General features: G+C 56.2%; 2 protein-coding genes across 8 annotated transcripts; one reads left to right on the top strand and one right to left on the bottom strand.

The window, feature by feature from the left end:
* Nucleotides 1-22982: 22982 nt before the first annotated feature.
* Nucleotides 22983-39518, bottom strand: TSPAN32 (tetraspanin 32). Of its 7 annotated transcripts, none has more exons than XM_061161319.1 (9): nt 39417-39518; nt 37795-37909; nt 36944-37041; nt 32653-32727; nt 26857-26958; nt 26327-26413; nt 24898-24981; nt 24627-24754; nt 23872-24207 (listed from the first exon to the last, which is right to left on the bottom strand). In XM_061161319.1, the coding sequence occupies exons 1-9, from the start codon at nt 39486-39488 to the stop codon at nt 24006-24008; spliced, it is 963 nt and encodes a 320-aa protein (XP_061017302.1). In that variant the 5' UTR covers nt 39489-39518; the 3' UTR covers nt 23872-24005. The 7 variants fall into 7 exon arrangements, 6 of the variants coding, with proteins under 6 accessions (XP_061017298.1, XP_061017299.1, XP_061017313.1 ...); XM_061161323.1 differs by having other exon boundaries at nt 24627-24697; XM_061161315.1 differs by lacking the exon at nt 24627-24754 and having other exon boundaries at nt 22983-24207.
* An 11033-nt stretch (nt 39519-50551) lies between these two features.
* LOC133065660 (vacuolar protein sorting-associated protein 37A-like) lies at nt 50552-52198 on the top strand. Its single transcript, XM_061156349.1, has one exon. The coding sequence runs from the start codon at nt 50742-50744 to the stop codon at nt 51915-51917; it is 1176 nt and encodes a 391-aa protein (XP_061012332.1). The 5' UTR covers nt 50552-50741; the 3' UTR covers nt 51918-52198.
* The last annotated feature ends 8750 nt before the right edge of the window (nt 52199-60948 follow it).

The following is a 60948-nucleotide window of genomic DNA, read 5'->3' as shown; positions in this document are numbered from 1 at the left end:
CCATTTCCTGTCTTCACCGCTTAGTCACCAACCTAGAACACCCGTCCTTCACGCCAATCCTGCCCTTCCTCCTGTTGATACCGAAAGCTCTGCCTCTGGGCACTGGTGCCAAATTGAACCGTGGAGACAGAGTTTTGGGTGAAGTAGAAAAGAACAGCTTTACCAGGCAGAGGGGGACACATGGGCTCCTGCCCTGAAAACCTGTGTGCTCCCACCCTGGGGTGATGTGATGAAGAATTTGATGGTGATGGTTCAAGGCCAAGGGTTGCTAATACGGATCAGGGTATGTGCAGGCCCCACACTCAAGTGGTAAAGAATCTGCCTGCCAAGGCAGGAGATGCGGGTTTGATCCCTGGGTCAGGAAGATCTCCTGGAGGAGGGCATGGCAATCCCCTCCAGGATTCTTGCCTGGAAAATCCCATGGACAAAGAAGCCTGGTGGGCTGCGGTCCATGGGGTCACAAAGAGTCAGACACGACTGAAGAAGCTGAGCAGAGATACAGGTGGGTCTCCTGATGAGCTTCTCTGGTTCTCAAGTTTATCAAACTGCAACCTTCTCTGGAATGAAGATGCTAACATCTTCCATTTGTTTGGGGTTTAAGAGGTCAAAGATACTGTTCTGTGTATCTCTTCAGGTGGAACCAGGACCCTGCTCCAAGCCTTCACTATTGTATCTTGGATGCTCCTCCCTTGTCTCCACATCCCTGCCCTTCCCTGATTAGCAACTGTTTGAAAGACTTCCATGCCCAGGAATCCCGCAGGGGTCTACGGGATGGGGCTTCAGTGTCTGTGTCAGATGGACATCACACTCCCCTGGTGGGGGGACTTTGTTAGAACACAATTGCTGGGCCCCAGTCTAGCATTTCTGAGTCATGAGGTCAGCAGGGGTGGGGGTAGGGGGGCCGCTGTGAGGATCCGAATTTCTACCCCGTTCAGGGGCTGCTTGCTGGCCCAGCCACCACTCTGAAACTAGATTCTGTTGCAGTAACAAAAACACCCTAAGCTCTCAGCATTTTTCTTTCCACACACACACACAGTCTTATATGGGTTAACTCTTCCTCATCTTCTGTTGTTTGGAAACTTGTGGCCTCCAAGGTCACCATGAAAGGGGGGACCACGTGGGAAGTAGCTTGCTTCCCTTCCCCTGCAATCCCACTGGTCGGAACACAGTCACGTGACCTCGAGTGACATACTGACCGTACTGGAGGTGGGGGCTTACAGTCTTTCTGTTTGCCCAGCACCTAGCCTCACCTCTTCCCACAGGGCCCCCTGCTCACCAGATGACCTCATCTCACACACAGAACACACCCTCGCCTCCCCGCTGCCTGCCCCGCCTGTGGCTACGGCCACACCAGCTCCAGGCCACCAGCTGGGGACACGTCAGGTCGGCACATGCCTCCTCTTGGTCCTACAGTTTTTGATTTCAAAAGTTGACACATCATGTTGGTGTCCCCAGACCCTTAGCCTGGCCTGTGCCCACACTTCTGCTGTGGGACCTGGGGATGCCTGCCCACTGTCCTTGGGGAGTTTTGCCCTTGACTCTAGTCTTAGGCACATGACTCACTTTTGTTCTCATCAAGATGACACAGCCAGGTCGGCCTTCTCAAGGATGAGGCACAATGGCACGGAGCCAGGCCATGAGCCCAGGCAACCTGAGTCCTACTTCAGGCGCTGCAGAGAGAGCGTGCCGCCCAGCATCCAGGCGATCTGTTGGATATTTGCTCATTTCGGTGTTCTGCTGTGACAACATTCAAACAACTTTTCCTGTATTAGTCACGTAGGCCAGGTTGTACTGTGGTGACAGATATGCCCTAGAGCTGAGATGACGTGGCCCTGGCTTAGCAGAGAGGCTGCTGGTGTTACCAAGCCAGGCCTGCGTCCACCTGCCCGTGTGCAGTCCGGTCAGTCTACCCACGCTGAGTCGCGGTGGAGGAAAGAGCAGCGTCTCTTGCAGGCGCCAAGCAAGGCGTCCAGGCAGCTAGTGCTTAAAAGGCCTGAACTCCCCAGAGGCTTCCAGGGTGAGGCAGGGAGGTTGTGGGGAGGGCGATCGGCTTGTGGACACTCTTCTGATTGGTTGGTGGTGAGGTAGTTGGGAGTCAGCATCATCAGCCCTTTGGTTCCAATGTGTCTGGGGTCTCCATGCAGATGGGCAGCACACAGTTAACTTCTTCCACTTCGTGGGGGTTTGTGGGTTTAGTCACTCCGTTGTGTCTGACTCTTTGTGATTCCTTGGACTGTAGACTGCCAGACTCCTCTGTCCATGGCATTCTCCAGGCTAGAATACTGGAGTGGGTTGCCATTTCCTTCTTCAGGGGACCTTCCCGACCCAGAGATCGAACCCAGGTCTCCTGTGTTGCAGGCGGATTCTTTACCATCTGAGCCACAAGGGAAGCTTGGTGTCTGCAAAACAGCTCAAAGGATATGGCTCGGCCCTGGAGTCACTACAGGTCCTTGACTCTGCTTAGTGGCTAACCTGTTATTATTTTGTCTTATTTGACTGTTTTTCTGTGTTTCTACATCTTCTCGGTTCTCTGATTAAATTCATCCTTTGACTAAAGCTTCTCTACAGACAAGAGGCGGGTGGAGGACATGGCGGGGGGAGCTCCGTCCTGGGAAGCCCCCCCGGGTCCTGCTCAGTTACAGTGGCCGTGAGAGCCGGAAGCGGAGGCTGGAGCTACGGTTCACGTGATGCCGGGGCCTTCGGTAAAGAACACCTCGTGGTCACTTTGCAAGTGGCCCGCGAGGAGACTGAGCCAACAGCCAAGGGCGGAAGCCAGAAAACAGAATGCTGCGTGTGTTAGGGCGCTCTGTGTTCGTCGCTCTTGGCCTCGTGTGTACGCGGAAGAGGTGGGGTCGAGAAGCTCCACTTTGCAAACAGAAACAAAAGTGAATATGAGCACATATTGCAGAAAGGAAAGTGAATATGAGCACATATTCAGAAATTCAGAACTTAGCAAAGTCAAAGCTTGGTAACAGAGGCCCAGGGGAACTCCCGTCTGACCTAGGGCAAGTGGGGCAAAGGTCAGGGGAAGGGTCAGACGTGTGTGTCAAGCCTGAGGGCCCTGCTGGCCGCTGCCAGGGCAGAGAAGTGTGAGTGCACACGGCCCCACGCGCTCAAGGCTGTGTCAGCAGCTGGCGGCCCTCCTCCACCTGCAGCTTGGCCGACGGGACAGGTGGCCTCCGGGGCTGCTGGGCAAGGGGACGGGAGGGCCAGGCCTGGGTAGTGGGGTGTGTGTGTCCCACCCGCCCACACGCTCCAGCCTGGAAGGGAGCGGGCGCCGTGCACGCCCGTGTCACCTGTCCCGTCTTCCTTTCATCACAGCCTCACACTCCTCTGGCCTGTGGCCGCAGCCTCCAGGCCCCTCCCCAGCCTGGACGTTCAGGCGTGCTCGCTCCTGGCACGGGGCCCCACACCTCCCAGCAGCTGGACATTTGGTTTCTTCTGCTTGGAATGTCACATGCACATACACACACAAACACAGCTGTATGCCCACACATATGCATACCAATCCACGTGTACCCACACACACACCCCATGTGCATACATGCCTGTGTGCACACACACGTCTGTCCACACATGCACACCCACGTGCATACACACACCCACACACACACATGCACTGTTCATTCCCCTGGCCTTCTGGGCCTCAGCCTGGAGCTTGCTCATCAGCTGGGCTGAGACCCTCCACAGCGCCCACCGTGGCTCCCACCCCCACCCCGTCTTCCTTCCTCCACATCCCTGGTGAGTCTTCCTCTGTCACTCCCGGCGTTGCCAGCTCTGAGCTGGGCCCTGGTGCCCGGGTGGGTCTGTGGGCTTTGGTGCCGTGGGCAGAGGGGGGCCCGCTGAGTGCACGGGGGTGGGACAGACCATGGCCTCCAAGCTGACGCTGCAGCTGTTGTGTGGGGTCGGGACTGACCCTGGGGGCCCTGGGACCCCTCACTGGAGGCTGTCAAGGGGTCCCCAGGCTGGGCCACAGGTGTTGGACCTGACAGTGAGCTCACAGCCCGGAGCTGCTGCCACTCGGACACTAGGCAGCCTGGGGGGCCCTTGGGGGGCCCTCGGGGGACCCCAGTCCTAGCTTTACTGGAGCCTTCAGCTCCGGGGCTGAGGCCAGGACAGGGGCAGCTGTCGGCAGGTCCAGGGCTCTGACCCTGAGCAGCCCAGTGGCTGTTCTCTGGTGCTGCCTGGGGCCCCCACCCCACTCCGGCATCTTGGTGTCAGGATCCTTGCAGCCTGGGTGTGTGTGGGGGTGGCGGTCGCTGAAGCTGTCAGCGGGTGGCAGGGGGTCCTTGCCCAGTCGCTTGCTGTGGGGATGGGGGTGTGAGGGACCCACAAAGCAGACTTGAGTCCCCGGGGGCTTCTTAGACCTTGCCCCCTGAGGCCCTTGAGCCCCCAGATGTGTTGGGTCAGACAAGACCCCCAGCCTCGCCATCCCCAGAGCCGCTCAGAGGTGCCCGACAGGCCGCAGGGGAGGGTGAGCTCTCGGGTGCCTCCCGTGGGGCCTCCCAGCTCCGTGCAGAGGCGAGCAGACGCTGAGGCCACGTGGGCAGGCGGACACCCGGGGCCTGGCTGTGGGGTTGCTGCGTGACCACGACCCCTGAGGCCGCGCAGAGCCTCTGAGCCAGGACTGGGGCCTGGGTAGGCCCGCCTCGCTGCGCTTGTTCCTGGACTGGGGGCTTTCCGTTCGCTCGGGCCAGGAGGGCAGAGGCCACCGGGGCCCACCCCGCCCCCTCCTGCGTGATGTGGACTTGAAACCCCCCGGTCTGAGCCCGAGTGTTTGTCCTTCCGGGTCACTCTGACCGTCTGGAGAGGTGCCCGGGCCGGCAGGATGGAGAGCTGCTGGCCGTGGTACAGAGTTGGGGGCGGTGAGAACCCCTGGTGGGGGCTCTCAGAGGTTGCCCCTTCCTGCCACCAGCCAGGACCCCAGGGCTGCACCCGACAATATGCATCAGCCTACCTGCCCCGCTGCCCTGTCCCGTGTGAGCGCCGCCGATGGGCAGGGAGGGCTGTCCCCGCCGGCTGCGGCCCGTGTCGTCCGTGTCCTCTGAAGCATGGCCTGTGTGTCCCCGGGACAGGAGCCAGTCAGCGCCTGTGGGGGGCGGGCGTCAAGTGCCTTCAGGGACCCCTGCGGCCTCCGAAGCACAGGGGCCGGGGGCGCTGAGGGGGCGGCCAGGCCTCTGCGTCCTGCCCACGATTGTGAAACTGGGCCATGTTTCTGCACATACGGAAGGCGTGTCAGTACACAGGTGACAGGACGGACAGCAGGGCCCCCAGGTTCTCAGCAGGCCATGGCCGCCAGCGCACAGCCGTCACCCGCCGGGGTGACCCGGGGCGGGGGGTTACTGGTCGGTGCTGAAGACCCGAGCAGTCAGCAGATGTCCCCCGGGAAGGAAGAGGCTGGGCTGCCCCCAGCGGGCTCCAGGGGTGGAGCCCAGCAGAGCCTCTGAGCACGGGCTGCCTGCGGGTCTGCCTGTCTGCAGGTCTGTCTGCGGGTCTGTCTGTCTATGGGTCTGCCTGCCGGTCTGTTTGCGGGTCTGTCTGCGGGTCTGCCTGCTGGTCTGTTTGCGGGTCTGTCTGCAGGTCTGTCTGTCTGCGGGTCTGCTGCGGGTCTGTCTGTCTATGCGTCTGCCTGCCGGTCTGTCTGCGGGTCTGCTGCGGGTCTGTCTGCGGGTCTGTCTTCGGGTCTGTCTGTGGGTCTGTCTGCGGGTCTGTCTGTCTATGCATCTGCCTGCCGGTCTGTCTGCGGGTCTGTCTGTCTGCGGGTCTGCTGCGGGTCTGTCTGCGGGTCTGTCTGCAGGTCTGTCTGTCTGCGGGTCTGCTGCGGGTCTGTCTGTGGGTCTGTCTGTAGGTCTGCTGCGGGTCTGTCTGCGGGTCTGTCTGCGGGCCTGTCTGTGGGTCTGCCTGCCGGTCTGCCTGCTGGTCTGTCTTCGGGTCTGTCTGTCTGCGGGTCTGCTGCGGGTCTGTCTGCGGGTCTGCTGCGGGTCTGCTGCGGGTCTGTCTGCGGGTCTGTCTGTCTATGCGTCTGCCTGCCGGTCTGTCTGCGGGTCTGCTGCGGGTCTGTCTGCGGGTCTGTCTTCGGGTCTGTCTGTGGGTCTGTCTGCGGGTCTGTCTGTCTATGCATCTGCCTGCCGGTCTGTCTGCGGGTCTGTCTGTCTGCGGGTCTGCTGCGGGTCTGTCTGCAGGTCTGTCTGCAGGTCTGTCTGTCTGCGGGTCTGCTGCGGGTCTGTCTGTGGGTCTGTCTGTAGGTCTGCTGCGGGTCTGTCTGCGGGTCTGTCTGCGGGCCTGTCTGTGGGTCTGCCTGCCGGTCTGCCTGCTGGTCTGTCTTCGGGTCTGTCTGTCTGCGGGTCTGCTGCGGGTCTGTCTGCGGGTCTGCTGCGGGTCTGCTGCGGGTCTGTCTGCGGGTCTGTCTGTCTATGCGTCTGCCTGCCGGTCTGTCTGCGGGTCTGTCTGCGGGTCTGCTGCGGGTCTGTCTTCGGGTCTGTCTTCGGGTCTGTCTGTGGGTCTGTCTGCGGGTCTGTCTGTCTATGCGTCTGCCTGCCGGTCTGTCTGCGGGTCTGTCTGCAGGTCTGTCTGTCTGCAGGTCTGCTGCGGGTCTGTCTGTGGGTCTGTCTGTAGGTCTGCTGCGGGTCTGTCTGCGGGTCTGTCTGCGGGCCTGTCTGTGGGTCTGTCTGCGGGCCTGTCTGTGGGTCTGCCTGCCGGTCTGCCTGCTGGTCTGTCTTCGGGTCTGTCTGCGGGTCTGTCTGTCTGCGGGTCTGCTGCGGGTCTGTCTGCGGGTCTGCTGCGGGTCTGTCTGCGGGTCTGTCTTCGGGTCTGTCTGTGGGTCTGTCTGCGGGTCTGTCTGTCTATGCGTCTGCCTGCTGGTCTGTCTGCGGGTCTGTCTGTCTGCGGGTCTGCTGCGGGTCTGTCTGCGGGTCTGTCTGCAGGTCTGTCTGTCTGCGGGTCTGCTGCGGGTCTGTCTGTGGGTCTGTCTGTAGGTCTGCTGCGGGTCTGTCTGCGGGCCTGTCTGCGGGTCTGTCTGCGGGCCTGTCTGTGGGTCTGCCTGCCGGTCTGCCTGCTGGTCTGTCTTCGGGTCTGTCTGCGGGTCTGTCTGTCTGTGGGTCTGCTGCGGGTCTGTCTGCGGGTCTGCTGCGGGTCTGCTGCGGGTCTGTCTGCGGGTCTGTCTGTCTATGCGTCTGCCTGCCGGTCTGTCTGTGGGTCTGTCTGTCTGCGGGTCTGCTGCGGGTCTGCTGCGGGTCTGTCTTCGGGTCTGTCTTCGGGTCTGTCTGTCTATGCGTCTGCCTGCCGGTCTGCCTGCCGGTCTGTCTGCAGGTCTGTCTGTCTGCAGGTCTGCTGCGGGTCTGTCTGTGGGTCTGTCTATCTGCAGGTCTGCTGCGGGTCTGTCTTCGGGTCTGTCTGTCTATGCATCTGCCTGCCGGCCTGTCTCCGGGTCTGTCTGCGGGTCTGTCTGTCGGTCTGTCTGCAGGTCTGTCTGCTGGTCTGTCTGCCGGTCGGTCTGTCTGCCGGTCTGTCTGTCAGTGGGTCTGTCTGCCAGTCTGTCTGCGGGCCTGTCTGTGGGTCTGCCTGCCGGTCTGCCTGCTGGTCTGTCTGCAGGTCTGTCTGCAGGTCTGTCTGCGGGTCTGTCTGTGGGTCTGTCTGTCTGCGGGTCTGTCTGCTGCCCTCGAGACTCTGCAGGAGATGCAGGCATGAGGAAGTCTGGGGGGCTGGCCTGTTAAAGGGCTGCAGTGTGCCTGTATTTCTGTGAGTGCTCAGTCGTGCCCGACTCTTTGAGACCCCGTGGGCTGCAGCCCCGCCAGGCCCCTCTACCCATGGATGAAGGGCAGCCGGAGACCAGACTGTGCACGGGAAGGCGGCCCAGGGCCTGGGCTTGTCCCAGGAGCCCACTGTGGGGCGAGCGTCCCCATCTGACCCCGGACAGGGGAGGGGGCGCCCACGGTCATGTGGGCAGGATGGGCCAAGGATGAAGCTGGGGGGTCAGCCTCCCTGGCGCCTGGAGGACGGCGGATGCGGGGCCTGGAGCCCGCCCTGCGCTCTCACCCACGGGACTGTCTCCGAGAAGGCGAGGACTCAGGAGGACAGGAGTCAGGAACAAGAGAGTTTAAAGCCTTTACCCCAAACGATGAAGGGCCGATAGCAATGCCCAGTGACAGCAGGAGGTAATGAGGTGGGAGCAGGCGGATGTGGGAGGGACCACAGCCACCCGCTTCCCTGGAAAGATGGACCAGATGAGCAGAGCCTGGTAAGTTGGATCACGAAAGGACAAAACCAGTGAAAACACGTTAGGAAAGTGAAAGGGGCCTACGAACAGATCAGCAGGAGATTAAAAGGATGGGGAGAGCGTATTTGATTACCTTGGCAGCTTTTTATTTACTTCAGTAAAACTAAACATGCAAGTATCACACAAACCAGCAATCACACCCTTGGGCATTTCTCCAAAAGAAATGAAAGTTTACGTCCACTCAAGGCAGTGCACACAGATGTCCACAGCAGTTTGTCTGTCACGGCCCCTGGTTGGGGGTGGGGGGTGTTCCAACACCACACCCACTTTTCTGAGTCTCTGGACCCCAGTGGGGAAGGGGAGTCCAAGTCTATTCTGACAGTGTCTGCCTGATTTACTGTCAGACCCCCTGGTTAAGGACTCAGCCCCACAAGACAGTCCCCACACCTCTACCGAGTCCAGACCGCCTCTAATTCTGACTGTGAATTGGGGGTTCCCACCCCCCGCCCCCTCAGCTTTGATCATTTCCAAGGATGGCTCACAGAACTCAGGACAGGGCTTCACTCACTAGCACCTGTTTATTATAAAAGACACAACTCAGGAATGGCCGGATGGATGCGGTGCTCGAGTGAGGAGGGGAGGGAGGGGGAGGCTGTGGAGCTTCCCTGACCTCCTGGGGACACGGCCCCCCTGGCCCCTCCACGGGACCCCCAACCACACCCCGGCCGCAGGACTGAGCCTCCAGCCACTCTCCCCGCCTAGGGGTCAAGGGGTGGAGCTGACAGGGCCAACCCTCTAATCATGCTGGGTCCTTTCGGAGACCAGCGCTCGTCCTGAAAGGACCTAGGGGCCCCCAGACACCTGTCATCCCCTTAGCTCACAAAGCATGTTCATTACTTCAGAGATGAAAGGGTTTTATTTATTTATTTTTGGCCACTCTGTGCAGGATACAGGATCTTAGTTACTTGACCAGGGATGGAACCCCCATCCTCTGCAGCGGAAGTGCGGAGTCCTAACCACTGGACAGCTAGGGACATCCCAAGAGATACCAAAGGCTCTAGGGACTCTGTGTCAAGGGCCAGAACAAAAGCCAAATATTTGTTTTTTTCTTGTATCACAGGCCACCCTCTGGTCACCAACCAGATCCCTTACAGCCAAACGATGTCAAATGATATGGGTGCCTCGCTAGAATCAACACAGTCCATTGTCACGTCGGGTGGGAATGTCCCCCAGGGCGAGGCCCCTCAGGACTGCAGGCTGATCTGATCAGGCTCCAAAGCAGGACTGGCCTTGGCCCCATGGCCTGACATCTCAGGCCTCTGGTGAAGCTGAAACGAGATCCAGCGTCGCCGGCTCTGAGCCTACCTCGGGCTCTGGTGTACCACTGGGCTTCCTTCCCCACACCCCAGGACCTGTGGGCTCATCCCGTTGCCCCCAGCTGCTGTTCCTTCTCTCCCTGGTCCCCAGATGAGCTGATCTAGATTGCAGCTGGGATAGGAGCCCCAACAGTGCCTCCCCGCAGTCCACGCCTGTGCGGGCGGGTGCAGGACGAGGGACGTCTGCTGTCAGCCCAGGTTTGCCAAATGGGGCGGCACGGCTCCCCTGGCCCCTTTAGGCCACAGGTGTTCAGGTTTAAAACCACAGTTACATCCCCCGCCTGTGCGTCATCACGCGCGCTGAGCTGAGCTCCCTGAGGTACACGGCGGCTTCCCACCAGTTGCCCGCTCTACACATTGTAGTGCATGGGGTCACAAAAGAGTTGGACAGGACTTCGTAACTAAAAACAAGTGTATTTTTGTCAATTCCAGTAAGGGGGTGGGGTGGCAGAGAGATCCAAGAGGGAAGAGATAGACGTGTGTATATGACTGACTCACTTCATTGGACAGCAGAAATGAACAGAACTTTGTAAAGCAACTCTACGCCAATAAAAAATTAAAATTTAAAACAGTTGCAGTTTCTTGCATAAGAAACCCCCCTGCTTCTGGCCCTGGTCATTGCAGACTTGGTCTTTTTGGTGTTGCATCAAGTAGGAAAAAAACTGAAGTGATTTGGGGAAGAAACGAGAGTGCCTGCCCCCCGCCCCCCTGCCCCCAGCCAGGCAGGAATTGCACAATGACGCTAGCATCCTCTCCACCCTCGCTGCCCCCGATCCACCCGGGAGACGGAAGTGTCGGTACAGGGGGGTCACCCACCAGCCACCCATGCAGAGTGGGCACCCACGTGCGTGCCCCCCGCACCCCGTGCTCCACGAGCCGCGCCCGGTCCCCTTGTCCCTCAGACCCGCGCTCCCAGGCTGCACATTCTGGGTCCTACAGGGTTCCTCATTTGGAAACCACGGCAGTTGGCCGCCCAGATTGGTGCTCCCCACCTGTCCCGGTTTCTCAAGGCTCTGAGCGTCTGGGTCTGGGTCAGCCAGACATCGTCCGGGGCGAGCGTCTGTTCCCGTCAGGACCCCCGTGCAGACCATGGGCTCCCAGCCTCAGTCTCGCCTGCCAGCTTCCATCAGGGCCTCCCCCCGGCCCTGGGAACTGGCCACACGGCTATCAGCCTCCCCCGTCTCTCCCCCGGATGCCGTGCCTCTGAGGCTGTGGATCCCATCCCTGTGCTGTGCCCCCATGTCCACCCACCCCAGGGTCCCAGGTGCATGCCTCAGGTGAGAACATGGGGATCCGCTTGCTGATTCCAGTCGCCTCTGAACCTGGGACGGGGTTGTGCTGAGGGGCACCGATTTGCCTACCTGCGCACATCCCAGATTCTCACAGAGATTTCTGCGATTCTGCGAGGCCGTGTCCTTCATGGCCGTCCCTGTAACAGGCCAGGTTTCCACGGGCCTCCTGCCCGACCAGATGGCCAGGTCTTTGGCCGCTGCCCATTCATTGGTAAAAACCCAAATGTCAGGACTTTCCCTACCATCCGGACCTTCCACCACCCCCCCCACACCCGCTTCGAGGAGAGCACACGCCAGCCGGCTCAACGCCAGGCTAGGCTGCCTACGGCTCGGCCAGAGCGGGGCCGTCCAGACAGGATGTGGCTGCCGTCCGCACACCAAGCCGCTCTTGGTCGGCCAGGGGAGGGCTGCGAGTCGGGCCGCTTCCAAGGGACAGCACGGCCCAGCAGCTCCTCCCAAGGTCAGTCCCGGGGAAGCAGAGGCTCCCGGTGCGGGGGACCCCCTTGTGCTCCCCACACTGCACCACCCAGTGGAAAGTGTGTCCACGTCAGGCTGGAGCTCTTCAGGGCACCTCCGCCCCCTTAGGGCCCTCCCCCCGTGTCATCCTGGACGTTGGGGGATTTCAGGTTTCAGGATCTTTTTTTAGTTCCTGTGTTTTACTTGGGGCTGTGCTGGGTCTTGGTCGTTGCACACCAGCCTTTCTCTGGTTGCTGTGCTCCAGCTCCTCACTGCGGTGACTTCTCTCACCGCGGAGCTCAGCCTCAGTCGTGGGGGTGCCCTGCAGCCTGTGGGATCTTCCTGGACCGAGGATCAGACCGGCGTCTCTTGCATCGCAAAGTGGATTCGTGACCACGGCACCACCAGGGACGCCCTTCGTGATCATTTTGCATCCTCAGCCACCAGGGTAGCGCCGGTGGGCGTTTGATAACAAGGCAGACAACAAGCTGGTGTTCGAGAACTCCACGCAGACGGAAGTCCTCGCGTCTGAGGTCCCGGCGGTCATCACTAGGAGGTGCCCACGGCTGCTGCCCTGAGCCCCTCTCCTGGTTGCATGCAGGGCATCACTCAAGGACCTGCCCGCCCGGCACTCCAGCTTCTACTCCCTGGTGGGTGGCTCAGGGCATCTTACTGGTTCCCATTCGGCGTGTCCTGTGAACACAGCTTGAAGGGCGGAGTTATGAGCTTTACGAGACCAGGCAGGAGAAACGGCCCCGAGCCAGGCACCACGACCACCCCATCCTCAGCACAGTCGGTTGGAAGAGGCCCGATGGTGTCACATAAAGCCTGTCCAAGCATCCAGAGGTGTCTCTGAACTTTGACCCTAATTCCATCAACCCTGACGTTCCTCCCAGTGGCCTCCTCTGGGGCCCATCTACAGGGCTTGGTTCCATAATACTAGGCAGGGGACGCATCCCCTACTGCGGCATAATGTCCACTTTGTAAACCACTAGGTAAAGGGGGCATGACTTCTGCACCAAGAGCCATCCAAACGTCCTGACGGAGTCATCCCGCCGTGGCCGCGGCCCTGTCTCCTCTCACCCAGCTGTTCTGGCTGTTGGCTTCTCCAGCCAGTGTTGGTCCCACCGTGCGCAGGGCTCTGGCCCTGAGGAGTCCTGGACCCCGTCTCTCCACCCCTGACCCTGGGGTCCACTCCACACAAGACTCTGGGGCCCCAGCAGAGGATTGAGCTGAGGGACACTTTGGTCCACTTTTGTCTTCTTTTTTTATACTTGGAGTATAGTTGGTTTGTAAATATAGCAAAAACAAGACTGGGAGCTGACTGTGATTCAGAACATGAACTCCTTATTGCCAAATTCAGACTTAAATTGAAGAAAGTAGGGAAAACCACTAGACCATCAGGTGTGACCGAAAGCAAATCCCTTATGATTATACAGTGGAAGTGAGAAATAGATTCAAGGGATTAGATCTGATAGATAAAGTGCCTGAAGAACTATGGACAGAGGTTCATGACATTATACAGGAGACAGTGATCAAGACCATCCCCAAGAAAAAGAAATGCAAAAAGGCAAAATGGTTGTCTGAGGAGGCCTTACAAATAGCTGAGAAAAGAAGAAAAGCTAAAGGCAAAGGCGAAAAGGAAAGATATACCCATCTGAACGCAGAGTTCCAAATAATAGCAAGGAGAGATAAGAGAACCTTCCTCAATGATCAATGCAAAGAAATAGAGGAAAACAATAGAATGGGAAAGACTAGAGATTTCTTCAAGAAAATTAGAGATACCAAGGGAACATTTCATGCAAAGATGGGCACAATAAAGGACAGAAATGGTATGGACCTCACAGAAGCAGAAGATATTAAGAAGAGGTGGCAAGAATACACAGAAGAACTGTACAAAAAAGATCTTCACAACCCAGATAATCACGATGGTGTGATCACACCTAGAGCCAGACATCCTGGAATGTGAAGTCAAGTGGGCCTTAGGAAACATCACTATGAGCAAAGCTAGAGGAGGTGATGGAATTCCAGTTGAGCTCTTTCAAATCTTAAAAGATGATGCTGTGAAAGTGCTGCATTCAATATGCCAGCAGATTTGGAAAATTCAGCAGTGGCCACAGGACTGGAAAAGGTCAGTTTTCATTCCAATTCCAAAGAAAGGCAATGCCAAAGAATGCTCAAACTACCGTACAATGGCACTCATCTTACATACTAGCAAAGTAATGATCAAAATTCTCCTAGCCAGGCTTCAACAGTATATGAATCCAAAACTTCCAGATGTTCAAGCTGGATTTACAAAAGGCAGGGGAACCAGAGATCAAATTGCCAACATCCATTGGATCATCGAAAAAGCAAGAGAGTTCCAGCAAAACCTCTACTTCTGCTTTATTGACTACGCCAAAGCCTTTGACTGTGTGGATCACAGTAAACTGTGGAAAATCCTTAATGAAACAGGAATACCAGACCACCTGACCTGCCTCCTGAGAAACCTGTATGCAGGTCAAGAAGCAACAGTTAGAACTGGACATGGAACAACAGACTGGTTCCAAATTGGGAAAGGAGTACGTCAAGGCTGCATATTGTCACCCTGCTTATTTAACTTATATGCAGAGGACATCATGAGAAACGCTGGGCTGGATGAAGCACAAGCTGGTATCAAGATTGCCTGGAGAAATATCAATAATCTCAGATACGCAGATGACACCACCCTTATGGCAGAAAGTGAAGAAGAACTAAAGAGCCTCTTGATGAAAGTGAAAGAGGAGAGTGAAAAAGCTGGCTAAAACTCAACATTCAGAAAACTAAGATCATGGCATCTGGTCCCATCACTTCATGGCAAATAGATGGGGAAACAGTGGAAACAGTGGCTGACTTTATTTTTTTGGGCTCCCAAATCACTGTAGATGGTGACTGCAGCCACAAAATCAAAAGATGCTTGCTCTTTGGAAGAAAAGCTATGACCAAACCTAGACAGCATATTAAAAAGCAGAGACATTACTTTGCTGACAAAGGTCCGTCTGGTCAAGGCTATGGTTTTTCCAGTGGTCATGTATGGATGTGAGAGTTGGACCATAAAGAAAGCTGAACGCCGAAGAATTGATGCTTTTGAACTGTGGTGTTGGAAAAGGCTCTTGAGAGTCCCTTGGACTGCAAGGAGATCCAACCAGTCCATCCTAAAGGAGATCAGTCCTGGGTGTTCATTGGAAGGACTGATGCTGAAGCTGAAACTCCAATACTTTGGCCACCTCATGCGAAGAGCTGACTCACTGGAAAAGACCTTGATGTTGGGAAAGACTGAAGGCAGGAGGAGAAGGGGACGACAGAGGATGAGATGGTTGGATGGCATCACCGACTCAACAGACATGAGTTTGAGCAAGCTCCAGGAGTTAGTGATGGACAGGGAGGCCTGGTGTGCTGCAATTCATGGGGTCTCAAAGAGTCGGACACGACTGAGTGACTGAGCTGAACTGTGTCATTGTTTTCAATTTGAATTATAAACTCCAATACTTTGGCCATCTGATGAGAACTGACTCTTGAAAAGACCCTGATTCTGGGAAAGATTGAAGATGGACGGAAAAGGGGACGACAGAAGATAAGATGGTTGGATGGCATCACTGACTCGATGGACATGAGTTTGAGTAAGCTCTGGGGGTTGGTGATGGATGGGAAGCCTGGTGTGCTGCAGTCCATGGGGTCACAAAAAGTCAGACAAGACTGAGAGATTGAACTGAACTGAACTGATAGTTGATTTACAATTTTGTGTTAGTTGCCAGTGTAAGCAAAGTGAATCAGTTTTACGTATACACATACCCACTCTTTTTCAGACTCTTGTCCCATATAGGTCATTACAGTGTATTAAGTAGAGTTTCCTGTGCTATACTTATTGTTAGTTATCTATTTTATGTTATTATCTTATTATTTATCTTATTAGTTATCTATTTTGTGTACGAAATGTGTTGTGGGAGAAGACTCTTGAGAGCTCCTTGGACAGCAAGGAGATCAAGCTGATCTATCCTAAAGGAAATCAGTCCTGAATATTCATTGGAAGGACTGATGCTGAAGCTCCAAAGCCACCTGATGTGAACAGCTGACTCGTTGGGCAAGACCCTGATTCTGGGAAAGATTGAGGGCAGGAGGAGAAGGGGGCCACAGAATATGAGATGGTTAGATAGCATCACCAACTCAGTGGACCTTAATGTTACCAAACCCTGGAAGATGGTGAAGGACAGGGAAGCCTGGTGTGCTGCAGTCCATGGGGTCACAAAGAGTCAGGCAGGACGGAGCGGCTGGGCAACAACTAATGCGGCGGTGTGTATGTGCGAATCCCAGTCTCCCAGCTTATCCCTTCCCTCTTCCTCCCTGGTAACCGTACTTTTGTTTTCTACATCTGTGGCTCTATTGCTGTTTTGTAAACAAGCTCATTTGTACCTTTTAGATTCCACACAAAAGCAGTACCTCGTATTAGTCTTTCTCTGTCTGACTCACTTCACTCAGTGTGACACTCTCTAGGCCCACCCACATTGCAGCAGATAGCATTACTTTGTCCCTTTTTGTGGCTGAGTAATATTCAGTAGTGTATATATGCCACACCTTTATTCGTTCATCTGTACGTGGGCATTGGGGTTGCTTCCAAGTCCTGACTATTGTATATAGTGTCAACTTTTATTCTGATTAACTGGCCAGATCATTGTCCCCAGAGAGTCTAGGTCTGCTTCCTCTTGTGACTTCTGCCTTCCTGCTTCTAGCTTTCCTCCAAACTGGTGGAAACAGGCCAGACTTGTTCAGGGCCCATTAATGTTGGGAGACCAGCAAGGCCTTCCTTTGTCCCACCCATCCTTGAGAGACCTTTGTTTTGCCCCCATCAATGCCCCTGTTATTAATCTATTTCTTAATGATGATCTAAAGATTCCACCCTCCTAGGAAGAGTCCTTGAGTCTGGCCGTCCCCTTCCCCATTTTCTTGTCAGTTAATTTTGTTTTGAGTAGTGACTGTAAGACCCGGGGAGGGGTCAGCTGAGACAGCAGATTTTGCCATCAGACTTTCTGGAGGAGGGGAGAAGTGTGTCCCATATATTTTTTTGCAACTTCCTGTAAAGTTATAATTATTTCAAAATAGAGTGTCAGAAAAAAAGTTGTAGGCCGTGAAATTTGAAAACCTCAATGAAACAAAAATATTGATAGAAAATTATGAATGGACTGAACTGACTCAAGAAGAAGTCAAATTAAGAATCTTCCTAGTTCACAAGTAGTCTCAGTTGAAGGAAAGTGTCTTTCTAGAGAAGGGTCATCTAAGGGACACAGAAAGAAAGAAAAGTGAAGTCACTCAGTCGCGTCCGACTCTTTGCGACCCCATGGACTGCAGCCTACCAGGTTCATCCATCCATGGGATTTTCAGGCAAAAATACTGGAGTGGGTTGCCATTTCCTTCTCCAGGAGAGCTTCCCGACCCAGGGATTGAACCTGGGTCTCCCATATTGTAGGCAGAAGCTCAGATGCTTCCCTGAGCCCCCAGGGAAGCTCCCACAGGGACACAGAAGGAGTAGCAAATACAGCATGTTAGCTGTCTGCGGGTGCATGAGACAGCTTAGCCCCAAATGTGGGACAGTAAGTCCCCTACATACAAACGAGTTCAGTTCTGAGATCACGTTTGTAAATCTAAAAAGGTCAGCCTAGGTATCCAGCTAACATCATCGGCTATGTAGTCCTATACTGTAATAGGTTTACAATACTTTTCACACAAATAACACATGAAAAAATGAACACAAAAAATAAAGAAAACATTTTAAATATTATAGCTGTTGTTCACTTGCTAAGTCATGTCTGACTCTTTGTGACCCCATGGACTGCAGCACGGAGTTTACTCAAACCCATGTCCATCGAGTCGGTGATGCCATCCAGCCATCTCATCCTCTGTCGTCCCCTTCTCCTCCTGCCCTCAATCTCTCCCAGCATCAGAGTCTTTTCCAGTGAGTCAGTTCTTCACATCAGGTGGCCAAAGTGTTGGAGCTTCAGCTCCAGCATCAGTCCTTCCAATGAATGTTCAGGGCTGATCTCCTTTAGGATGGACTGGTTGGATCTCCTTGCAGTCCAAGGGACTCTCAAGAGTCTTCTCCAACACCGCAGCTCAAAAGCATCAATTCTTCCTTTACAGGACAGCCCTCCATATGGTCACCGCTCCCAGCAGAGTGAGGAAAGAGGCTAAGAGGATAGAAGCTGGGTCTAGCCTCAGAAGACACCCCATCACTGTTCATTCAGTTGCTGAAGGTAAGTCACTCACTAGATCAGCCCACGTGCTCTCGACAAAGGGGGTTGCATGGGGGTTGTGACCAGTAGGAGGCAGGGCTTGATGAGATTAATTTATATGCCGCCTATCACAACAGATGGTAAAGAATCTGCCTGTAATGCAGGAGACCCGGGTTCAACCCCTGGGTCAGGAAGATCCCCTGGAGAAGGGAATGACTACCCACTCCAGTATTCTTACCTGGAGACTCCCATGGACAGAGGAGCCTGGTGGGCTACAGTCCATAAGTTGAAAAGAGCCGAATACGGCTGAGTGACTAACGCTTTCATTATCACAAGAGCAACTTCCCGTGTTTCTCATGTCATAATCAGTTCAACAGACGCTGCAACCACGAGGAGGGTGCCTGCTGGGGAAAGGTTAGCACCAGCATGTCCACGGAGTGCTTGCTTGTGGCAAAGGAGAGATATGACTTTACAGTGGCAATAGCTGCTGTCCCCTGTGTGACGGGCAGGCCCGTGATTCCTGGGCAGGGGCAGCAAGGACCCCACGCCTCACCTGTGTAGGATTCCCTCCAAGGCGGGCGAGTTGCCATCTGACCAAGCCTTCAGTGATTACTTCCAGTTACAAGAAGAACAGGGGAGAGACGCACCCTTAAACTGGCACCAGGACGTCACCTCCAGAACCTGGGGCCTTCGGTCCGCTGACCTGGGCTCCCGAAATGAGTTCGTGGCTCGGGGAGAAATGCTGAGGGTGGGAGGAAACTGCACTTGATCAGAAAAGACTGAAGAGACACAGCCAGGGCAGCGGGCTCGGCGGACTCTAGGCCGAACAAACCAGCCGTAAGAGCGAACGGGAAACGTGGTGGAAGTGGAACGCAGACCGTTCTCGTGCTCTCAGGGAATTGTTGCCAATTTGGCCGCATGGGAGTGGGATGGTGGGTGTGCTGGGGAACAGCTTCCTTTTTTGGAGATGAATGCTGAACCACTTATCTATTCAATTTCTGGGTCATGTCATATGGAATTGACTTTAAGAATCTCACAAACACACATATCTTAAAGTAAATACACGTGTGTGTGTGTCTATATATAAAGAGAGGGAATGAAGAATGAGATATTTATTCTAGGGAACAGGCTCATGCAGTTGGGAGAAGGGCACATCTGAGCTCTGTGGGCAGGTCAGCAGGCAGGAACCCAGGCTGGCTCCCTGTGTTTCGCTCTTGAGGTTGGAACCCTTCTTCTGGGAAAACTCAGTCTTTGCTCTGAAGGCCTTTGAATGATGGGGCAAGGTCCACCCACTCAATGAAGGTGATCTGTTTTACTCCAAATCTTCTGATTGAAATGCTCCATCAGACTCCGCGGGAGGTCCAGCGGATGGGCCAATGCTGGGGATATGGGTTTAATCCCTGTTCTGAGAGGATCCCACACACCCTGGGCTAACTGGGCCTGTGAGCCACCACTACTGAGCCCTCACACTGGTGCACGGGCTCTGTCACGGGAGAAGCTGCCGCCTTGAGAAACCTGCGCCCACAGCTAGAGAGGCACCCCGCTCGCCGCAGCTGGAGAGGAGCCCCCCTCCCACAGCAAGGAAGACTCAGTGCAAACACACAAAAACGGTAATCTCCTTGAAAAACACCTCCACGGCAACATCCGACTGGTGTTTGACCAAATAGCTGGACGCTACGACCTGGACGAGCTGACACATAAAACTAGCCTTCCCCGTGAATATAGGTGTATTCAATACGTTACTCTTTCTACTTCTTTTCTCTATTAAAGTTTTCATCAAAAGCTAAAAAACAAAGAACCTTTGTTCACAGAAGTCACTATAAAGAAAGTGAAAATCAAGTCGCAAATATGAGACAACATTTACAATCCATGTAAGTAACCAATGACTTCTACCCAGTAACACAAACTTCTCCACGCGTCAGAAGAAAGAGACATAGGATCCAATTTTAAAAAACGGGCAAAAGACATAAACAGACATTTGGCAGAATAGGAAACAGAAATGGCCAATAATCATGAAAACAGGAACAGGAAATTAACATCTCCTGGATGCACAGACGTTTTAAGGTTTTGGGCAAGAACACAGGTGCGCCACTGTGAGCGCTGAAATTGGAGTGAGCAGCGGGAGGACCGATGGGCCACGTCCGGGAGGGTGGCTTCTGCACGTGCAACGGTTCGGCACCCCGCCTCTGGACGGGACCCTGGATCGGGTCGTCGACCTGTGAGCTGCGCCCCATGGGGGGTGCGGGGTAGGGGTGAACCGTAGAGTCAGATGGTGGCGTAAGGGCAGCCCTAGCTTCAGTGTTTTTTTTTAAGTCTTTATTGAAATTTTGTTAAGATATAGCTTCTGTTTTATGTTTTTTTATGTTTGGGTTTTGTGGCCCTAAAGCATAGGGGATCTTGGCTCCCCAGCTAGGGATTGAACCCACATCCCCTGCGTTGGAAGGCAAGAGCTTAACCACTGGGTCACCAGGGGAGTCCTGCCTCAGGTGCTCTTTGTCGGCACAAACCTATGCACGCGCCCGCCCCCCGCCCCTGGCGTGTGGCTGCCCGGCCAGTGAATACCTGGCTTTTTTTTCTTGTTTTTAGGTCTGTCCTAAGATGCAGAAAGCCAGAGGCCGGACACCTCTGCCTTCACCTGCGGGGACAGCAGTGTGGCCCCGCGTCAGGACCACGCGGACACTTGCTCACTTGCTCTCGTCGTCTCAGTCCACAGGCCGCTGACCGTGAGCTCACCCCTGCCCCCCAGACCCCCTGCCGATGGGATCTGGAGGAGGCACCGTGGGTCACTTCAGTGAGTAAACCCTGTGAACACAGGTCCTCGTTGGGTCCCGGGGACAGAGATGTGCCCCCCGCGCCTCGGTCCCCTGTGCACGGGAGGCGGAAGCCTTGTCTGGGCATCTGCTTTGCTTTCACCTGCATCCAGGCAGCACGTTGGGGTGCTGACTTTGACCGATGTGCAGAGCTGGTGGAGGCGCCCCCGGGGTCACAGGACTTGGTCCTTGTGACCCAGGGACCCCAGGGCCCCAGCGGCTGCCGGGGAAGCTGAGATGCAGAATGCCAGTGCCAGCCCTGTGTGGGCACACAGCCGCGCCCTTTGCGAGGACCTCACCTTCCTTTGGGACTTCTCGTTCGGCTCCCGTCTGGGCCGGGGGAGAGGTGGCCCCCTGCACATGGGGCGGCAGGGTGACCCGAGCTGCCCGTCCTGAAGGGGGTGTCATCCGGGCACTGGGTCATGTAGCTGGGCAGGCCGGCAGCTCCCCATCGCCCAGTGAGGTTGGGGGTCTGGACTCTTGTAAGGTCCTTGGAGCCCGTGGCAGGCAGGCAGTGTCTCCTTCCCCAACCAGCCCCGTGCTGCCTGCTGGCCCCGTGAAAAGCAGAGGGCGGGGAGAGGAGCCGCCCGTGGGCCCAGCAGGACCCCCCTACAGCTGCAGGCCCAGACTGTCACAGTCACGCGTCCCGCTCTGCGCCACAAGACCGGCCTGCCCCCTGGAAGCAGGTTCACGGACGTGAGACCCCACGTTGGTCAGGAGCCTCCAGAGAAACCGCACCAGAGGGATGTGCACGTGAGTGCTCACTCACTCAGTCGTGTCTGACTCTTTGTGACCCCCTGGAGCCTGCCAGGCTCCTCTGCCCTGGGATTCTCCAGGCAAGAATGCTGGAATGGGCCGCCATGTCCTCCTCCAGGGGATCTTTCCCACCCAGGGGCGGAACTCGCATCTCTTACGTCTCCTGCGTTGGCGGGCTGTTCTTTACCACTGGTGTCACCTGGGAAGCCCACCAGTGGGATATCTGTCTCTATACCACCCATCCATCCTCCGCTCATCCACCCATCCATCTCCCCACCCTTCCATCTCTCCACCCTTCCATCCATATACCCATCCATCCATCCTCCGCTCATCCACCCATCCATCTCCCCACCCTTCCATCTCCCCACCCTTCCATCTCTCCATCCTTCCATCCACACACCCATCCACCTACCATCCAGCTATTTACCTACCTTCCTGTCTATAAAACATGTACTACGAGGAAATGGCTCTCGTGGTTACGGGGCTGGGAATGGGCACACTGGCGACCCAGGAGGACCAGTTTGGTGACATCACCCAGCCTGAGTCTGGAGGCCTGAACCCCAGCGATGCTGTAAACCCGGGGCTGAGGGCAGGAGGAGGTGCCAGGAGCCGCCCCAGCTCAGGGGGTGGGGCCGGAGGAGGACGGGTTCTCTTTTCCCCCCTGCTGTGTTCCGTTCAGGCCTCGGGGGACCGGCTGGTGCCCCCCAACATGGGGGAGGCCACCTACTTTCCTGCGTCAACCTCCCCGGGAAACACTACCCCACCAGCCTCCCCAGAAGTCACGGCCCACCTGGCGGGTCATGCTGGTGAACACGGCCCCCCCTTCATGGGAAGGGCAGCGATGGTCCCCACCGGCCGGCCCTCGTCCTGCGTGTGAGTGCCCCCGCCAGCGCCCCTCCTTCCCTTATTTACCGACTTGACGCCCTGCTGCGAGTTCCGAGTTCCTCACGGATCCCTGTTTCTGGGCAAGGAGCTGACCTTACACCAGAGGGGCAAGGCAAGGGGAGGTGCCCTGCGCTCCCCGAGGGCCACCCCGGACCACGCTCCTCAAGGAGAAGACCCCACGGGACGGCAGCCCAGCCCTGGCATCGTTCAGGACCACGGCCGGGACAGTGGGGCAACAGTGGCCCTGTGTCCTGGAGGACATGCTAGTCAATGCCGCCATCTCCCCCAAATCAGGATGCACGGGGTGGAGGCCGCGTGGGGGGGGGGGGGCCCGCTTCCTGTGATTAGAGTGAATGGGCGGCTCGCAAGCGTTCTGCCTCTCGCCCCTGTTGGTCCCTGCTTGCCTGGTTTTCAGTCCTAGCAAAGGGATGCTTTGAACAAAACAATGGTGACTTTGAGTTGGAAGGAGGTGGAGGTCCCACCTGGCCCACCCGGGGCTCCTCTGCCAGTGGATTCAGGGGCCCGGAAGGGGGCCATGGTGATGGGTGGGTGATGGGATCAAGAGGAAATGGGGTCCTGCTCCTGAGTGAGGGCGGGATGAGGGGGTGATGAGTCCACGGCAGAGGTGACCAGAGGAAGGAGGCCTTCCTTCCCAGCACCCTCCCCACGAAGAGTGGGCTCACGGGGAGAGGGCCGGGACTGGGTGGGGCGGGAGAGGAGCGGCGAGCCTGGCCGGGAGGGAGCGAGCACGCCCGCAGGTTCCGGCGCAGACCCTTCTCCTGCGCTCATATCCGTCTCTAGGGAATCTGACCCTGACGCACGCCTTCTCCCCTCTTCCTCTTTGGTCCTCCGCCTGGCTGCCCGGCCCCTGCGGTGGAAGCGCCGAGCGTCCAGCGCCGGATTGCCAGGGAAATCCCTGCTACAGGCCCGTTCCCGCTTCTTCCCAGCAGTACTGGTGCCTTCCTTCAAGTTTATTTTGTAAGATGAGAAGAACAGAACCGGGAGAGGAACACACCTCCCCGGAGGCCCTGGACGGTTACCAAACCCAGAACTGCAGAACCGCGAGGCTTCTGCCCACGAGCTTCCGGCGCAAGTCTGATTTGTCCCGGGGGAGCCGTCTTGCTCTGGGAGGTGTACTGCGGAGAGGGTGTGTGACTGCAGGCAGCGGGCGTTGGTCACTCTGTCCCCGTTTGGCTGCACTTCACAGACGCTGCTCCTTGCTGGGGAGGAAGCCGACTCTGCCAGTTTCAGTGGGGGCGGGGCTGCACCCCCTTGGTGGAAGCTCAACGGGCCGAGCCGTGTTCCCTTGTCCTTTGGCAGCTACGATGGGGCCCCCGAGCTGGGCTGGGCCAGTCTGGGGTCCCGCCCAGGACTCTGGGACTTGAGCCCAGGATGCCAGTCATCAGGTGGTCGGATGGCGGGCAGGGGGGCGGCAGCAGGCAGGAGTTCTCAGATGCACCCCTGGGACTGTGCGCATGGCATCACTACACGCATGATTTCTCCTTATGCCGGGGAGGTCACCGGGTGGTCCTCACCTAACCACCTGGGCCTGCAGACAGCCCTCCCGCCCGGAGGGTCAGAGGGGAGCAGGGGCCCTCCTGCCTGCGGCGTGAGGATGGGGGGCCGTGTGAGGAGGGGAAGCGGTCTCTGGAGGAGAGCAGGCCGGGGACAGCCCACGCGGGTGGGGCCTCAGTCCTGACGCTGCGCAGAACTGAACTGCCCCCAGTCTGCCCGAGCCTGCAGTGGGTCCTCCCATCTCCCCAGAGCCTGGGGGTGGGGGGCCAGGGAGCCCTACCAAGCCCACCTTCTCCCTCTGCCCGCACTCTCACCCCGCTAGCCTCTCCCCAGAGTCTGCGGTTGCCCCCTGCTCCCCCAGCCCCCCGTCGGCTTAAACGGAGGTGCTGGTCTGGTCAAGCCTCCTCTTCCCGCACCCCACCACATGGAGGGAAACAGCGCCTCCCCTCCCACCAGGGTCACATGCGAGTGCAGACCGTAGCGTCTCCGCTCCCGTGGGCAGGCGGGTGGGTGTCCCGGGGCAGCAGAAGCTGACCAGAGCACGCGCTTGGACTCAGACGGCCCTTGGGAGCGTCCGCTTTGGACGGGCGGCGAGGAGATCGGGATCCCTCCTGGATACATCTGTATACTCTGGGCTCCTGGGGAGGGTGGCTGCGGGCCCTGAGGGGCAGAGGGGTGGTGAGGACACAGGGGGGCCGGCCGGGGACCTGGGCCCGGAGGGCGTGCAGGTGGCCAGAGCAGAGGCTGGGTCAGCGGTGGCAGAGCCCGCGGCGTGGATGGAGGCAGGGGGCTGTCCTGGGGGCCCCAGCAGCCCCGTCTCCCCACGGTGGTGGAGATGCCCCTGTGAGACTCCGTGTCTGCAGGGCAGGGAGGGGGCGGAGCCTGCCTGGCCGAGTGCTTGCTGACCCCAAGCACCTTCCCTAGGGTGTCAGCCTGGGCCCTCCATCCAGGGGCCCCACAACTGGGCAGAGGCGGGATCTGGGGAGCGGGAAAGGGTGGTGCTCTCTGCCCTCCTCCCGCACCTGCAGGCCTGTAGGACCCTTCTGGGGAGGTGGCGGCACAGGGGCGGGCGGGCCTACCGTTGGCTCACGGAGTATCTGCCTGAGCGGATGGTGAACCAGATGAAGGAGCTAAGCAGCATTGCGTACACCTGGGAGTGGGGGGGGCACTTGTCCCAGCAGCTCTGGGGGCTCACCGTCCCCCCACCCTGGGGGAAGGGAGTCAGGGAGGCCACGTCACCCCCAGGCCTGCTCTTCCCTGCTCCCCGTGCAGGGCGAGCCTGCAGGTCCCCAGGACCCTGGGGGTGGGGGGCCGCGGGGGACGAGGGCTGCGGGGGGCTGTGAGAGCTACCGTGAAGGTGAGGCCCAGGCCGATCAGGGTGGAGACGATGTTTCCGTGCGCCCTCAGGAAGCTCTGGATCCCCTGCAGGCAGTCCTGGGCAGAGGGCAGCGTGTGGGCCCGGACTGCCCCTCCCGGCCCGGGCACGGCACCTTCGCAAGGGGTGTGGAGCCGCAGCGGCCACTGGGACCCAGGCTAGGGGTGCCGCCCGTCCCGGGACCCGCCCCAAGCTCTGGACAGGCATTGAAAACAGGCAGAGACAAGCAGGATGGAACCTGCCTCTGTGGGGATGAGGGGCTCTGGAGGTCCAGCGGGGCCTGCCTCTGGGTGAACCCTAAGCAGCGGTGTTGGGCCCTGTGTCTGCCCCCAGGGCAGGCTGAGACCCAGTTACTCTGGGTCCCAGGTTCCCTGTTGCGGGTGGGACACAGCCTGGCTGAGGAAAGGGCGCTGGCTAAGAGGGAGGGGTGTTCTTGCTCCATCCTGAACCTCCCCGGCCTCCCCAGGGCATGGTGTCCACAGAGGCACGCTGTCTCCAGGGAAGAGGGAGGGGACCTCCCCTGCTCTGAACCACTTCGGCTCCGGGGAAGGACTTGGCACTCCGGGCGGGGGCAGGCTGGGGCAGGGTGTGCGGTGGGGCAGGCAGGGTTGGGCTCTGAAGCCCGAGCTGGGGGAGAGGAGGCTGGCTTGGTGTCTGTCTGTCCATCTGCCCGTGAATCCCTTTGACAGGCTCTCGTCCCCCCCCCACGCGGCTGCACTTCCTCTTAGAAAGTGACAGGGGGTCCGCCCTCCCGCCCCCTCCCCCGGGGGTCCCTTCCCACAAGGCCTTCACCGTCTCCCATGTCTCAGAAGGTGCAGGAGGCTGGCCTTTACCCCCACTTTGCAGGCGAGGACCTGGGGCCTCCTCCTGGTGGTTTAAACAGGCCTCCCACCCCCGCCATCCCTCCTTTGCCCTTGCCCCCCTAGCGCCAGGGCCCAGGGCGCTGTGTTGGTTCTGTCCTGGGCTGGGCCTCCAGCCATTTGCATCCTCCTGTCTGTTTCTTGGAGGGTGGCCAGGAGCCTCTTGCCAGAGATGGGGCGAGTTTGTTCCTATGGGTGGGGGAGGGGAGCCAGGGGACAGGGGGAGGGGAGGCCACTGTCTTTGGGAAGAAGAGGGTCCCTGCCTCCGACGCCCTCCTGGCCAGATTCAGGCCTGGGCTGACCTTCCAGGAAATGTCCTTCCGGATTCAGGGACCCTGGCCCAGGCAGAGCCGCCCACCGCACTCTCTGGGCGTCTGGCACAGCTCAGCCCCTGGGTCTCCTACCCTCCCCTGCCCTTCTAGAGGGTTCCGATGGGAGGGTCTCAGTCCCCCACGCTGAGAGCTATGTCTGGGGCAGCCAGTGGGTGGGCGTGGCCCTGCTCTGGGGCTGAACCCCCAGGGATGGTGGTGGGCCCTCCCCTCACCTGTCTGGTGGCCTCTTCCCCCCGACACAGGTCGGCCTCCGAGCCCCCCAGGAGCCCGAGGGGCGAGCTCTTGCCACAGCACCAGAACTGCAGGGGCAGAAGAGGGAGGCGGTTTGCTCTGAGAACCCCGGGGCAGAGGGGAAACCGAGGCACGACGTCCTCCCCGCGCCCCGCCCCAGGCCAGGACGGGGGCTCAGGGTCAGGCGGCTGGCTCTGTAGGGGGCACCCAGCTCCCAGCAGCCTGGCCTGCGGGCACCGGGACGGGCTGTGCCACCTCCATCTGGAAGCTCACGTGTGGACGCGGGCTGTCACCCTCTGCTCTGGGCCTGCGGACTCAGAAGCCGGGCCTCCTCGGGTGGACGGAAGACGGGCACGCTCTGCCCTGCGCCTCCCCCCGCCGTGGCGTGGTGACCCAGGACCCTCATCTCAGCACCCGGTCAGCTGGCTCTGGGGGCTGCTCCCCTGTGCCCCGTGTCTGGATGGCAGGCCGCCCAGAGCTGCCCCGGAGGGGTCCTCCTGCACGCCCTCACCGTGTCCTGGATGGCCACCAGCTCCTGCCGCCCGGTTCCGGACGCGCTCCTCACCACCTGGTCGTAGGCCCGGTCGTAGGCGTCCAGCACGGCGTCCTCCACCTGTGCAGAGGGCACCGGGAAGGCCGTGCTGGTGAAGCTCACGTCCCTGACGGGCCCCCTGAGGGCTCTCAGGTGCTGAGCAGCACCCAGCCGGCCTCCTCCTCCTCCTGCTCCCTGGGGACCGGGCCCCCTGGAGCAGAGCCTGCGTCCCCTGGGTGATGGTCACAGGGGTTCCCATGTTCCAGCTGTGGGGACCTCCCCCCAAGAACGATTGTTGATGCCACCCTTGCCCCTGGGGGTCCTGCAGGGTAAACCAACTCTTGTCTTACAGTGGGAGGGGGGGCCCGGCCTAAGTGTCCACCTGCTTCTGCTGATCTGGAAACGCACGGTGGGGAGGGAAAGGCAAGGGTGGGCCTGGGGGAGACGGCCAGGAGCCGCCTCGTGCCAGGGCTCAGCTCACAGGGATGCTCTGGGTCTTCCCGCAGATCCATCCAGTACGTTCTGGAAAGCCCAGACAGCTGGGCTTCAGTCAAGGCCTAAGTACCCAGGGCTGACGAGGCCCCTTGGAGACGACGGAAGAGCAGAGCTCTGACTTCACGCCGTACCCCCTCCCCCAGTCCTCCTTCTGTTGCCTCGCTTCTATGCCTTCTGAACTGTCCTCCCCTTGCAACTTATTTCTCCAGAGGCAAACTGGAATCCTGCCTTCTCCAGGGAGTCTTCTGTGATTGCGCTGGGGTCACTGGTCTGGCATGGGCAAGGCCTCTGGACTCCCCGCCCTCCTTCCCCACCTCAGAGACCCTGAGCCCAGCCTCCCTTCCCTTCCTGCCCCCGAGTCGTGCGCCCACTGGGATGGGTGGGCGGGTGCTCGGGGGTACCCTGCTCTGGCCAGCCACCCCGCCCTCCAGAAAGGAAGTGGCTTCCCCACTCCCAGCCTGGAGGTCTTGGGGGCAGGTGGGCTGGGGGCGGTGTCGCCCAGTGCTGCCCAAAGCCCTGGTGGCCCTGTAGGGATGGGCGGATCTGCACCCCCAGCATCGCGCTCAGAGCTCATCACCCTCTTGGTGAGACCCAGATCTCAGAGCCGCCCGGATGCTTCAGTGGCTTTGTTCCCTACCCGAGGGGGAGGTGGGCAGCGTCCTGGGCGGGGGGCCAGGCGCCAGGCTGGCCCCCACTGCAGGAGGCCTGGCAAGGGGCCCTCTCTTGGGGGTGGAGACTGGCCAGGCTGTCCTGGTCTCTGTGGGAGGAGGTCCCGGGGGGTGCCTGGAGCCAGCCTGGGGTCAGGGGTGCAGGAGGCCATGACAGGGGTCTAGCTCAGACCCCTCTCGTGGTTCCAGCTCGCCCCCACCTCCACTAGGGCCCAGGGAGACCTCGGCCCCTCTGAGGTAGGGTGCTGCTCCCAGGAACGCTGGCTGGAGGGGCATGCCCACTGGGGGTTGAGCTGTGTGTGTCTACCCCCTCCTACCTCCCCACCCCCACCCGACCCCAGAAGTGGGGGCCACAGGGTCCTCCTTCAGATGAGGAGGTGGATCCGACAAAGCCACACCCTGCCCGAGACCCCTGGCCTGGACGTGGGGGCCAGGCAGACTCTCCCAAGGCCCGGTGCCTGGGTGGGTGGTGCCCCATGGGGGCCCGGGCTCAGGGGCACAGGGGTCCTGTGTGTCTCTAGGAGAGAAGTTGGGGGGTGCTGGGAGGTCTCAGAGGCCCTTGGGCCCTGAGACTTGGGTGCTCCCTGCAGGGCGCCCTAATCTTTAAGCCCTGTCTCCCAAGGCTCTGGGGCTGCCCGTCGGGACAGGGTTCCTGGGCTGCTGAAATCAGACCGAGGGCCTGGGGTGTCCCTGCCAGGCCAGCTCCCCACGAGGACCCCTCCCAGACTTGCTGACCACCCCTCCCATAGTCTGCTGGCCTGCCTGGCAGGGGATGCCTGGGGGTCGGGGGCAGTGGGAGCTGCAGGTGGTCCGCAGACCAGCCCCCGGTGGCCCAGGGCCGGCTCTGGCGGCTCGTGGACCATGGGGGAGGGGAGTGGCCTCCAGGGCGGGGCCCAGCCCGGGAGCTGGGGGACAGGCAGCCTTACACCAGCTCGGGCACCGCCGTACTCAGTCCGTGCCTGAATTATTAAGCGGGGCCTGGCAGTTAATCGCCCGCAGGCCTGTCTGGGGACTGGGCAGAGCGGCTCTCAGGCGCCCTCAAGCTTTGTATTCATAGCACGGCCGCCGAGTCCTGCTGAACGCCCGCCAAGCTTCAGGGCAGCTACCAGGGCCTGAGGCTGGGAGGGGGGCCGGGGGCCTGCAGGATGGCTCTGGGGCCACCGGAAGTCATGGCCGTCCTCAGGTAGGCGGGTCATCTGGACCCCGTGTTTCAGGGTCTCTCAGGGGGTCACTTGGGGGGAGTTCCAGGGGAGAAATGGGGGTGACAGACCCCTTAGAGCAAACACACGGCCCTTTGAGTGTCTCTGCTTCTGCCTCCAGGAGGACCCCACGGAAGAAGGCGAGATCTGCTGGCCTGGGTTGGCCTTGACGCCAAGGCCCCCGCAGGTTCCCGGGGTCAGGGGCACAGGACAGGCGGCTCCTCGGCCCCTGCCCCCTGGGGCCCGCGCCCTCATGAGTGCGGGTACGGAGGTCAGACCTGGGCTCGGGGGCTGCAGGCAGGTTCCGCTCATCCCTTCACCTGTGCTGGTTCATTCCTGCACAGGGAGGTCTTCATACTCCTTTACAGACGAGGACACGGAGGCCCAGGAAAGTGGGCTGATTGCCCAAGAGCGCCGGGCTCGAGGCTGACCCCACCCAGGCCCCCCTGCGTCCACGCAGGTGTGGGAGGAAGCCCCAGCCCGCCCCGGGACCAGCCAGGGCCCGAACACTGGACCCCGAAGGCCAGCTGCAGCACAGACCAGACAAGAACGACTTCTGGGGGTGGGGGGGGCGGGGGCCGTGCAGGGAGGAGGCCCAGCTGGGTCCTGTCTGTTTCCACCCCTTCCCCTTCCCAGAGCGGGAGCCCCAGAAGGGTTTCGGCCTGTGAGCCCCGCCTCCGCAGACCCACCAGCCATGGGCTTAGAGCTGTAAACACAAGGTCACAGCCAAGAAGGGGGCTGCAGCTGCCCGGGGGGCGCTGCCTGGCCCGGGCACTCTGGCAGCCGTCTTGGCAGGGACCACCCACGTGGCGACCCAGACCTCGCCTGGCCCGGCGGCTCCTGGGTGGTGGGTCAGCAGCCTGGCTCAGTGCTCCTGGGTCACCGAGAGCCGAGGCTGCCTTTCCGGGCTCCGAAGAACCAGAGGGAATGTCCTCTTCCCCCTCTGGTCAGGGGTGGGTGACCCCAGATGACGCCAGGGTGGTGGTGAACAGTTTGGGGTGATCTTTGGGCAGGAACAGGAAAAAAGGCGTTGACTCAGGGCTAAGAGTCCTGACGGTGGCCCCCTCTGGCTCCGGCTCTGCCAGGGTGACCTGGCCCCCTCCCCATCCCCGTGGGCCTGAGTCCCTCCATCTGTGGACCAAGAGGATGGCACCACCCTGGAAGGTCTGGGGATGGCCTCCTCAACTCCAAGGAGTTCAGCGGTGGCAGGGGGATGGGGAAACTAGGTCCGTGCTGCGGGTAAGGGAGGACAGGGCCAGAGTGGGTAAAGAAAAAGCATGAAAGTGTTAGTCGCTCAGTCGTGTCCGACTCTTGTGACCCCATGGACTGCAGCCCACCAGGCTCCACTGTCCATGGAATTCTCCAGGCAAGAATACTGGAGTGGGTTGCCATCTCCTTCTCCAGGGGATCTTCCCAACCCAGGGATTGAACACGGCTCCTCCGCACCGCAGGTAGACTCTTTATCCACTGAGTCGCCAGGGAAGCCCTCTGGGCTTTAGAGTGGGTAACCACACACCTCAAAGCACACAGCACGAGCTTGGTCTCCTGACCCAGCCGTTCTCTGCATATTGCAGGAATATCTCGGGGTGCCCGTGCAACCAGGGGCCGGGGTCGCTGGGATCCCTGATACACGGTCAGACATACGCCACTGGTCACCTGCCTGCACGGGGTTTTGCCTGGAAACCCAGGATCTTCCAGGGCTTCCCTAGTGGCTGAGTCGATAAAGAATCTGTCTCCAATGCAGGAGACCTGGGTTCTATCCCTGGGTCAGGAAGACCCCCCCGGAGAAGGAAGTGGCAACCCACTCCAGTGTTCTTGCCTAGAAAATCCCGTGGCCAGAGAAGGCTGGCGGGCTATAGTTGCAGGTGCCAGATACGACTTAGTGACTAAACCACCACCCCCCAGCAATGTCCTCCAGCAGGAGTGGCCGTGGTCTCCCCGGGCTGGTCCTTATGGAGTCAGGGGAATCTGAGGCCCAAGGAGAGGAGAAAGGCGTGCTCAGGGTCTCAGAAAGTCTGGCTGGACAGGGTCTGTGGGGCTGGGCTCCCCAGGGACTGCTTTGGGGTCTGGCCTGGGGCTTGGCTCTCACGGGCAAAGCCTGGCCCCGAGTTCTCCTGCCTGGCTTGTGTCCAATCCTGGGGGCTGGGGGGAGGCCCCTGCAGGCACTGGCCGCTCAGTCAGAGAGCAGCGGGGCGAGCAGCCCCTTTGGGAGGGGCACCCGGGGGCTGCCCTTCAGACTACCAGCTCGGCTGGGGAGTGAAGCTGAGCCTGTCGGGGCCATAGGCGCAGGGCGTGGTGGGCACTGGTGTTGGCCAGCCTCACTCTGCCTGCTGAGACCCGCCACGTGGACCAGCGGCGCCCCCTCCTCAGCCGACTGTGGACCCTCCCGGCCCTGCCAGTCCTCGGCCCCTGCAAACAGGAGCCCATCTGGGGCTGCGTCCCCGTCTCTCTGAACCTCTTGAGCACCCATTTCCTCTGTCTGGCCACAGAAGTTCTGACCTTGACCCCCAGCCCTGGTCTGGGAGGACTCAGCTCTGCTCATGGACTTAAACAGTTCCGTTTCCCAGGCAGGCTTTCAGCTCTGTCTCGGGGCCTGGAGTTCAGGCAGAATTTCTGGAAGGCCAGGCTGCCCCCGCCCCTGGTCACATGGGAGCGGTCCCTCCCGAGCTGTGGTCCTGCCCTCCTCCCTGGGGTTGCGCGCAACCTAGATCCAGGCCCGCAGGCTTCAAGCCCCGTTGTCCGGGGGCCGGCGTCCCACGTGACTGCATGATCAGAACTGGGGCCTCCCTCCCTGCCAGTCTCGAGTTGCTCCGGGGTCGCTCGGAAGCAGCAGCACCCAGGGGACGGAGGGGTGGGTGGACAGAGGAAGGAAAGGAGAACAGAGCCCCCCCAAAGGGACCCACGCCCACCATCACCACGGTCACCACCGACGTGAGTGTCCCTGGGAAGAGCCCCCGGTGACCATGGAAGGAGCGGGTCGCCCAGGCAGCCCACCTACAAGCAGGCCAGGGCCCGCCCTGAAGGACCACTGGACACCGCATCCCCTGTCCCACGCCCCCGCTGCAAACAGGCCTCTCTCCCGGCCAGGCCCGGCCCCCATCAGGAGTGCAGTCCTCGAAGCTGCGTTTCCTGGAGCCGACCCCCCCAGTCAACCCTGCAGGCCTGGGAGGCTCCCCTCCCCCAAACCCCAGGTGCCATCTTCCGGGTCTCTGGTGGTCCTTCGAGAGAAGTGGGTGTCCGCGGCCTGCACCTGCCTCCTTCCTGCCCCGGGAGCTGCTGCTCTCAGCCCAGCAGAGGGCCGGCCCGCAGGCAGAGAGTGTCCGCAGCATGGTCCCCACACCCGCCCGTCTCCCCCGCTGACTGCAGGAGAGAGGGAGCAGGGGCCCTCCCTTGTGTGACGGGGCCGCGCTCACCTGGGTGGGGTTGTGGAGCCTCCAGAAGGCCGCCTGCGCCAGGGCGCAGAACACCAGGGCGAAGCTCAGGAAGGCCTGGGCGGGGGCGGGAGAGGAGGCACCTGAGTCCAGGCCCCACTGTGGCCAGGCGGCTCCCCCTGCCGAGGGCAGGCCTGCGGCAGTGGGTGGGCACACTGGCTCCCAGGCCTCTCTAGGCCCTTCTCGGGAGGCCCCCGCAGCTGGCTTTGGCTTCCCAGGGCCCCAGGGAGGCAGGCGGTCAGGCCCCGGGATGAGGGAGAACCCTGCCATCTGAGTCCGCGGCCGGGAAAGGCACCGACCCCAGAAGGGCCTGGGGGCCTTCCCTGAGCCTGAGATTCAGATTCAGAACATGTGCCCCCTTTCAAGTGGTCTGGCCTGGAGGGCGGCTCGGGGGTGCGGGCTGCCCTGGATGTGCTGCGCTTCGTCACTCAGCCGTGTCCGACTCTGACCCCCACGGACTAGAGCCCGCCAGGCTCCTCTGTCCATGGGATTCTCCAGGCAAGAGTACTGGAGCGGGTTGCCATGCCCTCCTCCAGGGGATCTTCCTGACCCGGGGATCAAACTCGGGTCTCCTGCATTGCAGGTGGATTCTTTACCGACTGAGCCATCAGGGAATTGCTTGCACAGGAAGGGCCTTTTCCAGAAGGGACAACTGGTTTTGCTTAGTTTTCTGAAACAGGCCTCCCGGAGGTTCAGGAGCTGGGGTTCTAGCCAAGAGCATGGCCCGGTGGGCACCCTGAGACGGGGTGACCCCCAGCAGAGGTGCTCCTCTTCCCACCAGCGTGCCCCCCAGGACCCAGGGGGCCCGTCCACCTCCTGCCAATCTCCGGGCCTCGGGCTCTGGTGGACCGTTTCTCTCACGGGGTTTCTGAAGCTGATGATATTTGCCCCCTCCCCTGAAAATACACACACGTCCCCAAAGCTCTTTTGTGGGTCGTTTCAGAGGCTCACCCCCGGCTGCCCAGGCCCCTGCGCTGCCCTGGGGACGCCCCCGCACCGTGGTCTGACTGGTCACCTTGCGCTGGGGATGCTCCCATTCAGGCCTCGGGCTGAGCAGCCTCCAGGACCTCTGGATGGTCAGTCCGCCTGCTGACCACCTGGCCCAGGGGTCTGGGGTCCAGGATCGCTCCCTCCCGGGAGCGGGACCGTCTGCTACTGGGCCTGAGTGGCCAGGCTCTCCCAACCCAGGGGCCTTACTGGGGTGACACCAGAGAGTCCATGGCCAGCATGGAGGGACACCCCGGTGCAGACACACTGACACTGCCCGGGCTGGACGGGGATGGAGACTGTTCCTTCTGCTCCACACTTGGTGGGCGTGCGGTGGTGCGTCCACCAGGCTCCAGGAGACAGGGGCCAGCCCGCCGGCTCCCAGACTCCACGCAGGGACAGCGACCTCCAGCTCTGCTCAGGGGCGGGAGGCCCACCAGCTTTCACCCCACGTTTCCTCCTGCCTGCCCAGGGGTCCACCAGGCCTCAGTCTCCAGATGGCTCTGGGATGCCTCTTCCTCCTCTCCTCCCCATCCTCCCTCTATTTCTCTCCCTCCTCCCCTTCCTCCCCCCTTTCCTCTTCCTCGTTCCTTTCTTCCTTCCTCCCCTCCCTCTACTTCCTTCTCCTGCTCCTCCCCCTCTCCTCTCCCTCCTCCCTTCTCTCCCTCCCCTTCCTCCTCTCCCTCCTCCCCTCCTCTCCCTCTTCCCCTTCTCCTCTCCCTCCTCCCCTCCTCTCCCTCCTCCCCTTCCTCCTCTCCCTCCTCCCCTCCCTCCTCTCCCTCCTCCCTCTTCTACTCCTCCCTCTCCTCCTCCTCCCGCCCCCAGGCTGGCCAAGGGCCTTCTTCCCCATCTGGAAGCCATTGCCCAGCGCTGCCTCCCAGGCTGGAGGCCCAGAGCCAGCTCAAGGGACAAGCATTTTCCAGGAACTGTTCCATTCCTCGGGAGAGGGAGCATCACTCCGTGCCGCCCACCCGTCCGCCTTGCACGGAGGGTCCTGGGTGGCACACGGGCTTGGCTCCCGGGCCGCCTGTGCACTGAGGCACCGGGTGCGGTGGGTCCCATGCCCGCCGCCCTCTCTCCTGATTCTAAACAACAGCATAAATAAATCCAAATGGCTTCCTTGGCGCAGCGGCCAGCCCTGCTCTGAGCCGCTCATTTCCTGTGTGCGAGGCTGGCTTGGGAGGAGGCGGGGGTGGGAAGGGGGAGCAGCAGGAAGGTGGGGGGCAGGACGGGAAAGGTCACCCTCTCCCAGCCCCCGGGGGCTTGCACGCTCCAGACACACACAGACGCCAGACGCAACACCGCACCCCGGGGTGCACACACGGCCCCCGCTCAGCGGGTGGGCCCGGGGGTGGGGTCCCCCAGCCCCTGCTCCCTCTCGCCCGCCCGGGGGCCGTGCTGGGATCGAGGCTGGGGTGCAGCAGGAGGCCAGTGGTGGGGCCCAACCCGCGTCCCGGGCAGGGAAGCAGAACCGAGGCCCTGGTGCTCCCCGGTGCCTGCCCCAGAGCAGGGCGCAGAGCGCGGTGGTCCGGGGAGAGAGGGAAGGGCCTGGCCCAGAGCTCCCCGGCCGGCAACAGGAGCCTTCGGCAGAAGCAGCTTCAGGCCGCGGCTTTGCGCCCGGCACCATGGCGCCCCCTGGCGGCGGACGCGGCAGGCTGTCCCCGCCCGGACCTCCGGGTCTGGCCCCGCTGCCCGCCGCCCTGACCTCCAGGCAGGAGTTCCTGCAGCAAGCCCAGGCCTTAGGGCTCCCCTCCGGGGAGACAGTCCGCTTGCCTGGTCGGATGCCCCTGGGGCCTCCCTCCCTCCGCTGCCCAGCCGGACCACACAGGCCAGGTTGGTAGCACCGCCCACGCTCCTGTGGGTCCTGATTGGGACCCAGCTGCCAGATGGGCCTCTAGCACACCAGGGCCGGCCAGGCTCTGGGAGGTGACTCTGCCCGGCCTTGGTGTGTCGCTCAGTCGCGCCTGACGCTGCGACCCCGTGGACTGCAGCCCACCTGGCTCCTCTGTCCATGGGATTTTGCAGGCAAAGATACTGGAGTGGGTTGCCATTTCCTTCTCCAGGGGATCTTCCCTGACCCAGGGATCGAACCTGGGTCTCCCACACTGCAGGCAGATTCTTTACCGACTGAGCTACCTGGCCTTGGAGATGTCTGTAACCCAGGAGTCATTCAACATGTTTGCTGACCCCGCTGGCCACAAACCCCGCCGGCCGTGGGGACTCAGAAGGCTGCCAGGGAGCCCAGGGTTGGCAGCTTCAGAGTCCACCTGGGAAACATTGCCCCCAGCAGGAGCTCCCGGGGGGGCTGCCCCATGAACCTCTCCCAGGGTAGGGGTGGGGTCTGCGGGAGCAGAGGGCTGGAAGCAGGAAAGTGGGCGCCGCAGGGACCCGTGGAGTCCCAGGAAGGCTAGACTTGGTGTCTTGGGAGCTCAGAGGGGCTGGGGGTGAGGTGACAGCACCAGCCAGGGGCCGAGGCCCCGGTTCAGGCGAGAGAGGGGGTCTGGCAGGTGCAGCAGGGCAGGCCGCTTGGAGGAGCAGGCACGGGGGCAGCAAAGGCCCCTGCTGTGGGGCGAGGTCGGGGCGGGGGGAGCCCCACCTCTGGCACTGCGTGCCGCTCGGGAGGAGCCCGGGGCCTCGGGGTCACGGCCCAGTCCTGACCTACGGGGGACCCATTGTGCCTGGCCTCATCCTAAAGGGTGGCATTCATCCGAACTGTGTTCCCAGAGCCTCCAGTATCACAGAACCAGACCTTCCCGGCCTCTGACCAGCACCCAAGGCCGGGAGGGCCAACGCTGCCTTTCAAAGCCCCCGTGGATGTGGGGGTGAGGTAGAATGCCCATCACACCACCCCTGGGGAAGGGTGCCCAGGTGGAGGGGTCCTGGCTGTCCTGGGTAAACGGTCCCGACTCTCCTGAGTTGGGGGGGGGGGTGTCCTGACTCTGGGTGGAGGGGTTCCAACTGTCCCGGGTGGAGGGGTCCTGACTCCCAGGTGGGGGGTCCTGACTCCCGGGTGGGGGAATCCTGACTCCTGGGTGGGGAGGTCCTGACCTCCGGGTGGGGGGATCCTGACTCCCTGGTTGAGGAGTCCTGACTCCCGGGTTGGGGGGTCCTGACTCTGGGTGGAGGGGTCCTGACTCCTGGGTGGGGGGAGGGTCCTGACTGCCTGGTTGAGGGGTCCTGACTCCCAGGTTGGGGGGTCTTGGCCGTCCCACACCCTTTGGGCTTCACTTTCCTTAGGGACACAGGGGCGAGGCGGGCTCCCCGGCCCCCAGCTCGGAGCACTCACCGCAGCCATGAGGCCCCCGGCCCCTCTCACAGTGGCTGCGGCGCTCAGCACGGCCCCCAGGGTCAGGAGTGCAGCCAGGACGATTCCAGCGAAGAAGGCTGGGGGCAGAGGTGGGGGGGGCGTCAGGGTGCCCGGGCAGGGGTCCTGGGTGCGCAAGAGTGGACTCGGGGCTGCTGGGCTTCCGGGGGCCCTGAAGGGGCCTCATCTTCTCAGCAGGGATGTGCCCCCCCCCCGCCACCCCACACTTCCCCTTCCCCTTCCCCTCCCCCTGTCCCCCCGCACTGCCCCCCCACCCCCCCACCCGCCATCAGAAGCCCGTTCCTGCCCCCAGGCCCTGCTGACAGGCTAGTAATCTTATCAGTCCAGGCCCAGCCCCACGCTTCCTGCTCCCAGGGGTCTGGGGTTTGGGGCTCGAGATAAAAACAGGAGGCCTGGGGCTAGGACCACCGTTCCCCGCTGGCCTCAGTTTTCACCATATCTGCCCTCCTCAGCCTCTGGTGATCTCTCCTGAGGCCAAGACCCCCAGGGGTGGGGTTGGAGGCACATGATGCCATCTCTCTGAGCTGCTCAAGGCCTCAGCGTGGGTGAGCACACCTTCCTGGACGTGGAGGACGGGGCCTGGATACCCCCCGACATACCCACGCTGCCCCAGGGGCCCAGGAAGATCCAGGCGGGCCCAGGCTCTGCCCAGGGGAGCTGGGACCCCAGGGCGGCCCCTCCTGCCTCTGACCCTGCTGCCTGCCCCAGCCCAGCTTCGCTCAGCGGTCCTCCCCCCGCCCAGGGCTCCTCCCCAGCCGCCTTTGCCCATGAAGCCCCCTCCCCAGCAGTGGCCGCCCACAGCAGTCACTCACCCCAGTGGTGCACGGCCTCATAGGTGCTCCTGTCTGCAGACACGTGGCCGATGACGGCAAAGTGGGGCCCGAAGTAGCTGAGCGCGGCCGTGGCAGCCATGGCGGAGCCCAGGAGCTGTGGGCAGGCACGTCCAGCTGGTGGGCATGGGGCTGGGCACCAACACCCACCACCCATCTCCGCATCCTGGTCTCACGAGACACAGGGTCAGCTGCAGGGCTTCCAGGTTTCTGGGGGTGGCCTCAGCGGGGCCTTTGCTGCAGACACCTACCCCCACACCCTCACACACAGACATCCCACATGGAGACACCCCACCACACACACACAGACACCCCATCACACAGAGACACCCCACTACACATGCAGACACCCCACGACACACACAGACACCCCATCACACAGAGACACCCCACTACACACGCAGACACCCCACTACACACAGACACCCCACCACACACACACACCCCACCACACACACCCCACTACACACACAGACACCCTATCACAGACACCCCAGCACACACAGACACCCCAGCATACACACAGACACCCCATCACACACGCAGACACCCCATCACACACACAGATACCCCATCACACACACAGACACCCCACCACACACACAGACACCCCATCACCGACCCCACTACACACGCAAACACTCCATCACACACACAGACACCCCATCACACACAGACACCCCATCACAGACACCCCACTACACACACAGACACCCCACCACACACACAGACACCCCATCACACACGCAGACACCCCACCACACACACAGACACCCCATCACAGACACCCCATCACACACACACAGACACCACACACAGATACCCCACTACACACACAGACACCCTGCCACACACAGACACCCCATCACACACACCACACAGACTCACATTCACACCCCCCCATTGCCAGCACACACACTCACTGTCCAGGGCCCCAAGCGCCCAGAACCTCCGAGGGTTCCGTTTGTGGACCCCCAGCCCTCTCAGTCCCCGCCTCCTGTGAGAGCACCTCCAAGGGCAGGAGGCCAGCCCCCCCCCACCACCGCGCCCCTGGGAGACTTCTCTCCGACCCCAGTTCACCAGCCACCCGAGGCCCTCAGGCCATCAGCAGGCCCCTTGCTGCCTGGCAGGAGGACAGACACTGCTCGTGGGGCAACCTTTTGCCGCCAAGACTGTGCCCGCAGGACCCCAGGTGCATGTGCACGGGGGCAGCAAGGCAGGTGTGTGTGTTAGGGGAGGACCCACAGTTCTGGAGGCCCAGGAGCACGGCACACCCTCCCCCACCCCCACCCCCCACCGCCTCCTGCCCAGCTTGCCTGTTACCAGAACAAAGAAGCTGGTGGCCAGCATCTGGCATTTGGCCACCCTGACTCGACGGCAAGGCTCCATGGAGGTTCCTCTGCTCTCCTCTGCCCTCCCCTCCCCTGTCCTCCCCTCCCCTGTCCTCCCCTCCCCTCCCCTCCCCTCCCCTGCCCTCCCCTGCCCTCCCCTCCCCTCCCTTCCCACTGTGGTTTTGTTTTCCAACTGGGTGGGGACCTCAGACCACAGTTGCCCGCCGAGGAGCTGGGTTGGTCGGTCACCCATCTGTCTCTTTGTCAGCATACCCAGGAACTGAGCCTCCGGGTGCCCCAGAGAAAGCGCAGGGAGGAGGCGGGGCGGACAATGCCAGCTTCCATCCCCCTGCTGCCCCTCCCCTGGCTCAATCCCCCAGGACAGGAGCAGGTAAATGAGGCCTCCCTGAAGGGTGCGCCCTTGCTCCTGGCAGGGCCGTGGAGGACCCTGGGAGGAAGTGGGCGGTGAGAGAGGGCCCCTGGGTGGGGGTGAGCTTCCCGTCCTAGGAGTGTGCAAGCAGAGACTGGACCCCCGGGGAGTCCCGCGGGGGGCGGCTGTCCTTGCAGGACTCTGGGGAGAGGCTGTATATGAATTTCTCTATCGAAACACTGTCTTACGAAACACATTTCGAAATGTTCTGTGACATCAACATTTTCCAAAAAGCCACTTGATTTTCGATGCTTCAGTGGCACAGATGAGTAATTTAGAGCGGAGTGTGCAGGGGGAGGGGGCTGGGCCCCTCTCTGCACCCACGTTGAGGCTCTGTCGGAACTTGAGTCCGTGATTAAACCTCCTGACATGAACCCAGGGCTGCGCTTGTGGGTGGCTGGACCCAGCGTGGCCTGGGGAGGGGGGGACACGTGTTGAGACCCCGGTCTGGGTCCCTTCTGGGCCAGCTGGAACAGCAGGGGCCCCCGCTGCGGTCCTCCAGGGCTGACCGGAGCGGGCTGCCTGGGCACAGCTCCCCTCCCGTGCTGGAATCACCCCGCTTCCACATCTCATCATGTGGGTCCTCAGGGCACTGGGGGGCCTCAGCGGGGAGGACAGGTGCCCCAGACAGCTGTCACCATGTCTCCCGTGACGCCTTGGCCTTCTAGAAGCCAGCAGAGTGCAGCCTGTGCTAGCCGGCAGCTCCGCCACAGCCTTCCCCTCCCTCTTCAGAGCAGGGGCAGCCAGGACCCCTCATCCACCGCGGTGCCCCCAGCTGCCCCATTGCGCCAGGAATCCCGCCCTGTGTCCGCAGGGGCAGGAGGGGGGCCCCGACATCCCAGCCTGTGCTTTGAGCTGGTGAAGCTGAGCTGCGGCCCGAGGGGCCAGAGGGGGTGAAAGTCCTGGATCAGGGTGGGATTTGGGGCCGTGGGCTGGGGGCTGGCCGCCTGGACCCGCCCTTCTGCAGAGACAAGCCAATCGCCGCCCTGCTGGCCTCACTTCTGGAACTGTCTGCCTCTGACTTGGAATTGGATGTCCTGACCTTTTCCCAAAGGTCAGACCTGGCTTCTTGACCTGCTCCTGCCGAGTGCCGACCTACGCCAGGCACTTGGCACAGGTGACCTGACCGTGTTTCCCCACATCAGCCCCTGGCCCTCTGAGGGCAGGAAACGAGGCTTCCTTGGGGACCGGGCTGCTGGCGACTGAGCCCGCCTCAGACCCCCTCAAGTCCAGGCCTCTGATTGAGGCCCCCCTGCCCTGGGCCCACTGCCTGGCGGGGAGCCTGGCCCACGTGGGGTGCCGTCCACACCTGCCCCAGGAAGCCTGTTTCCACACCCTCTGGCTACAACAGCCGGTCTGAGACAGGAAGTGACATCTGGAGGGGAAGTGCTGGCTTCACCCAGCTCCCTGACCCTCAGCCACTCACTTCCCCTCTGGCACCCAGGGCGGCCACCCTTCCCGAGGGCAGCGCGGGCTCGCGGGAGCCAGCAGGGCGCCCATAACAGCAGTTTCTGTCGGAGGCGCTGGGCCGGGGGACCGACCCCCACCCTGCACGGACCCTGTGCCAAGGGTCCCGCCATGAGCTGCCTGGGCCGCTCCTCTCTCCGTGTCCACGGGTCATGTGTGTGTACATGTGTGCCAGCCCATGCACGTGTCTGCGTGTGCATAGGTGTGCACCCACGTGTGTCTGTGTAACGGTCTTTGCCGGCCAGTGACCTCCTTGTTTCTCCTCTTCCTGCCCACGTCTAATAATTGCTTGGTTAATAGAAAGCTGTTTTGTCAGGGCAGCCAACTGACATAGCTCCCCATGGCCATGGCTGGGACGCTTTGAGCAACAGAATAAATAACAGATTGATGACAACCCACGATGTTAAACAAACATCCATATCCATGCTGGTCCAAAGGAAGGATGAATACACCAGTGGGAGAGGAGAGAGACTGCCTGTGCAGAAGAATCCCAAGGAGCGGGTGTGGATCCTCCCCCGTCGGGGGAGCACCTCCTTCGGGTCCCCCTGGGGCTCCGGCAAGCACTCCTCAGCCAGGCGGTCGCGGGCAGCGCTGCCAGGGTGAGGCGTGTCGAGGGCTGTGTCAATGGGACACAACGGGCGGGTGCCTCACCCTTGCGTCTTCCTGTCCAAACCCACAGCCCTGGTCTGATTGCAGCGCAAGCCCCCGGCAAACTCCAGCAGAGGGGTGTCCTCCTGCATACCCGCCCCCCACATGTCCAAGGTCACCGAAGCTGTCACGGCCCAGAGGAGCCAAGGAGATGGGACAGCCAAGCGTGTGGGTCTTGGGATGGGCCCAGTTCAGAAAAGAGAGGGCAGGCAAGGACTGAAGAGAGCTGAGTGCCGTATGGGCTCTAGTCAGTGATAATGGACCCCTGTTAAGTGAATGGCTGTGACTGATTCCCCGCACTCCCGTCAGACACTGGTATTGGGAGGCGGTAGGGGTGCAGTGGTATTGGTGAACTTATCTTTGCAACTCCTTTTTGTAAATCTGAAACTATTCTCAAATAAACTTTATTTAAAAACATGGTGTTGGCTGCCACCCCCGTCTCAGGGTGCAGAGGGGTTGGCTCTGCCCGTCCACTTACTGGGGCATGAACTCTTGGCCCCAGGCCTGACCGAACCCCACTCCACTAACTGCTCATCACCAAGATGTTCATGGACTCGGTGATGGCACTGTCCCCCCACCCACCTGTCCACCCACCCACCTATCCCCCTATCTACCCGCTCACCTGTCCCCCTGCTGACCCGCCCCCCTGCCCCCCTGCTGACCCACCCACCTCTCCTCCCCCCTCCCCCCTTCTCTCCTTTGGCCCCTCTCATGCCCTTTCGCGCAGTTGTGGCTTCACCACTTGGCCCCTGGCTCTTGTCTGCTGTCTGCCGCCTGCCTCAGTTTACCTGGGCAGTGGCCTCTGGGAATCCGAGCGGGGGTTTTAGCCATGAAGCAGGCCGCTCCTACCACGAGGCTACTTCCCTGGGCCAGGAGGTGGCAGCCTCCGCCCGGCTTCCTAACAACTGCCCCAAGGGACATGTCCCTCCTCCTTCTCCTCGGAGGAGATGTTCGGCCTCACGGGCTGGCGCCACGGCCTCCTGACCCAGGAAGGAGTCCCCGGGCCGCCCGTGAGCACATCACCTCCCCGCAGCGTGGAGGGTGGGGCCCTGCCAGCCTGCCGGGCAGCGCTGAGGGCCGAGAAGGACCCCGAGTGCGGTCTCTGGCTTTCTCTCTGCCCTCCGGCCAGATTCTGACACTGTCGCAGCCGCCCAGACGTGTCCGCCCTGGGCAGCGTCTCCTGGGGAGGGTTTTCTTCCCGGACATCTTACATCTGGTGAACTGTGTGAGCTCCGGGACCCCTGACCAGCTTTCTCTCCACAGGGTGTCATGTTGGTCCATTACCTCGATGACATCCTGCTGATCGGGTCCCGTGAGCAGGAAGTGGGGGTCATTCAGACACTGTGTTACCATGGGCCATGCTGGAGGGTGGGAAATAAATCCCGCAGAACTGGCTGCCTGCTACCTGGTCACCCTCGAGGGGTCTGGAGCGCGTCTGGGGCACTTTGAGGCCCACATCTGGCCCTTCTTACTGCTTAAGAAGATGCCTGATGCCCAGGGGGCCTCTTTGGTTTTGTGTGTGTGTGTTTTAACATTTACATCACTTCATGGCAGATAGATAGAGGAAAATGGAAACAGTGGCAGATCTTAGTTTCTTGGGCTCCAAAATCACTGCAGATGGTGACTTCAGCCATGAAATTAAAAGACGCTACTCCTTGGAAGAAAAGCTATGACAAACCTAGACAGCATATTACAAAGCAGAGATAGAACTTGGCCAACAAAGTTCTGTACTGTCAGAGCTATGGTTTTTCCAGTAGTCATGTACGGATGTAAGAGTCGGACCATAAAAAAGGCTGAGCATTGAAGAATTGATGCCTTCGAAATGTGGTGTTGGAGAAGACTCTTGAGAGTCCCTCAGACAGCAAGGAGATCAAACGAGTCCATCCTAAAGGAAATCAACCCTGCACATTCATTGGAAGGATTGATGCTGAAGCTAAAGCTCCAATACTTTGGCCACCTGATTCGAAGAGCTGATTCATTGGAAAAGACACTGATGCTGGAAAGATTGACGGCAGGAGGAGAAGGATTATCAGAGGAAGATTATCTGACGACAGAGGATAAGACGGTTGGACGGCATCACCAACCCAATGAACAGGATTCTGAGCAAACTCTGGGAGATAGTGAAGGACAGGGAAGCCTGGGGTGCTGCAGTCCGTGGGTCAGAAAGAGTCGGACACGATTGAATGACTGAACAACAACAACAAATGTGTAACCTAGGTAACTAAAGAGAACCTACTGCATAGCACAGGGAAGTTCGCAGTGCTTTGAGATGACCTAAGTGAGAAGGAAATCCAGCAAAGAGGGGATGCGTGTACACTTAGCACTGAGTCACTGTAAAGCAACTATACTATAAAATTTTTTTTAAGTCCAACAATAGCAAAGACAAAGGAAGGCATGGCAGATGGGTGTCCCACCAAAGACACCAGACCAGGCGGTGCAGCTGGGTTTACACAGTCTCAGGCCCTGAAACTGGGCACACACAGTCCTATTCCACCATCAGAGAAGGGGTGTGTGTAAGACAGGCTCAGGGCAGGTTCTGAGGATATAAGCGGGTCACGTGAGGAAGCAGCTGCAAAGCCTGCTGTGCCCGCCCCCGGCTGTGTCACCGCTGGCATCAAGGGACCTTCCGGTGACCTGGTGACCAAGGAAGGAAGAGCCAGGGCCTGTCTCTCCGGGGGTTCTGCTCTGCGTGGGGTCACCACCCGGAGTGGACAGCCCGGGGCTCCAGGAACTCAAGAAGCGTCTCTTCATTTGACTTTGCCTGGAAGGAGGGTAGGGGGTCCCAGGTCTACAGACATCATAGCTTTGAATGGTGTGGCTGGACAGCCAGGGACTTGGAAGGGGCACAGTTGGAAAGTGGCTGGCAGGAGGTCTGGGAAAGAGGGGGCGAAGTTAGACTTCCCCAAAGGACACGGAATGGGGAGGTGTTTGGGGCCCATGTGAATGCCGAGCTGCCGCCGTGGCCAGAAAAGACCTCAGTTACCAGGCAGACCACTGGCCCTTCTGTGGACCTCCGCCAACCTCTGTCCAGAGGGCTCGTGGCTGCCACAGTGGAGGTGATGGGTGGGCTTGGCACATGGACTGCCCCCTCCACGTGGCTGTCCGCTGAGAGCCTCTCCCGAAACAGCAGAGATGACACCGATGCCCCGATGTGGTCCGGGCGGTGTGGCACCATCCCAGGGCCGTAGGTGAGGTGGCTGCTTCCAGGTGGGAAGGCACCAGGCGGCTTCCTAGAACAGACGCTCCGAGCGTGGAGTCACGTTCCTGCCCCCACGTGGCTGCAGATGCACCACGTGTGCCCAATGGGACGCCTGACCCACCGTCACAGGCCTGACAGCAAAGGAGCCCGTTCCCCAGCCAGCGGGGGGCGCAGGCTAACTGACGTGTGGGTTTCCCGAGGACCCCGTCACCCTGAAGCCGCTGGCCCAACAGGACAGTGAGACGAGCTTTTGAAGACGCGGCTGTAGCACCTGCTGGGGGTGCGGGGCTGGGTGCTCTGAACCAGCGTTTTCTCTCTTTGCTCGGATGTGTGGTTCTGAGAATCACAAGGCAGAAATGGCAATGAGCTGTCACCCTAATGAAATGCCCTCAGCGCTTCTTTGCCTCCTGTCCCCCGACTCTAGGTTTTCTTGGTCTAGAAATTCAAGTTCTCAAGGGAGGAAGGCTCCTACCAAGGACACACAAAGAGTTCATTAAATCCAGACCACCATGGGGTCCTCGTGACAGAGAATCAACAGGCAGAGAGGGGTGATGATAAGGTTGGGGTGATCCGTTCCATTGGGTGGGAACCGGGGCTTACACCGAGGAGGTGAGGATGAGAGAGAACATGTCTGGAAGGCAGAAGTCCCCTGGAGCACGGAGATTCCTGGTCCTGTGATGGAAATCAAACGGCAATTGCAGCCTTCGGCCCAGACCTCCCAGGAATGAGGCCTTGGATTGACCCGAGGCAGGGAGCCAGCGTAACCTGAGGTGCCTACGGAGGTGACGAGGATGTGGAGGTGGGCGTGGGGGAGGTGCTGGCAGAGACCAGCCGTGGCTGTCTGGCCAACCACGGAGCTTGGAGGGTGTGACTGCTGATCCCGGCCCACCGTCTGTCTCTGCAGGTAAATCATAAAACGTCAGAGTGGGAATGTGACCGGGCCAGAAGGGAAGTGGACACCACCCCGGGCGGGGTAAAGGGCCCCCTCCCCCATCTGGTTGTACAGGGAACTTGTGCCTCGTTGGGCAGAAGCATGACTTGACTTTGCCTTTATTTGGAAGCTGTGTGTGTCGCTTGCTCAGTTGTGTCTGACTCCTTGTGACTCCATGGGCTGTAGCCCTGCAGGATCTTCTGTCCAGGGAGTTCTCCAGGCAAGAATACTGGAGTGGGTAGCCATTTCCTTCTCCAGGGGATTTTCCTGACCCAGGGATCAAACCTGGGTCTCCTGCATTGCAGGCAGATTCTTTACCCTCTGAGCCACTGGAAAAGTCAAGTACAGTAAAAAAAAAAAACATGTGGCATTTTGTACGACAGCATGCGTGTGAAAACTCCAGAACAGGCAAATCCAGAGACAGAAAGTGGCATTGTGGGACTTTCCTGGTGGTCCAGAGGCTGAGACTCTGAGCTGCCAATGCAGGGGGCCAGGGTTTGATCCCTGGTCAGGGAAGTAGGTCCCACTGCTGCTGCTGCTGCTGCTAAGTCGCTTCAGTCGTGTCCGACTCTGTGCGACCCCATAGATGGCAGCCCACCAGGCTCCCCCGTCCCTGGGATTCTCCAGGCAAGAGCACTGGAGTGCGTTGCCATTTCCTTCTCCAATGCATGAAAGTGAAAAGTGAAAGTGAAGTTGCTCAGTCGTGTCCGACTCTTAGCGACCCCATGGACCGCAGCCCACCAGGCTCCTCTGTCCATGGGATTTTCCAGGCAAGAGTACTGGAGTGGGGTGCCATTGCCTTCTCTGAGTAGGTCCCACAGGCCACAACTAAAGACCCTGTGTGCTGCAACTGAGACCAGGTACAGTCAAATAAATAAGTAATAGAAGGATGTGGTGTGATACACATGATTTACCATAACCCTAAGTGCACGGCTCCATGGCATCAAGGGCAGGCACACTGTGGGGGACCATCACATCAGCCTCCTCTAGAACGCTCTCATCTCCCTAAACCCACACTCTGACCCCATGAAGCACTCATTCCCTTCCCCTCCCCCAGTCTGGCCCCACCGGCCCGCCTTCTGTCTCTAGGAATCTGACTCCTCTGGGGGCCTCAGGTGAGTGGAGACATACAGGACTCCATCCTCGATGAAGGATGAATCGGAGTGGAGTTGTCCTTTTGTGTCTGGCTTTTTGGCAGCGGGTCCAGAATATTCTACACAACTGCACTGCTCTCCTTCATGGCCATCAGCCTGTGGCCTCACTCATCCGACCTCAGTAGCCATCAGCTGGGCCCACCGGTCCTGTCTGCGGCCTCCATTATCCCCTCCAGAGAAAGGCAGTGCCTATTCCAGCCCCACCGCAGAACTGGCCGCTAGATGGGGCACCCAGGATCAACCATGGAGAAGCCTAGAAGCTGGAGGGAGGAAGGGATCTGAGGAAAGATCAGCAAGTATGATAAACTTCTGGGAGCACTGAAGGTGGTGGTGAACTGCACACACATACACACACACACACACACACACACACACGTGCAATGTGTCTCTGTTTCCCTCTCTTCATGGATCTGTCTGCAAATCCTCCTTCCCTCAGCCTCCTTGAACTTAGATTTCCACCTCCCCACCTCCGTGAAAACTTGGGCTCAGTTGGAGAATCACCCCCTGGCCCCCGGGATTGTTTCACTTCTCACACAGGTCCCTCACTCCCCGCTGTCCGTGTTTGAACACAATGTTACACGTGCTGTCCCCTGTTCTCTGCTGACAGCAGGTAAATGTGGCCCCAGTTATCCACACGGCCAAGAGGGGACCACCTGGAGATACAAACTTTTAACACGTGATTAAATATAAGTCACAGGTTTACAGTTACTTTACAGGGTGAAGTCAATGTTTTGCCCTTTGTAATTTTTATTTTGTGGGGAGAAACCTCGAAACTGTGTAAATATCCTGCTACCCTTCCCACTTTTACCCGCTGCTTCAGCATTGATTGGTGGTCTGCACCTACATAAACCAGCACTGCGATGCTGTGGAATGGACCATCAGAGGGGACCCTAAGAGTGTGGGGAGGAAAACGAACACAAGCTAACTGGACAAGAGGAGCCACAGAGGGAAAGAGAAACAGCAGGAGGAAATATTTGAAAATGGAGCCAAATTAAGTACCTTAGAAGGAAAGAAACGAGAAAAAGCTCTCAGGGGCCAAACAGGATGAAAAGGAAGAAGCTAGATTCTTCCTATCATAGTGCCACAAAGATGAAACTTCTGGAACGTTCCAGATCAACCTGAAGATGAGCTTCACATCGTTCTTCTCAAGGGCAGTGCTGGATACACGGAGAAGTCATATTTATAAAGTGCAGAGGACCAATAACTTTTCACAGAGGGCTTTCTAGGATATCATTATTATTTAAATGTGAAAGTGGGATAAAAACACTTTCAGAGACACCAAGCTTCAGAGTATTTAGAATGTTTGCCACAGTCACACCCACTCTGGCAACAAGGTTCTCAAACAATAAGATAAATAAATTCCAGAAGCTGCTGCAAGGGGCATGAAAGTGGGAGAGACTGAGGATCTGCTCTGCATGCCTGTAAAAATCACCAATGGGAATATACAACAGCATACAAGACATCACCCCTAACTGTAACGAAACCAAGAACAACTAGAAATTCATGAACAGGAATGCACCAGGCCTCCCTGTGCTAAATTCTAGACTCAAGTAAAGACCCTGGTGGAGGTTGTTGAAGTGAATAGACACACATTTCATGTCGGAATGCCTTACTATGACAAAGACGTCAAGCCTCCTGAAATTAACCGAAACTTATCCAGTGCCACCCTGACTCACATCTCAGTGGGCATGTGAAATGCTCAGCGCACTTACTCTAATGTGGATTACCGTTCAGTCGCTAAGTAGTGTCCGATTGTTTACGACTCCATGAACTGCAGCATTCCAGCTGTCCTTCACTATTTCCCAGAGTCTGCTCAGACTCATGTCCACTGAGCCAGTGATGCCATCCAACCACCTCATTCTCTGTCATCCCCTTCTCTTCCTGCCCTCAATCTTTCCCAGAGCCAGGGTCTTTTCCAAAGAGTCGACTCTTCACATCAGGTGGCCAAAGTATTGGAGCTTCAGTTTCAGCATCAGTCCTTCCAGTGAATATTCAGGACTGATTTCCTTTCGGATGGACTGGTTTGATATCCTTGCAGTCTGAGGGACTCTCAAGAGTCTTCTCCAGCTCCATAATTTGAAAACATCAGTTCTTAAGCACTCAGCCTTCTTTATGGTCCAGCTCTCACATCCATACATGACTGCTGGAAAAACCATAGCTTTGACTATATGGACATCTGCCTGCAAAGTCATGTCTCTGCTTTTTAATATGCTGTCTGGGTTGGCCATAGTTTTTCTTCCAAGGAGCAAGGGTCTTTGAATTTTGTGGCTGCAGTTACCATCTGCAGTGGTTTTGGAGTCCAAGAAAATAAAATCTGTCACAGTTTTCACTTTTCCCCATCTATTTGCCAAGAAGTGATGGGATCAGATGCCATGAGATTTGTTTTTTGAATGTTGATACTGAAGTATAAAGGCCCATGGAGTAGGTAGATAAGCTTTGAGTAAAAAGGACAAGAAAGAGGGACTTGCTGTGTCTGATATGAAGGCACCTGATGGAGCCTAATATGAAAACCCCAAATGGCATGGGATTGCAGCCTGGATGAAGCTGGAGAACAGAGAGCTCGGAGAAAGACTCTTGTATACATTTACCCCATGCTTAAAAATATTAATCTGTTCATGACAGCCCTTTGGGGAAGTGAAAAGCCATTAAATGGGAAAAGAAGTCCATTAATTTTAATGGTTAAAAATTATGATGTGTTTCATCCTAACCTGATAACTTCCAAACATTCACAGATAAAATATCAATCAAGGCATGAAGATGAACTAATTTGAGTTATAAAGGACACAGGGATTTAAAAAGTTTGTCAACTTCTACAAAAAAAATCTGCTGGGATTTTGATCGAGATTGTATCAGATCTATAGATCAACGTGCACCCAGGCGGAATGATCTGGCGGGACCGCATGAGCCTCGGTTGGCCTCGGACAGCCAGTCCCCAGTGGTCCCCAGCGGTCCCCGCCAGCGGGCCATCACCCTGGCGGTGCAGTGCGCCCCGCCACGTGGTGGAACCGGGTCCGGTGAGGAGAGCCCTTCTTCCTGGGACATGGGGCGCGGCCGGAAAGGCGGCTGCCACCTCGCCGCCATGCACTGCTCCTTTGTGGGGAACCTGGTTCTAAACCGTTAGTAGACGACCTGCTTCTGGTCCCAGCTTCGTGCAGTTGCAGAGCAGCTCCCTCCCTGCGATCTAGTGAAAGTCAGCCCTTGGCATGGGGGTTTGTAGAAAAAGAAAGAAGAAAAAAGCAGAAACAAAGCAAAACAAGCAGAATTAGAAGATTAAAAAAGAAAAATAAAAACAAATGAAAAAAGTATTAGATCAATGTGGGGAAAAATAATATCTATTGGATCTCCTAATCCATGAACATAATCCATGAATATAATCCTTAGGATTATACAGTGGAAGTGACAAATAGATTCAATGGATTAGATCTGATAGATAGAGAGCCTGAAGAACTATGGGCGGAGGTTTGTGACATTGTACAGGAGACAAGAATCAAGACCATCCCCAAGGGTTGGGGCGTCAGGGCCGCGACGGTTAGGACCGCCGGTCTAGAGCGGCGAGTTCCCTTCTCTTCAGCTGCTGCGCTGACAAGACCATGCCCCACCGGCCCCGAGGACCCCACGCCGGGCCGGCTTAGAGACGACGTGGCTGCCCAGCGCTTGGGCCAGGCCGTCCCTGCCCGCTCCTCCTCTGTCGCTGGAGAACGGCCGGGCTGAGCCGCTGGGAGAAGCAGGACAGAGCCTTCCGGGGCCTCGGCCCGGGGACCCGTGGAGGATGAGCTGGCTCCTTCCCCTGACCAAGAGCGCCTCCTCCTCCGCAGCTGGGTCCCCCGGTGGTCTCACCAGCCTCCAGCAGCAGAAGCAGCACCTGATCGAGTCCCTCTGGAACTCACACTCCAGTATAGCTGAAATACAGAAAGATGTGGAATACAGGTTGCCTTTCACTGTAAATAACCTGACAATTAACATTAACATATTGCTTCCTCCACAATTTCCTCAGGAAAAACCAGTGATCAGTGTTTATCCACCAATACGGCATCACTTAGTGGATAAACAAGAAGTGTATGTTACCTCTCCATTAGTAAGCAATTTTACAATGCATTCAGATCTTGGGAAAATTATTCAGAGTCTGTTGGATGAGTTTTGGAAGAATCCTCCAGTTTTAGCTCCTGCTTCAACAGCATTCCCATACCTGTACAGTAACCCAGGTGGGATGCCTCCTTATGCTTCTCAGGGTTTCCCATTTCTTCCTCCGTATCCCCCACAAGAAGCAAACAGGACTATCAGCTCTTTATCTGTTGCTGACACTGTTTCTTCTTCAACAACAAGTTATACAACTGCCAAACCCACTGCTCCTTCATTTGGTGTCCTTTCAAATCTGCCATTGCCCGTTCCCACAACAGACACTTCAACACCGATAAGCCAAAATGGTTTTGGTTACAAGATGCCTGATATTCCTGATACATTTCCAGAACTCTCAGAACTAAGTGTGTCACAACTGACAGATATGAATGAGCAAGAGGGTGTATTGCTAGAGCAGTCTGTGACTTTGCCTCAACTAAAACAAATTATTACTGACAAGGATGACCTAGGAAAAAGTACTGAGGAACTAGCAAGAAAAAATCTCTTTTTGGAGCCCAGCTTGGAAGCCAAAAGGCAAACTGTTTTAGGTAAGTATGAATTACTTACCCAAATGAAATCAACTTTTGAAAAGAAGATGCAAAGGCAGCATGAACCTGGTGAGAGGTATAGTGCAAGGTTAAAAGCAGCTGCACATGAAGCTGAGGAAGAGTCTGATGATACTGCAGATTTCTTGGAGGGAAAAACGGATATAGATGATTTTCTCAGTAGCTTCATGGGAAAGAGAACAATTTGCCACTGTAGAAGAGCCAAGGAAGAGAAACTTCAACAAGCGATAGCAATGCACAGCCAGTTTCATGCTCCACTATAGATTTTCCTGAAAACATGAACTGCAAAGAGCGGAATGGGACACAGAACTAGGCACGTTTATATTTATGATTTGCAAATTGGCATTTCATCACAATGGCTGAATTCCGAGATGTATTGTATAGGTTGTATACAGAACTGAGACTGATTTTGTATAGATTAGAATGATTGCTATGATATTTGCTTTGAAATTTTTTTCTGCACTATTTGCACTAAAAATGTTTATTTATTGTTGATAAATTCTATCATATTTAAGTTCCACTGCTGTTCCTCTCTTATTACTGATTAAATACCTGTGCATGTTATTTTAGCTACTTTCAATATTTTATAAAATTACTTAATTTAAATTTGTATTTTTAATTTGAAAAAAAAAAAAAAGACCATCCCCAAGAAAAAGAAATTCAAAAAAGCAAAATGGCTGTCTGAGGAGGCCTTACAAATAGCTGAGAAAAGAAGAGAAGCTAAAAACAAAGGAGAAAAGGAAAGTTATACCCATTTGAATGCAGAGTTCCAAAGAATAGCAAGGATATCATTATTATTTAAATGTGAAAGTGGGATAAAAACACTTTCAGAGACACCAAGCTTCAGAGTATTTAGAATGTTTGCCACAGTCACACCCACTCTGGCAACAAGGTTCTCAAACAATAAGATTAAAAAAAAGCCTTCCTCAGTGATCAGTGCAAAGAAATCGAGGAAAGCAATAGAATGGGAAAGACTAGAGATCTCTTCAAGAAAATTAGAGATACCAAGAGACTATTTCATGCAAAGATGGGCACAATAAAGGACAGAAATGGTATAGACCTAACAGAAGCAGAAGATATTAAGAAGAGGTGGTAAGGATACACAGAAGAACTGTACAAAAAAGATCTTCACTACCCAGATAATCATGACAGTGTGATCATTCACCAAAGCCAGACATTCTGGAATGTGAAGTCAAGTGGGCCTTAGGAAGCATCGCTACAAGCAAATCTAGTGGAGGTGATGGAATTCCAGTTGAGCAATTTCAAATCCTAAAAGATGATGCTTTGAAAGTGCTGCACTCAATATGTCAGCAAATTTGGAAAACTCATAAGTGGCCACAAGACTGGAAAACATCAGTTTTCATTCCAATCCCCAAGAAAGGCAATGCCAAAGAATGTTCAAACTACTGCACAATTACACTCATCTCACATACTAGCAAAGTAAAACTAAAATTCTCTAAGCCAGGCTTCAGCAATATGTGAATCGTGAACTGACAGATGTTCAAGCTGGTTTTAGAAAGAGCAGAGGAACCTGAGATCAAATTGCCAACATCCGTTGGATCATTGAAAAAGTGAGAGCGTTTCAGAAAGACATCTACTTCTGCTTTATTGACTATGCCAAAGCCATTGACTGTATGGATCACCACAAACTGTGGAAAATTCTTCGAGAGGTGGGAACAACAGGCCACCTTACCTTCCTCCTGAGAAATCTGTATGCAGGTCAAGAAGCAACACTTAGAACCAGACATGGAACAACAGACTGGTTCCAAATCGGGAAAGGAGGACGTCAAGTCTATATATTGTCACCCTGCTTATATAACTTATATGCAAAGTACATCATGTGAAATGCTGGGCTGGATGAAGCACAAGCTGGGATCAAAATTGCCGGGAGAGATATCAATAATCTCAGATACGCAGATGGCACCACCCTTATGGCAGAAAGTGAAGAAGAACTAAAGAGCCTCTTGATGGAAGTGAAAGAGGAGAGTGAAGAAGCTGGCTTAAAACTCAACATTCAGAAAACTAAGATCATGACATCCATCCCATCACTTCATGGCAAATAGATGGGGAAATAGTGGAAACAGTGACAGACTTTATTTTGGGGGGGCTCCAAAATCACTGTAGATGGTGATTGCAGCCATGAAATTAAAAGACGCTTGCTCTTTGGAAGTAAAGCTATGACCAACCTAGACAGCATACTAAAAAGCAGAGACATTACTTTGCCAACAAAGGTCCATCTAGTCACTGGTTTCTCCAGTGGTCATGTATGGATATGAGAGTTGGACTATAAAGAAAGCTGAGAGCCGAAGACTTGATACTTTTGAACTGTGGTATTGGAGAAGACTCTTGAGAGTCCCTTGGACTGCAAAGAGATTCAACCAGTCCATCCTAAAGGAAATCAGTCCTGAATATTCATTGGAAGGACTGATGCTGAAGCTGAAACTCCAATACTTTGGCCATCAGATGCAAAGAACTGAGTCATTTGAAAAGACCCTGATGCTGGGAGACATTTAAGGCTGGAGGAGAAGGGGACGGCAGAGGATGAGATGGTTGGATGGCATCACCACCTTGATGGACATGAGTTTGAGTAAGTTCCAGGAGTTGGTGATGGACAGGGAAGCCTGGCGTGCTGCAGTCCATGGGGTCACAAAGAGTCAGACATGACTGAACGACTGAACTGAACTGAACTGAACTGGGTTTGTCATAGCTCTTCTTCCAAGAGCAAGCTCCTTTTAATTTCATGGCTGCACTCACCATCTGCAGCGATTTTGGAACTGAAGAAAATGAAGTCTGTCACTTTATTTTATTTTTGTAGATTTGGTCAGATTTCTTCATAGATGGTTATGCTTTCTATGAATTAAAACATTTTGCTCTTACTTTCAGTTGGTTTCTTTTTCTTGCCATATTGCCCCAGCTAAAACTTTCAGAACAATGTTAGACAGCAGTCTTGACAAGAGACATCCTTGTCTTATTCCTGATCTTAGGGAGAAATCAACCAGCTTTCCACCATTAAATTTGAGGCCCTTTACCAGGTTGAGAAAGTTTCCTTTGATTCCTAGTTTGCTGGCACTTTTAAAATTGTGAATGGCTATTGGATTTTGTCAAATGCCTTTTCTGAATCTACTGAAATAATGATATGGCTTTTATTTTTTAATTTAATGTGGTAACTTAATTGAGTTGACTTTTTAAAATGTTGAACAAACTTGCATTTCTAGAATTAATCCCCACTTGTTTTGTTGGATTTGAGTTGCAAAGCTTTTCTTTAGATTTTTTTGCCTCTTATGTTCACGAGGAATATCTGTAGTTTCTTTTCTTGTGTTTGTCTCTTTGGTATCAGTACGATGCTGGCTTCATAGGATGATTGGGAAGTATCTCATCCTTTTTAATTGTTCTCAGTGAGTTTAGGTAGAATTGGTTTTATTTCTTCCTTAAATATTTGAAACAAGTCACCAGCTATTCTATTTAAGCTTGGAGTTTTTTTGAACAGTAAGTTTTCTTAACTATGAATTTAACTTACTAAATAGATATGAAGCTACTTTGGTTATTTCTTCTTGAATGAATTTTGGCAGTTTGTGATGAGTTTGTTATCGGTGTGCAGAAACTCAACTCATTTCTGTATTCGATTTTGTATCATGCAACTTTGCTGAATTTGTTGATGAGTAATAACCATTTTTTGTTTTGCTTGTTTTTGATTTGTGCAATCTTTAGGGTTTTCTATATATAAGATCAGGTCATTTTCAAAAAGAACCAGTTTTGCTTCTTCCTTCATGATTTGGATGTCTTTGATTTTTTTCTTGCTTGATTGCTCTGGCTAGGACTTTCAGTACTTCGTTGAATAGGACTGTGACAGTGGGCACACTTGTCTTTTCCCTGATTTTAGAGGAAAGGCTTTCATCTTGTCATCACTGAGTATGATGTTAGCCATGGGACTGTCGTATGTGGGCTTCACTATGTTGAGTTGAACATATACCCACTTTGTTAAGAGTTTTTGTTTTTTTTTTTAATCATGGAAGGATGTTGAATTTTGTCAAGTGCTTTTTCTGCATTTATTGAGATAATATGATTTCCATCTTTCATTCTATTAATGTGCTGTATCACATTGATTGTGTATGTTGAGGCATCCTTTCATCCCAGGGACGAATTCCGTTTGATCATCGTGTATGATCCTCTTAATGTGCTGTTGAATTTTGTTTGCTAGTATTTTGTTGACAATTTTTGCCTCTATGTTCATCAGGAATATTGATCTGTAGCTTTCTTTCCTTGTAGTTTCCTTACCTGGCTTTGGTGTCAGGGTAATGTGATCTCGTAAAATGAGTTTGGGAGTATTCCTTCCTCTTCAGTTTTTGAAGGAGATCCAACCAGTCCATCCTGAAGGACATCAGTCCTGGGTGTTCATTGAAGGACTGATGCTGAAGCTGAAACTCCAATACTTTGGCCTCCTCATGCAAAGAGTTGACTCATTGGAAAAGACCCTGATGCTGGGAGGGATTGGAGGCAGGAGGAGAAGGGGATGACAGAGGATGAGATGGCTGGATGGCCATCCATCCGTCGACTCGATGGGCATGAGTTTGAGTAAACTCCGGGAGTTTGTGATGGACAGGAAGGCCTGGCGTGCTGCAATTCATGGGGTCGCAAAGAGTCAGACACGACTGAGTGACTGAACTGAACTGAACTGAATGTGATCTCATAAAATGAATTTGGGAGTATTCCTTCCTCTTCAATTTTTGAAAGATTTTGAGAACTGGCACTAATTTTTCTTTAAATGTTTAGTAAATTTCATCAGTGAAACCATCTGGTCCTTTGTTGGGAGGTTTTTGATTAGTGTTTTTAATCTCCTTATTCACTTGTCTCTTAAGATTTTCTGTTTCTTCAGATTTAGTGTCAGTAGGTTACATCTTTCTAGGAATTTATTCATTTCTTCTAGATTGTCCAATTTGTTGGTGATAGTTGCTCATAGTAGTCTCTTATCATTCTTTGTGTTTCTGTGGTATTAGCTGTAATGTCTTCTCTTTCATTTGTAATTTTATTTATTTGAATCCTGTCTTTTTTTTTTTTTCTTGGCTAGAGGTGTGTCAATTTTTCTTTATGCTTTCAAGAACCAATCCTTAGTTTTGTTCATCTTTTCTATCATTTTCTTATTCTTTATTTCATTTATCTTTGCTCTAATCTTTACTATTTTCTTCCTTTTGTTAACTTGGGGCTTAGTTTTTTCTTTTCTAGCTCCTTGAGATGTACTGTTAATCTTGGGGGAGATCTTTCTTTTTTCTTAACGGATGTGACTCCAGGTTTCTTTTGATTAGTTATGACACAGGATATCTTTTGAAATCTGTACCAATTATTTATTGTTGCTTACCAAATACCCCAAAGCTTAGTGGCTTAAAATAATAAATCTTTTTATCTCTCAGCTTTTTTTGGGGCAAGGAAACTGGGTGTGATTCAGCTGGGTTCTTCTGAATCAAGGATTCCCATGGGGCTGACTTTTTCCTTTTCCTTAGGCCCCAGTAGGGCTTATCTTGGCAGAGCATCAAACTGTTACTAATCCTATTTTTATTTAAAATTTATATTTTAATTTTCATGAATTTTTAACTTGAATTTGTATTATTAAAAAAAAATACTGCAATAAGATATTATTTATCTTGATTGATGAGTTTTTTGCATGCTTCCTTATATTTACTGACTGAGGCAAGTGCCTCACTCACCTCATCTTAGACTCAGCCCTGGATGTGTCTCGCAAGATAATCAGGGCCTCCTTAGCCACTATCTATCAGAGCATTGTCTTACTTTTAACATATCTTTGTATCTTTATATTTGATGTGCATTCCTAAAGGACAGCACAGAGATAGATGTTTCTTTTTTGTCCATTATGACATCTGCCTTTTAACTGGGATATTTAGACCATTTACACTTAAGGTTATTATTGATTTGGTTAGGTCTGTCATCCAAATGTTTGTTTCCTTTTTACTTATCTGCTCTTTGCTCCCTTTTCTAGCTTAAAAAAATTAATTGAATATTGTAATTTTAATATGCTATTAGTTCCTGGCATCTAATCTTGGATTGGCTTATTAACTAATGTTGTTGGCTTATTAACTACAACCTTCATGGTTTTATTTTAGTAGTTGCTTTAGGATTTGTAGTTTATATCTTAAATTTATAATCTGCCTTCAAGTGATATTATACAACATTCAGTTCAGTTCAGTTCAGTCGCTCAGTTGTGTCCGACTTTGCGACCCCATGAATCGCAGCATGCCAGGCCGCCCTGTCCATCACAAACTCCCGGAGTTTACCCAAACTCATGCCCATCGAGTCGGCGATGCCATCCAGCCACCTCATCCTCTGTCGTCCCCTTCTCCTCCTGCCCCCAATCCCTCCCAGCATCAGGGTCTTTTCCAATGAGTCAACTCTTCGCATCAGGTGGCCAAAGTACTGGAGTTTCAGCTTCAGCGTCAGTCCTTCCAATGAACACCCAGGACTGATCTCCTCTAGGATGGACTGGGTGGATCTCCTTGCAGCCCAAGGGACTCTCGAGAGTCTTCTCCAGCACCACAGTTCAGAAGCATCAGTTCTTCGGCGCATCACACGCTGTGTAAGAACTTTACGAGAAGCTCTTTCGTGCCTGCCTCCGGCCCTTTCTACTATTGCTGTCATGCAATTTACTTCTGCATACCTCGCAGCCCCACACCATGTTGTTATTATTTTGGTTTAAACATTGACTTATCTTCTGCATTTATTTTTATCTTGGCTGTGCTGGGTCTTCACCATGGCACGCAGGCTTCCCCTAGCCGTGGCTCGCGGCTCTCTAGGGGCGGTGAGCAGGCTTAGCTGCTCTGTGGCATGTGGGATCCTAGTTCCCCAGCTGGGGACTGGACCTCCACCCCCTGCACTGGAGGGTGCATTGTTAACCACTGGACCAGCAGGAAGTTCCCTGATTTAGCTTTTTCATTTTTATTTTTTGATATATTTAGGTAATAATAATTTAAATATATTTACGCATATAGTTGGGCTTCTCAGGTGGTGCTAGTGGTAAAAAACCTGCCCGCCAGTGCAGGAGATAAAAGAGACTCAGGTTTGATCCCTGGGTCAGGAAGATCCCTTGGAGGAGGGCATGGCAACCACTCTGGGTATTCTTGCCTGGAGAATCCCAAGGACAGAGGAGCCGTGGGCTGCAGTCCACGGGATCACCGAGAGTCAGACCTGACTGAAGCAACTTGGCTCACACACACTGACATAGTTGCCGTTCCTGATGCTCTGCGTTCTGTGTACATCTGTAATTCCACCTCATATAATTTTCCTCCTGCATGAAGGATGTCATTTTTTTTGGCTGCCCCATTTGTCATGTAGGATCTTAGTTCCCTGACCAGGGACTGAACTCATGTCCCCTGTACTGAGAGAACAGAGCCGCTGTGCTGCCAGAGAATTCTCATGAAAGACATTCTTTAATATTTTTCTAGTGTAGTTCTGCTGGCAATGAATTGTTTCATTCATTCAGCTTTTAATGAATGAAATAAAGCTGAGAAAATTCAGCTTTTAAATGTCTGAAAAAACTTTTTGTATCTCTGAATTTTTGCAAAATACTTTCACTGAGTATAGAATCCTAGGTTAACAGATTTTTTTTTCTCTATGTATTTAAAAAATTATATTATTGCATTGTTACCAGTGAGAAATCTGTTCTTTCTTTATTTTTATGCCTTTATGAATACCTTATTTTCCTGATGTTTTTTCCTTTTTGGCCATCCCATGTGGCATGTGGGACCTGGACCACAAAGGAAGTCCCCAGTGGGTGTTTTAAAGTATAGATTTTGTTATTATTCAGGCATAGCAAGGCCAACAGAGCCGAAGATGACCCTTGAAAAGATAGTTACAGTTTCTGGGAGGAAGGGGCAAGATGGGATGCTGGGGCTGGGTCAGGAGGCAGAGGGAGTGGAGAGGAGCCTTTATTGTGGTTTCCACAGATGGAGTGGGAAAGGCTGGATGAGCAGGCTTAATGCTGGCTGGTTTTAGTAATGCAGGGGCACCGGGCTCCCCTGGCTGTCTGGTTCCTGATCTGGGATGACGAGGGCAGGGGTGGGTGGTCCTGAGCGTCAGAGCTCTATAGAAGAGGTGGTGGGTCTGTGCTCTGCCTGAGATGGTCTGCACGTCTGGCTTTCATCCCTAAGAGTCAGCCCCTCCCAGGGATGGGCAGTCTCTCCAGGGTCCCTGGAGCCCCAAGATGTCAAAGCACCAAATGCAGACTAGAAAATGCAGTATTACGATGCAGCTTGGTGCTCCCTCTGTCTGGGCCTGTTGTGGCTCAGTATGGTAGCATGAGTCACATGTGTGTTCAGCATTTGAAACGTGGCCAGCCCAGTGTAAGTATAACAAAATACACATCTGATTTCCAAAACTTAATATGAGAAGAAATTGTGAACCATCTACTTAAAGGTTTTTATATTGATTATATGTTGAAATGTTATTCATTTGGATGTATTATTAAAATCCATTTCTTTGTTCCTCTTTTTTTTTTTTTTAATGTGGCTACTAGGTAATTCAAAGTTGCATTTAAGGTTCACATTATATTTGCCTTGGGTGGCCTGTCGCTCTTCTAACCTGTGTTTCCGGGGGAACTTCACAGCCCTGGAGGTGGGAAGGGCCTTACATCCCTCCTCCAGATGGGAACACCTTACTCTTCTCTCCAGAGCAGGCTATGAGTCTGTTCTCCCAGCTGGGGTGTTTAATTTTGAGTCAATGTGACTGATCACCAGGAGCTCAGCTTCCACACGATTCTGGGGCGTCTGGGAGGGTGTTTCCAGGTGAGACTGGTGTTGATTTGTGAATGCAGGAGAGCAGGTGGCCTTCCTGTGTAGGTGGGCACCATCCCATCCAGCAAGGCCTAAACAGAACACAGAGGAAGGAGGACTCCTCTGCTTCCTGACTTGTTTCTCAAACTGGACACTGACCTTCCGCCCTCAGTGGCCTGAGACCTTTGGACTTGGGCTAAATCTCACCACTGGCTCTCCTGGGTTGCCCGCTTACAGACAGCAGATGGTGGGACTTCTCAATCCCTATAATCAAGTGAGTCAATTTCCCAAGATAAATCTGTATCTCTCGTGGTTCTCTTTCTCTGCTGCTGCTACTGCTGCTAAGTCGCTTCAGTCGTGTCTGACTCTGTGCAACCCCATAGACGGCAGCCCACCAGGCTCCCCCGTCCCTGGGATTCTCCAGACAAGAACACTGGAGTGGGTTGCCATTTCCTTCTCCAGTGCATGAAAGTGAAAAGTGAAAGTGAAGTCACTCAGTCATGTCTGACTCTTCGCGACC

The sequence above is a fragment of the Dama dama genome, chromosome 2 (assembly GCF_033118175.1).
Source record: "Dama dama isolate Ldn47 chromosome 2, ASM3311817v1, whole genome shotgun sequence".
Classification (NCBI taxonomy): domain Eukaryota; kingdom Metazoa; phylum Chordata; class Mammalia; order Artiodactyla; family Cervidae; genus Dama; species Dama dama.
This window is presented reverse-complemented; position numbering and strand designations above follow the sequence as displayed.

Excerpts from the sequence above, each read along its gene's own strand:
- TSPAN32 (XM_061161315.1), bottom strand. The coding sequence starts at position 39,488 with ATGGAAGCTGGCATTGTCCGCCCCGCCTCCTCCCTGCGCTTTCTCTGG. Across the intron at positions 26,959-32,652 it reads GGCTCCACAACCCCACCCAG|GTGGAGGACGCCGTGCTGGA; the intron begins GTGAGCGCGGCC and ends CCCTCTGCACAG. Across the intron at positions 26,414-26,856 it reads TGGTGGCCATCCAGGACACG|TTCTGGTGCTGTGGCAAGAG; the intron begins GTGAGGGCGTGC and ends CTGCCCCTGCAG.
- LOC133065660 (XM_061156349.1), top strand. The coding sequence starts at position 50,742 with ATGAGCTGGCTCCTTCCCCTGACCAAGAGCGCCTCCTCCTCCGCAGCT.